Raw genomic sequence first — 72,089 nt, 5'->3', positions numbered from 1 at the left:
GTGGCCCTCCCACCGGGCTGCCTTCACCAACACAAATCCTTAGCATTAAACCCTTCCAAAACCATAATTACCAAATTAGTTGGTAATCTCATCAGCGCTTGCAGGGATGCAGGAGGGAGCTAGTGTTAATCCCATTTTAGAGATAAGGTATCTGAGCCTGCTAGTATGTTGCAAATGCAAGATTTGAAATCCTCTTTGGTCCCAAAGCAGATTCATACCCTCTGCATGGCACCCCCTCCCCATGCTCCCTCCATTCCCCGGACTCATCTCCCAGCGAAGCCTTTACCCATGGGTCCCATTTGCTGAGTGATTGATGAGGAATTCTGAGCAATGCCAGCCTCTTCTCCAGGCCTGGCCTGGCTGCTTCACCATTCCAGAACAAACACACGTTTGATCTACGAGGCTACTTTCTTGCCATGAAAGGATGTGTCTCCCAAGTGACCTCTTCCTTGGTAGTTGGAAAGTGTGATAAAAAGCAAAAGCCGTGTCCTTTGAAGATAATTCATACATTGGCCAATAGATGCGATAAAGTAGCTGGAAATCCAGCGCAGGCTACAAACAACTCCACATTAAAGGCATCTGTGTTTAATAAAACTAATAAATCAAATGCTGTTAGGTGGCGCCTCCTGGCTATGTTTTAGGCCTATAATTGGTGCACATGGATAATGCAAGAAGAAAAGGCATCGACTCAGCAGAGAGACTGCTAACCCCAAACGTGCCCCTCACATATTTCTAGGATTCTCTCCGTGACTTGTTGGGGGAAGTTTATCAAAAGGGAGAATCTCTTTCTCAGAAAAGTGCCAGGCTACCAATCCATGCCCACAAATGAGGAGCATGCCCTCTCTCTGGGATCTAAACAAGCTAATAAAAAAGCCAGAGAGAAAGGTAAAAGAGAGGTAGAAAAGGGGGAGATTTTTCAGTGTATTGATTTGTTGTGCATCTCACATGTGCACTTTGTATGTAGTTCCTAAGTTAATCCTCATAACAACCCTGTGAGAGATGTGACATTGCTCTCTTATTGCAAGTGAGAAAACATTCAATTAAATGGCTCAGTGGCAGAATGGGTTAGCTCCCCAGCCAGTGAAAGAAGCTGACGAAGCTTAGTGCATTCAGCCTTTAGAAGATGGACTAAGAGAACAGCTGTTACAGCCTAACAAGGTGGTGGTAGAGTGGATAGAGCATCGACCTGGGATACAGAGGACCCCGGTTGAGACCCCCAGGTTCCTGGCTTGAGCATAAGATCACAGACATGACCCCATGGTCGCTGGCTTGAGCAAGGGGTCACTGGCTTGGCTGGGCCCTCTGGTCAAGTCACATATGAGAAAGTAATCAAGGAACAACTGAGGTTCCACCATGAAGAATTATTGCTTCTCATCTTTCTCCTTTCTCTCTCCCTTCCTGCCTGTCTGCCCCTATCCCTTTCTCTGTCTCTCTTGCTAAAAACAAAAGAGAGAGAGAGAGAGAGAACAGCTGTTACAAACTTTAGGTCAGTCTAGGATTATTCCTTAAGAATCAAAGCTCATTTATTTGTGTTAGGTCAGAAGAAAACAGAGGATGTAGGTTTGAGTATAGGAAGAATGAGTAGTTGTCATCTCCAAAAGCTGTTAGACCTAGGAGGAAACGGTAGAAATCCCTTGTGGAAAACCTAAACCTGCCAGATAGCTTGGAGCAGTAACTGCAGAAAGGACTTTTGACAGGTCCATTTCAAGGGACTGGCACTTACAAGCAGCATGACTCTCAGTCAATAACCACTTCTCTTACCTTCAATTTGCTTTGCAAAATGGAGATAGTAATAATTATTTAGAAGTATTCGAGGAAAGCATGAAATGAAACTATATATATATATGAAACTCTCTATATATATATATATGTATATATATAATATATATAATATATTATAATATTATTATATTATGCTAATATAATAATATAATTAGCATATATTATTAATGCTAATAATATATATAGCATTATATTATTATATATATATAATGCTTGGTAAACACTAAAGCTACCAAGCATAAGGATTGCTATGCCTCCACCTCTCTGGAATTTTAAATATATAATACAGCCCAGACACAGGAATGGTCTAACATGGCTCCTTTTTACCACCAGAAGTAGATTATTCACACTTGGGAGTGAAGTCAGGCTGCTTCTAGAGATTATTAACTTTATAGTTTTCAGAAGACCTCCGTTTAGAATAGAGATTGCTTACTCCTTCCCCTTCCTAGTGAAAGGTTTCAACGACATGTCCAAAGTTATGGAATAGGTGAAGGGTCAGCCTTTTTCCTCCAGGAAGGAAGACAATTTGGATGAGGAATTAGAGTTATAATATCCAAGGGAGTTCATGATTTGGGACTAGAAGAAATTGCCTTTTGCTTCAGAAGCCATCTAATGCCATGAGATCCCTTGCCCCCTTTAGTAGCCAAGTTAAAAAAAAAAGAAAAAGACTTCAGCCTTAATTATTGTAACAGATTTGTTCGTCAGGGACAGATGGCTTGAGGCCTAGTGCCTACTGTTCTGCAATTTAACCAGAGACACACTAAGTTTATCTCTTGGTCAATACTGCAAATAGTCATCTCCTTTTATTAAATGAGAGATAGCATCAATCTTTAACAGTCATATACAATGCCAGTTCATTCCCTGTGTGATGTCTATGGAAAGGATTGTGCAAGCTGGTATGGGAAAAAAGAGCTAAAAAAATGTAAGAACTATACAAATGTACAAGAATATAGAAATAGAAACTGATGTTAGATGTAGTTAGCATGATGGATTATAATGACAAAGCAGTCTGAGATCTTATCTGTCATTTGTTTTAGCACTGAGAAATTTTGTGTACTTCATAACTACATCCTCATTCTCTCAACTCTCCTGTCAAAAAGTCTTCTGACTTTCTAATAGTAGAACAGCATTTTGGCATTTTTTAAAAGAGAAGGGGTGTAATTTTGATAAACTTTCTCACATAGGACACTAAAAATCCTCTATATGACTAATTAAACCATCCAAAATGACTGCACTTAGTAATAACCTTGCAAAGTAAAGGTTAAATTAACACCAATCTGGCACAGAAAAGCTATTCCCAGATGGGAGGCTTTAGGTCAGACCCACAGAGGCACAGCCAAAGTGTTTTCTTTTTATGCAACTCCTGGGCAGTTGTAGAGCCTAAAAAGTTCAACATGCCAGATAAACTCAGCCATCCTCTCTAGTACCAACCATCATCATCCAAGACTTACTAGTCCAAAGCACTATGCTAGGTATCAGGTGGCAAATATCTATTTTACCTCAGGGAGCTTACCATCAAAATGAGGTGTAGACCCTGGGTGGCTGGCTCAGTAGTAGAGCATTGGCCCAGTATGTGGATTTCCCAAGTTCAATTCCCAGTCAGGGCACACAGGAGAAGTGACCATCTGCTTCTCCACCCCTCCTTTTCCCTTTCTCACTCTCTCTTTCTCTCTCTTCCCCTCCCACAGCCATGGCTTGATTGGTTTGAGCAAGTTGGTGCCTGGCACTGAGGCTGGCTCTGTGGTCTCTGCCTCAGGCACTAAAAATAGCTCATTTGCTAAGCAATGGAGCAATGGCCAAAGATGGCAGAGCATCACCCCATTGGGGGTTTGCTGGGGGGATCCTCGCAGGGGCTCATGCAGGAGTCTGTCTTTCTGCCTCCCCTCCTCTCACTTAATAATAATAATAATAATAATAATAACAATAATAATAAAGATGAGGTGTAAGAGCTATGTTTCAAGTCACAAGTGGCAACCCAGGTTTGTCTGACCTCCATGCCACAAAAGTATGAAGTTATAAAATCTCAGAAGAGGGAAAAGTCACTCCATCTTATGGATGACTAAGGAAGTTCTGAAAGGATCCAGTAAAAGTTCCCTGAGCCTCTAGTATCTGGTATCTCAGTATTTTGCTAGCTATGGGCTAAGGCAGTGGTCCCCAACCTTTTTTGGGCCACAGACCAGTTTAATGTCAGAAAATATTTTCACGGACTGGCCTTTAGGGGGGGACGGATAAATGTATCACGTGACCAAGACAAGTGTCAAGAGTGAGTCTTAGACGGATGTAACAGAAGGAATCTGGTCATTTTTTTAAAAATAAAACATTGTTCAGATTTAAATATAAATAAAATGGAAATAATGTAAGTTATTTATTCTTTCTCTGCAGACCGGTACCAAATGGCCCACGGACCAGTACCGGTCTGCAGCCCAAGAGTTCGGAACCACTGGGCTAAGGGACTACTTGTAGAACAGTTATGAAGCCAGTTACATGTCAGTGTCCTAAGGAATTTCCCATCTGTCCCTTAGACAGCTGGCCTCAGTTTTAGTTACTGGGAATTGCAGTGTCCACCAACATAGTATTTGCTATCATACTGGATTTTAAACGTGAACTTAACTGTCAAAATGTAATATTGCAGTCCTTCACATTGTGAAGTTATTTCTACTTTTTAGTGTTTTCCTCTGGGAGCTGTTTCTGTGATCAATAAGAAATGATTAACCTCCATTGACACCTGAAGTCACTGAGGTCCAAAAAAGTTGTTCAAGACCACACAAAAGTCCTGAGCAGAGAGGGTCTAGGACTCAGGGCCTCCCACCTCACCATCCAGGTGGGGAGACAGATGTGTCAACTGCAGTTATCTGATGTCAACGCAGGAACATGTTGTGATTAATGATTATTTGCCAAGTGTCCACAGATCCTTGGAGAGAAAGGCATTATAAACATGCAGCATATTAAGCTGACTAGTAGAGGGCAAACTCCTTAGGAGTTTCGATCAGAAGCCCTGTAGAGAGGCTCCCCAAACAGTAGGTGGCTCTGTACAGCCAGCTTTTCCTGTGGGGCAGAAATCATAACCAGTTTGGCCATGCCGTTCTTCCCAAGAGCAGAGACCTGAACGTAATGACAGGCTGCTTTCAGCTCACAGGGAGATGGGTTGTGGACTGAAAGTTTACTTTATACCTGCTCCATTGATGAAAACAAGCTTTAACTCCAAGTAAAGCTGGTTGTTCTGGGCAAGAAAGATGACGTGGGGAAAACCGATGCTGAACTCCGGAATGATGGGGACAGGGGCACAAGCCATGTTTACTGAGTGTCTGCAATGTGCCAAGCCATTCTGCATATATCCCAGCACTGAGTGCTTACCACACCCTCTATATAAAGTGAGGACAGTTGTAGCCTTCGAACACAGGAGAAGGCCTTGCAGAGTTTAAAAAAGGGGTTCCACATCACGTGGGTAATGAGTGGCAGGCTCCCATCCAGCACCTAGTTATGTGCCCAAAGCCCCTGTTTTTTGTGTTCTCAACTCTAAGTCAAAGCAGTCACTGAAATGTGGCTGAGAAAGAACGGAGTCAAGTCTCAGAGAGAACTCTCCTTCTGACCATTCTTCTCCACAGGAGGACTGGGTATTTAGTGTTCAGGGCCTACTGCAAAGTGAAAATATAGGGCCTCTTGTTCAAAACTTACTAAGAATTGTAAAACAGTAAAAGCAGAGAGTCAGACCAAAGACAGGGACCTTCTGAGCCCTAGGTGCTGTTCAGCTGCACAGGTTGTTTGGCCATGAAGCTGGCCCTGCTCCAAAGAGTCCATAACAAAGGTGACAAGGTGAAAGTTTTGGAGTAGAGGGCAGATCTGGAAACATAGGCCAATGGGTGGAAAAATGGACCATGTTGTCCTCCGAAGCCTTACATCCCTGCCACACACACACACACGCACATGCACACCAAAAGCACACACACTGCCTGGGAGAACTCACAGATCAAGATTGATAAAAATTACAAGGCAAGGCCTTGGGGGCAATTGTAATCCTTTTTCTCATCTCTGGAAGATTCAGAATTGCATGCTAGTGACACATTGAATGAGAGAACATCACCCCTACTGCAGCTGTCACTTGTACCTGCAATCGGATGAGTTACAGAGATTAGGCACGTCCAGGAATCACTGCACTTTTGCATGGTTCTGTGCATGCCCTTCTTACAGTGGGATGGCTCGGGTTCATGTTCAGTCTGGAGAAAGCTTAGGTAGGTCCGTGCTGCCACCCAGTGTTCAGAGAGCAGGCCCAGGAGGAGCTGCGGGAGGCAGGGCAGACGTCCAGCTCAGTAGGGGCAGGAGCCACCCTGAAGCTGCAGAGAAGGATGCTGCAAAGTTTCCCCGGCCCCAGGCAAGCTTAGCTTAGAGGTCACATCCTACGTCACATCCAAGATGTTAAAATGTGCCCACATCCTACACTAAATAAATTGACATGTAATCATCTAAGACTTGAGTTCGGTTGTTTTTGAGTTGGTTGACATGTTCTGTTTTGTCAAAATGTAGTTAAACATTTGTTTGGTTTTGCAATTTTCTTTTTGAATTACAGATCCGGTGTGAGGGTTTTAGGGGAACATGGGGCTCTTAGACATGACCCTAAGTCAGAAAGGTTTGTAAAGCTCCTGGGCTCAGTGCCTAGAGTACCTACTACTATGGATAGGCATGGAAACAGGAAAGCACAAGAGAGAAAACACAGGAATATTGGGTCTGGTCCCCTTGCTCCCTGGGCACTACAAGTATTCATCCTTTTATTATTTCTGTGTAGAGTCGGCACTTGGGTCTGCTGAATTTACCTGGAAGAGTCATAGGCAGATCATAGCCAGGATCTACCACACGTTAGTACTAAGATTTCATGGTTAAGTAAAAAATAAACAAAAAAAACCTCTTGGTCAGGTGTGCTTGCCTATTGCAATTCCTAAATAAAGCTCCTGCCTTCCCACAGTAATGAGTTTAACAGGCAAGCAGCCAAAATGGAGTAACAGGCTCTGTAGTCCCTGAATTCCTCCTGGGGATGAAGGGACTTTTAATTAATTGCATGAGATAAATGGTAAAGCCCCATGCCCAGCTCCTGCAACAGAGACACAACATGCAAATAAATATCAGCCCCCTGCCGCTCCCACCGGACTGTGCCTCTGGTTAACAGGGCCAACTAACTCCTTGGGGCCCAAGCGCAGGGGTGAGACCAGGGAAGGCAGTCTACACATAATTACACACACACACACACACACACACACACACACACACAATTTCCCAACTTTAATTATGGCCTGAGAAGGATGGTCCCTAAACAAAAACTGTTCCACACCCCATCATGTTACCCCCTCACCCAGCTGGGCCAGACTGTGGGCCTCGGCTTTATGGATTATATTTGTTTCCTAAGGCTGCTGCAACAAACGACCACAAACTCGGTGGCTTCAAACAACACAAACAAATTCGCTCACACTTCTGGCGATCTGAAGTGTCACTGGACTAAAATCAGTGTCAGCAGGGCCACGTTCCTTCCAGAAGCTCTAAGGGAGAGTTTATTTCCTTGCTTTTTTCCAGCTTCTAGAAGCCTTCTGCATCTCTGGGCTCATGGCCTCTTTCCCCATCTTCCAAACAACCCAGAAGCATCTTCAAATCTTTATGAGGCTGAGCGTCCTGCCTCCCACTCCCGGAGCCGTAATGATTACTTTGAGCCCACCCAGATAACCCGGGACAATCTGTCTGTCTCAAAATCCATAATCACACCTGCAAAGACCCTCTTGCCATGAAACGTCACATATTTACAGGTTTCAGGAATTAGGATGTGACATTTTGAGGTGAGGGGACTTTATGTTGCCTACTACATGTGTCATTTCTTTTAACACAAATCATCTATGTTCATGATAGAAAAATTTTAAAATACCAGAAAATTTTAACATTAGAAAATGGAGACTACCACAATTTTTAAAACATCTCCATTTTGTTCTTTAAAGAAAACCTATGAAATATTCTCTAATATACATCTCTCACTTCACAGTATAATGTAATCATCCTCCCACATCAACAGCTGTAACTCTGTATGCCAGCATTTTAATGGCCGTACAATGTTCTGTTATGACACTGTACTAGGATTTTTGAACATGTAGGTTATTCCCAGTTTTCTGTACATACCAATAATGATGTTATAACATTCTTGTAAATGCATATTTGTATACTTGCCTGATATTTTCTGAAAGTAAGTCCCAGAAATGTAATTGCTGTGGCTGCTTTTAAGGTTTGAAATGCATATGGCAAAAGTGCCTGCAGGAAGTCAGTGCCAAGTCACAGGCTTCCGTGCAGAGCAGGTCTTAACACTTCACGCCTGGAACTCCCGCCAGGGTCAGACTTTTATCAGTTAGCAGACTGACTGAAATCTTGTAATTGGTTTAATTCATATTCTTTTTTTTTTTTTTGACAACCAATAAGATTGAATATATACTATATATATATACTGAGAGAGGACAGACGGACAGGAAAGGAGAGAGCTGAGAAGCATCAACTTCTAGCACTTTATTTGTTGTTCATTGACTGCTTCTTATATGTGCCTTGATTAGGAGGCTACAGTTAAGCCAGTGACCCCTTGCTCAAGCCAGTGACCTTGGGCTCAAGCCAGCAGCCTTGGGCTTCAAGCCAGTGACCTTGGGCTTCAAGCCAGTGACCTTGAGCTCAAGCCAGTGACCATGGGGTCATGTTGATGATCTCATGTTCAAGCTGTCAACCCCGCCCTCAAGCTGGTGAGCCTGTGCTCAACCTGCAACCTCAGTGGTCCCAGGTCAATGCTCTGTCAACTGTGCCACAACCTGGTTAGGCAAGATTGAACATTTTTATGTATTTATTTTCTACTTATAGTTCTTTTGATACTTATAGCCTTTTTTTATGGTAAAGTGCTTATATTTTTCTAATAAGTATTAATCAATCTTATGTTAACCTAGGTCATATTTGCCAAAAATAATTTTCTCAGTTGGCTGTTTCTTTTTTTTTTTTCTTTTTTTCTTTTTTTTTTTTTTGTATTTTTCTGAAGTTGGAAATGGGGAGGCAGTCAGACAGACTCCCGCATGCGCCTGACCGGGATCCACCTAGCATGCCCACCAGGGGGCAATGCTCTGCCCATCTGGGGCGTTGCTCTGTTGCAACCAGAGCCATTCTAGCACCTGAGGCAGAGGCCATGTAGCCATCCTCAGCGCCTGGGACAACTTTGCTCCAGTGGAGCCTCGGCTGTGGGAGGGGAAGAGAGAGACAGAGAGGAAGGAGAGGGGGAGGGGTGGAGAAGCAGATGGGCGCTTCTCCTGTGTACCCTGGCCAGGAATCGAACCTGAAACTCCTGCATGCCAGGCTGATGCTCTACCACTGAGCCAACCGGCCAGGGCCTGCTGTTTCTTTTATTGAATTTTATTGCATAGAGATTTCAAAAAACTATTTTTTATTTGTATCTATTAGTCTTTTTATTTACAGTGTCTGCCTTTGGTTTCATGCTTGGTGTCATGGTATTGTGGTACCACAGGCCTCACCCACCCTCATATATAAATATTTTCTGGTGGGGTTATTAATCCATCTTGCTTGTTTTGCCTAAAATATATGTAGTGGCATTAGCCGAAAGGATTCTGTTAAGCAGCCACTTGAAACCTGAAGAGGCCGCTCCCTGTAGGGCAGTGGTTCTCAACCTTTCTAATGCCGTGACCCCGCAATACAGTTCCTCATGTTGCGGTGACCCCAAACCAAAAAATAATTTTGGTGGCTACTTCATAACTGTAATTTTGCTACAGTTATGATTCGGAATGTAAATACCTGATATGCATTATGTATTTTCCGATGGCTTTAGGAAAGCCACCGGGGTCACGACCCACAGGTTGAGAATCGCTGCTGTAGGGTTAACATCAGGCTCTAAATAATAGCCTGATGTCACACATGTCACACATGTTATGTGCCTATGTCCAAAGTCTCGGCAGCAGTGTCTCTAGTTGGGGTTATATTTGGGCTCTTAATTCAGTGTGATTTTTAAACCAAGTCAAGAGGATCCGAGAGAGAATTTATCTAATACTTCCTTCTATGCGTGGACAGTAATACGACCCAGCCCTTGCTTGTCATGGCTGAATAGTTGAATTTAATTTTCCTTGTCATCTGCTTCCCCTGCTCTTAGGACCACGCAGGTGTGGGCAAAGATTTCACAAGATGGGATCCAAGTCTGTGGAGCTCTTGGCCCTGGCTGCGCTGCTCTAGGCTACAGCCAAGGGGAACTGGAGTGAAGGGCTTCCGAAGGTGCAATTTAGAGAAGTTACTGCAAAAGACCCGTGGATAACGGCATACCTCTCAGGGGTATTTCTTTGTTCTGACCTCACCTGGAGGGATAGCTGTGAACTCATTCAGCCAGCGTTTCCCGCTGAGTTTGGGTACAGGTGGAAGCAGGAAACCCAAGTTGAAAAGGAGAGGACTCTACTTACCAGATAGTTCTCATTGTACATTGTAAACCTAAAGATTTAGGACCTGAGTACCATTTAGGAAAATCTGAGTACCATTAGTTTCCATTGAATAGAGGAACTACATACAAAACAGCCTCCCTCTCCCTAGTTCTACAAAAGTGGGTGGGAGTAGAGAGTCCACTGAGAACCAAGTCCTATCACTAACAAACATCCTCATTAAAGGAGAATACAGACCACACCTGCTTTTCAGTTCATTTATTCCACAAGCAGTTACTGAGGGCCCACCTTCACACCTTTGTGCTGTTCCCTCTGCCCAACACGCTCCCTCTGCACCTACCTAGTGAAGTCGTAATTACCTAGGATTCTAAATCTGCCTCTCATTTAAAGCCTTCCTCAGTTCTGGCCTGTTGGCTCAGTGGTAGAGCATCAGCTCAGTGTGTGGCTGTCCTGGGTTCGATTCCCAGTCAGGGCACACAGGAGAAGCGACCATCTGCTTCTCCACCCCTTTCCTTCCCACTTCTTTCTCTCTCTCTCTCTTCCCTTCCTGCAGCCATAGCTCTAATGGTTCGAGTGCATTTGGCCCTGGGCACTAAGAATGGCTCCAAGGAGCCTCTCCATCAGGTGTTAAAAATAGCTTGGTTGAGAGCATGGCTGCAGATGGGCAGAGAATCGGTTCCAGAAGGTGGTTGCTGGGTGAATCCCATTTGGGGCACATGTGAGAGTCTCTCTCTATCTTTCCTCCTCACTTAAAAAAGATAAATAAATAAATAAATAAATAAATAAAGCCTTCATCAATATTTTTCCAACTCTGTTCTTCCTTCTTCTTTTTTCCCTCAACTTCACTGACTCAGCACTATTGTTTAGAGACTTTGGAACCAAATGAATTTGGGTTTAAACTAACTCTCCCACCTAAACACATGTTCCATTCAGAGCTTTGGAATATTGACTTAAGAGTTGTGAGCTTCAGCATCTTCATCTGTAAGAGGAAAGTACCCTAACCTTCATGCAGGTGTTGCTTTGCAGATTAAATGAGATCACTTATGAGATGAATAAGGGCAGGACCCTGGCTTCCAGGTGCTTATATCAATTGGTTAAAACCATAACACAAGTCAATTTCTTAAAAGAGATACAGAATGCTTCAGCAGTACAGAGAAAAACCAGGTCTTCTCAACCTGGGTGATCAAAAGAAGTAAATGGAAGAGGGGCATTAAGCTTCCTGAAGAAGGGGTAAAAGTCTACCAGATAAGACTGTGGAAGAACAGGTCTGACTGAGCGAACTCTGTGAGCCCAAGATGAAGGAGGGACAGGCAGGCTATGAGAACAAAAAATAGACTCCACCAGAGCTATTTTAAAAAGAGATTTTTACTGTTTTTTTGTTTTTGTTTTTGTTTTTGTTTTGTTTTGTTAGTTTTAAAGCTTCAGAAACCAAAGGTTTCTGAGCATGGACTGATATAATTAGAATCATCTTTAGAAAGATCAACTTGATAATTGTGTACAGCACAGTGTAGAAGGGAGTCATTAGCCAGTTAATATGGTAATGCAATCACCCGTATTGAAAAGAGCAGCCTTCATTCTGGACCTAATCAAATTGACCCAAATTGCAATTTGACTGGATGTGAGAAAGGAAATGGATATATCAAAGGGACGTATTCTCAGTGACTTAAAGTATGGTGGGGCCATTAAGGGAAATAGAAACCCTGAGAGGAACATTTTCTGACATGCTGGGCTGGGGAGTTGAGGAAGAACCATGCAGGAGGAGTTAGACGCAGGAGAATGGAGATTAAGGAAATGATTGGCACCAAAGCTAAAGTGTCAGGGTTTATCCACATAAATGAGATAATGAAAATAGAATGAGTGGAGGAAATGTCTAAAGATAGAGAATAGGAATAAAAGAAGACCAAGAACAGAACCTTAAGTAATGTCTACCATGTAGGGAGTAAAAACAGGAAGTAAGACCAGGATGAAGCAGTATCACACCCGCATATAATATTTTCCCTTAATCTGCAGTATTCTCTGGGCTTCCCCTTATTGAAATTACAGTTATTCTTCAAGGTCTAACATAATGCTTACACAAAACAATTGTTAATAGGTTGACTTTATTAAACATGTACTGGTTGCCAGTCACTGTGCTAAGTACTTTATAGGCATTGCCTCTTCCCCATAACCATATGATTGATGTAAGTACATTAATTATACCCATTTCACAAGTGAGGGATTAAGATTCAGTGAGGTTTAATGATTTGCCAAGGTTTAGTAACAGTTAATGCACAAACCCAGGTGGTTGGCTCTCCAAAAATCAAACTCTAACTTCTTTGTTGTTCTGACTTTACATAGTCTCCAACATATTTAGGGTAAGATCCAAACATCTTTATTTTTTGAAGTTCTAGGTGTGATCCTTGGAGCACCCAATCTGAGAACCCTGCTATGTCCTGCACTGGTTAATAGCACATCTGACCTCAGTGTTGACAACACATGAACTAATCGCTTCACCTCTTGGATCTTAGTTACCTTTTCTTCAGATGGAGATAACTATTTACCCTGCAGTGTCAGCATAAAGTGTAACTGAGGAAAGCAGGGTAAAGTGCCTATGTGCTGTAACTATACACTGCTGATATTGATAGGCATTCTCCCACCTTCCCCTGACCTACCGCCTCTCCCTGAATCAATTCCGAATTTCTCTCCGTAAGTCCTAGCTCTCAGCCATTACTTCCCTGTAGTGTTCTTTATTTAATGTACTGCCCATCCCCAGGGAAGCAGCATTTTACAGGAGACTTACTAGTGATGGAAAGTCACAGACATTTGAAAACATGGGGAGAATAACCCGGTTAGATAAGCTATGCTACAGACCCCCAAGACAGTCTGAGTTCTCATTCCTTCCTCTCTCTGATCTACTCTTCTAACAATGCCAATATCGTTACTTCTATTCCCAGTGGGGGGCTGAGTGAGGGACAGCATGCTTAGATCTCAGCTTCAACACACTATGGCATCTAAGTGGCCATTTTTCCTGCACTCCAGCTCCTGCCCTCCCCCCTTGGGAGCTGATGCATCTGGTTTGGTCACGTTAGGGACCTCGTTCCATGAAGAGGAGCTAAATTCCCCCAAGAACACCCTCCACTAAGACATCCCCTTGGATTTTGCCACCATTCATTCCTGCCAACCCTCACTCCCAGGTTCCACTTCCAGGAGGGAAAAGCGTGTGGACTGTCATTTTTGCCAAAACTGATCAGAAAACAGAACTTAGTTCTCATAAAAATTGCATGGTACCTGCTTCCCCTTTCTCACTGACAATAAAAATGAAGCTCACACTCAGGGAGCTATCTTTCTTGAAGGAAATATTTTTCATTCAGATCCAACTTTTAACTCTGTCATTTCTCACCTGCTCAAACACCCTGATCACCAGGGAAGAGAACCATAAATAACTGAAACTATAATTTTGCTAAGATTGTGTTTCATGCTCATTAATATCCAGATCTTTTCATTGAAACTGATTGATAATTTTAGAACTTTCCTTACAGATGTGAAAAAGAAACCACAGAGTTTTCTTTATTTTATTTAATTACTCACTGGGTGAAGTCTGAAAGTATTTAATTATTAGATTTATGCCTCAAGATAAGTTCAATGGTAATTACAGGATGTCTTCTTTTTTTTTTTTTAATTCTAATTCCAAATAATTAAATCCCTAACACTGGATCATTATGATTATAATTAGAATAAAGGTGTCCTATACTTGAAATCAAAGTTCAGCTTTCTGTTTAACCTTTTTTTGCACTTCATCAAAGGGGAATGCTTTGAAAAGATCTGTTTCCATCTCTCTAATGCTGCTTTAAAACAAAATAAAAAATTTCGACATCTGCAGGAATGCTTTTCCACTGTAACACTGGCAGAGGGAAGGCAAGCCCCAAGCTTTCAGCTTGCTGGGGGTCCCAAGGCATGCTGACTTTTCTATTGCCATTTGTCACCGCCAGACACAGGGACAACTCGGACACCAGGTGTAGAGGTGAACTAGATGCAGCAAGAATATCAAGGCAATCAAGATAGAGGATCTGCAAAGAAATCTATCTCCCCTAACCCCGACTTGTCGATTCGTTTTGGGGTAACTTTTCTGAGCTCCCCTTCAGTTAAAGATGAATGGATGGGCCCTGGCCGGTTGTCTCAGTGGTAGAGCATCAGCCCGTTGTGTGGAAGTCCTGGGTTTGATTCCCGGTCAGGGTACACAGAAATGCCCATCTGCTTCTCCACCCTTCCCCCTCTCCTTTCTCTCTCTTTCCCTCCCACAGCCAAGGCTCCACTGAAACAAAGTTGGCTCAGGCACTGAGGAAGGCTCTATGGCCTCTGCCTCAGGCGCTAGAATGGCTCTGGTTGCAATGGAGCAATGCCCAGATGGGCAGAGCATCGCCTCCTGGTGGGCATGCCAGGTGGATCCTGGTGGGGCACATGTGGGGGTCTGTCTGCACACCTCCTCACTTCTCACTTCAGAAAAATACAAAAAAAAATTAATAATAAATAAAAAAAGATGAATGGATGAAGATGGGTTGGGATTGGGTGGAGACTTCAGAGGGGACCATACAAGAATCAGAAAATTTAAAGCAAAATTTCATAAAATAAGACTTCTAACTAAGGCTCAACAAGACAGCTAAGTAAATAAAAGGGACCAGGCAACAATAATTAATTGAAAAAAACGTGCTATGCTTTTTGTGTTGATGAGGTTGTTGAAAACACTGAGCTAAAATGGCTCAGTCGGTGGATGGATTGAGCTTCCCATCCTGCCGACATCCCTGCCCTCTGCTCTGGAGTTTGGGAAGTGGGGAGGGTAGTGGATTGTGGTTTCAAGGAGGAGGGCAGGGTGGGGGTCCAGGAAGGAGAGGAGACACACATCTTTAAAAAGTAAAGAAACCACTCCAGATGTCTTCCCCTGGCTCGGTGGCCCAGCTCTTGCTTATTGGAGGGCATTTGAAGACTGGGGTGGGTGGGGGTGGGGGTGAGGGTATGAGAGGCAGGAAGCAAGAAAAGACTATAAAGAGAAGGCCAGAGAGCAATCATAATACTTAGAAAAATGTCACATTAAAACCTCCGGCTGCCAGAGGCTGGAGGGAAAAGAGTTGCAGACAATAGCTGAGGGAACAAGTTGAATCTTGTGTTCATTCCTGTGGTTAAAACAAGTCTGTACGACCACAGGGAAAATTCCATTCTCCTCCGACCTTAACTGCCTGCTTACCTGAGCTGCAGACACTTCTTGTTGAAAGACCCCTTAAAGCCAGAAGCGGCAACGCACGAAGGCAGCATCCCTCCTCCCTCAGTCTTTCTCTCTCACATTTACATCCTCATGTCTTGAAAATTACCTCCTTTCCTTGGAGGGGCCTGGTTACTCCGTAGGCTGAAGCATAAAGAATAAGTTGGGGTTCAGGAAGAGGATGAACCCCCTTACCACCCTCCCCACCCCACCCCCAATTACAAGCTGCATTCATTTCCCAAACCTTTAAAGCCATGGATGTCAAATAAAATTATCCTCTAGTTCAATAAATGCTTATTGGATGTCTACTAGGTTTCAGGCTTGAGACTAGGCATTCAGGGAGTCCATCCATCATGGTCAAGCTATTGTTAAGACCTTCCGAGTCAGGAGGCACAGGAGAAATGAGGATTCCTGTGCTGCTAATCATGGGGTGGACATAGTGAGCACAGTATGTTGTGTGTACAAATGTGGTCTTCCCATTTTCTTCTTCGGGGTTTTCATGAGTCCAGCTGACAAGGAGTCTGCCTGCTGGGGTCAGTCTGGCCAAGTGTCTCTCTTCCTCTCCAATAACCCCAACATCTGCTCCTTTGCATCCTCCTAGACAAGCCTTAGGTCATCTTGCTCTTGTAACTCTCCTGCCAGAAGAGGGACATTATCAGTAATTGTCTGGGTTCAGGATTAGGTGGAAATCACACTTTCTTTCCTAAACAACCCCTTTGATTGCTAATTCAGGGAGGTTGGGTCAGCATACCTTGGAGAGGGGGAACCCACTCCCAGAGAGGCAGGGATGGTGGGAAACAGTATCTCTCCCCACTGAGAAAATATAACACCAATAACCCAATCCTAGAGGAGGAGGCCAGACTGATAGACTGTGGCACTTAACAGAGATTAGAATTTATTTAAACTGAGAAAGATCTGTGATGTGACATCTTCTGTGCTTATCCTTACAAAGCTTTCAGTAAACTCCCACATGTGATTAGGAATATATGATTAAGAGAGCTATAGGAATTGATCAACACCCTCAGGGAGCTTACAGCAGTGGTATGCTTACAAATTTGAACAACCAGTTCTCCAGGGAGGGGAAAAAACTCCCGATGGAAAAAACAAAAAACTTTTGTTTTCTAGCTTTCAATTTCCATGGTGTAAATACTCCTACAATGGTTGATTATAAGGTACCAACATGAGGAGTCAGGAGGGAATGTACACAATCAGCACTTACTAATATGGACTGACCCCAGAACACCAATGGCTTATAGGCTAATTAACACAGGACACACAGGCAGACTCTCCTGATCAATTGACTGCTTGGCATCAGATGGAGAATCTTTAACCAAGACCCAGAGTGGGGACATGATTCAGGGGCAGCAAGAAAATAATGGCTGCATTGCTAAGTGGAAACTAAGAACAGTATCTGTATTTTCTCTTCTGGTTTCTCAGAAGCACAGAGAACCATAAGAGGTCAGAGCCTACAAAGACCTTGGGGATAATCAAAACCAATTCCCCATCCTATCCCACACAGAAGGGGAACTGAGGCATGCAGGCATACTGTGATTTAAATCGCCTCTGCTTCAAACATCTGCTTCTGTAGATAGATTCAGTTTCCCTGTCATTAGGCTGGAGTATTGAGCAAGATCTTTGAAATAAACTAGATTATTAGAGAAGAAAATCAGTCAAAATTCCCCGGGGCCCTGCAAGCACCTGCAGAGGACAATGGCTGTCTATACAGCTGACAGTGAGCAGGTGAAGGCGCCACCAGTTTGAAGCCCAGACTCTGTCCAAATTTGTTATTCAATGGCTTTCCCTGGTCACAAGCGTTCTTGCAGAACAGAAACAAACCCACAAGTCTGCCAGGCTCTGGCTGCCCTAGCCTTTGAATCATTGGTGAGGAATAAATTCTGTCTAGAAAGAAAAAAAAAAATTTCCATGTGAAGAACCCAGCAATAATTTCCTGGGCAGAAGTGCTTCCGCATCTCTTGGGAAGATGTAATGGGACCACAAAGTCTTTGGTGCTGAGGAAGCTCCACAATCTTCCTGCCTATAATTCAAGATCCCTGAGACTATTATGAGCAATGAAAAAAACGTTAAGTCAAAGTAACATCGAATAAAGCCAGATTTAGGAAAATAACACATCCCATTTAAATATCCATATATATTTAATCCATGTTTAATAATGCAAGGAACACATTAGTCACAGCTTAGGCAGTTTCCACATTGATGTTAGTTACAGAATCGTCTGGCCCTCTAAAGTTTCCCAGGCTTGGTGCCACAGGAATGAAAACTTGGGGAGGAACAAGGAACGGAGCGTGTCATTGCAAACCCAGGGCACTGCAGAAATGCAAACAGAAGGATTGCAGAGATCACCACACAGTGAGGCTGCTGCAGAGAACAGAACTCGGGGTGAGCAAGAAAGACCAAAAGCCCCAGTTACTCCATCTACCACTGGGTTCAGTTACTCCATCTACCACTCTCTGCAAAGCAGGGCAGGGAGCAGGAGGTAACAACATGGAGGGGCAGAGGCAGCAGGATCATTATTCCAGTTGTTATGTTATCTCAGAACTCCTGTCCTGCCCTTGGGCTCTGGTCCTAGACCACCAGATGGAGAATGGCTGCCTGAGTCCCAGGGGGGAATCAGAACATTAGCCCAGGGGGCAATGCCCAGGTCTGAGGCTCTTGCTGCTATCTGGAGAGGTGAAGCAGGTGAGTGGACTCAAGGATGAAGGACAAATTGCAAGTGTGCCCAACCTTTAAGGCGACCATGGTCCTCCAGAAGCTGCAAAAGGAATTAGTGGGTGCATGGTGAAGTATCTGCCAGTGGCAACGAGGGCCTGGGGAGGAGAAACAGGCTGAACTGCCAAGAAGTAAAATAACTTCCGCTGCTTTGATCGACCGTCACTCAATACAACAAGCATAAAGCCCTAAGTGCTCTAAGCTTGTCATAACTTCCTTACTCCATTTTGGGCATCTCACTCCCCAGACTCTAGAGTCCCAAAACAGGTTCTAAGTCCCTCACAACCTCAATTAGAACAGTCTCGGGAGCAAAGTTACAGCATAAATCAGTGGTCCCCAAACTACGGCCCTCAGGCCGCATGCAGCCCCCTGAGGCCATTTATCCGGCCCCCACCACACTTCCAGAAGGGGCACCTCTTTCATTGGTGGTCAGTGAGAGGAGCATAGTTCCCATTGAAATACTGGTCAGTTTGTTGATTTAAATTTACTTGTTCTTTATTTTAAATGTTATATTTGTTCCCATTTTGTTTTTTTACTTTAAAATAAGATATGTGCAGTGTGCATAGGGATTTGTTCATAGTTTTTTTTTATAGTCCGGCCCTCCAATGGTCTGAGGGACAGTGAACTGGCCCCCTGTGTAAAAAGTTTGGGAACCCCTGGCATAAATACAATAGATCTCAAAGGCTATCTAACCCAAGCTGCTGATTTTACAGATTAGAAGACTGAAGCCCAGAGAGGCAGTGCAGCTCATCCAAGCTTACCCAATTAGTAAGTGGAAGCCCAGGTCCACATACAACACTGCCCCTCCTGTTCAGGCACTAGTAAAAGAAGGCAAACATGCATTACATGCCAGGCACTGTGCTAAGAGCTTGAATATATGTTATCTCCCAGAGATGAAACACTAAACCTCAATAAAAGTGAATAGTCAAAAAGAAAGCTTGGCTCTAATTCTGGCTTTGTCACTTTTCCACTGGATTGGCCATTGCACTTCGCCAGGTGTCATTCTTTCTTTGTCGCCTGTAGAATGTCCATGTCACAGAATGAGTACTAGCCTGGTCCAAAGCACAAGGGAAGAGAAGAGGAAAAGAACACCTAGATTGGGAAGTGAGTGAATGGGCCATTCAAAAATGCCTGGGGGAAGCAGACTGTGATGAAGTTCTGGATGAGACCTCATCTATATTCTTGACTAAGTCATGAGACTCCTCAATTTCTCCACCCATACTTGGGAACCACTCCTTTCAACTCTATTCCATAAGAGAGCTATTCCATGAATCAAAGCAGTCCAAGTTCCCAGAAAAGAATTGTAGAAGATGCAGAGACCATCTCCCTCATTGGTTTCAGCCTTCCTTCCCAAACCTGAGTCCCTAAAAATTCAAATCATCTGAAATGTCCTAATTCCACACAGACTCCTCCCTTGGAGGGAAAACTAAATTACCTCCTAGTGTCTCTTTAGCTGAAACACAACTCGAGGCGCATGCTCCTTCTAGCAGTTGGCACTTGGAAAAACACATGAGTTGTGATTCATCAGTAATGTTAAGCCAAGTATTTTGAATTTGCTCAGGGCAGGAAAATGGCCAGGGGGGTGGGATGGAGAGGAAAAGGGAGGGCCCACATAGATGATGGCTAAGAACTATCCAACTCTGTTCCAAAAAGGCAAGTACTGGGGAGACTCTCAGAACATACGCTCCTGTTCATGTTGCTTCACTGCCAGGAGCCTCCTAAATCACGGTGAAATGGCTGCTTCCCACCTGCCTCAATTGTGTATGACAGGGCATTAATAAATAATGGGAGGTTGTGGGACCAAAAGGCGGGAAAACCCAAAGGGATGGTGATGGAGAGGCATAATTTAACAAGTAAATGAAAGAAGCTATTAAATAATAGTTAAATCATGCTAGCATTGGGGGGAAAAATCCCTCTGCAAAATGCTTTCAATAAAATATTGCGATTTCTCTCCTGGCTGACAGTACCATCTCCCAATCATGAGGAAGAAGTCTGTGGCCTGTGGCTCCCATTAGATACTGAGCCTAGGCAGGAGTTCTGAGGATGGAGAGTTTCAAGGTGCTTCTCAGTACGTACTTATCCTAGAAGGGGTCCACACTGGCCACATGAGGCTACCTCTGTGAACCAGCTATTGCTAGTAGTCAATTCACTAATTCTGTGCCTGTTTCTCCATTGACTCCCTTTGGCACATTCTGGGGTTCCCACCTTAATGAGGGGAAATTGAGGCTACCAAAATTGTGACTTAAAAATAAGTCACCACTGTATGCCTTGCTCTATACTTGCTCAAGTACCATCATCTTTATCAACACTGACATTTACTATAATGATGTCAGGTAGGAGGTGAACTTTTTCAGTGGGGAAGCCATATCGTATTCATCTTTCTGTGCCCAGAACCCAGAAAATGGCATATTTAGTAAATATTGAGTTGGATGAACAGATAGATGCATGCATGCATGGAAAGGGGCGGGGAGTGAATGAATGGATTCCCATCTTATAGCTGAGAGGTTCGGAGAGGTTAGGGACCTTCCCAAGACTGAACTACAGTGTGTGGGAGGTGGAACCAGAAGCCAGGCTTTCAGACACTCAAGTCTGTGCTCTTTCAACACAACATGTTATCTCTCTTTAAGGGAACACGATAAACTAGATCAGAGCCAGCATGGAGGGCCCTACACGTTCACTGCAGCCAAGAGCAGACGCATTTTTCTCTGCTGGGGTTGTGTCTTTGACTGTGGCACAAGCTACTGTTGAGCATTTAGAGAAGCTTGAGGGTCTTTGTATCTAAAGTAAGTTTCTGGAATCCTCTGGCAGAAGACCGACACAGAAGCCTGGACAGAATACTTCAAAATAAAGCTCTTTCTCTCCTTGTTTCCAGGGATGTTTGCTATGGTCTTGGCAGGAAAACTTGCTGCCGTTCCATTTCTCAGACATGCTTAGGCCCTAAGCCCTAGTGGGAGAAGCACATGTATCAACACGCCAGGTGAGTAAAGTCACAGCAGAGTAGATTTGTTCGGATAGGCAGGCTTAGCAGTCTGACAGGTGTGCAAGATATCGAAGCTGCCCTACATTTTAAGTAGAGCTACTTGGCAAATGCATCAGGTAGCTAGAGGATGAATCTGTTCAGGGTCTCTACATGGTCAGGGGTACAGAGGTTGGTTGGAACGTCATTCATAAACGGTGATGGAACCTCTACCCCTCTTTCCAGAGAGCAGCGACTCAACCAACTTATGCTTGCTTAGGACACTCTTCAGACTGGGAAAGAAACCAAGAAATTTACTTTAGAGGCCTGCACTCACTAACAAAAAATATTATATAGCAGGAGGTGATTCTGCAGTGGGCTTTAGGGTCAGAAAGAACCAGGTTTCACTATCACAGTTTGCTACTTCTGTACTTTTAAACAAGTTATCTAACTTTCTCCATCATCTAAGTATCTATCTTTCTCAAGTTATCTCTTTGAGCCTTGATTGCTTTTTCTTTTAAATGAGAATATTTGAACTTATTGTATCGATTAGTCTTAGATTTAGCTATAAGCAACAGAAACCCTGAAGTCCCAAGTGAATTACACAAGAGGCTAAAGAAAATAAAAATAACCTGAATGCAACTAGTTTTAGATGATGATGGTGGCTCCACAAATCATCAAAGAATCAGACTCCTTTTATCTGGTTGCTCCTCCTTCTTACAATGCATACTTACAATGCATGGTACAAGACAACTGTGCAAGCTACAAGCACTTTGTCCAAAGTCCAGTCATCAGGCAGGAGGACACGTGCCATCTCTCCTTCGAGGATATTTCTCAGAAGCTTTACAAAACCCTTCCTATAGTCCACTGGCCAGAACTTAGTCACATGACCACACTGCTATGCAAGGGGTCAAGGGTGCTGGAAATTTAGTTTTTGTTTTTGGTGTTCATGTACCTAGCTAAAACTCAAAGGTTCTATTTCTTATTAAAAGGAAGAAATGAATTTTGGTGGGGAAGTAATCAGTTGATTCTCTCCTGTGTAATATAGGACAAAATGAAATGATGATTGTAAGTCATCTACTTCTGGGCCAAGCATGGAGGTAGTACTTGGTAAATGCCAACAACTGCTTTAGTGAAGGTTGATGTCCCTCCACTCAGTAATCCACTTCTGTGGGGAATCTTGGCAATACCCAATGTTTGACTTTATCCCAATGACACTGTGTAATTTGATCAGATGTACCATTGAGATCAGAGCAAAAGTTCTAGTAAAGTCAAATAGAGAACTTGAGGGCTCAGAGGACCGAAATGAGATGAATAAAGCACTGCTGAAAAGAACTCAGGAGGGAGAGAGTAAGAAAGCCATAAAGACTCAACTAGAAGCAAGAGTTTTCAAAGAGGTGATACCTGATTTATCGGTGTTGGTAGCCAAACTCTGTTTTCCTACACTGGTGGCAAAAGCAGAGAAAAATATATAAAACAAGATAAGAAGTGAGTAATCCTTGAGGTTCTTGTGTATACAGGTTTTCATTCAGGAGGAAGATATGGAAGAGGTAGAGGAGGAGGAGGGGGATTACCAATTTTAAAAAGAGCTGTTTTATTGATACCTTGTGCCTATCCAAAAAGGTGTTTCTTGAATAGAAAAAGAAATGGTAATCTTGATGCACAAACATGGATGTAAAGACTGAATTAGTCACGCTTATCCAGAAAAATGCATCCAATAAGATGTGGGTGTATAGACAGATAGTTAGAATGGTAGATAGATAAACAGATGATAGATAGATAGATAGATAGATAGATAGATAGATAGATAGATAGATAGATAGATAGATGTTTTAAGGAATTGACTCATGCAATTGCAGAGGCTGGCAAGTTCAAAATCTGCAGAGGAGGCCTGCAGGCTGGAGATCCAGAGAAGAGATGATACTGCAGTTTGAGTCCAAAGGTAGTCTGCCACTGTCTGGGGAACTCTGTCTTTTTCAGAATATGTCAACCTTCTTTTTCTTTTTTTTTTTTTTGCATTTTTCTGAAGCTGGAAACAGGGAGAGACAGTCAGACAGACTCCCGCATGCGCCCGACCGGGATCCACCCAGCACGCCCACCAGGGGGCGATGCTCTGCCCAACCTGGGCATCGCCATGTTGCGACCAGAGCCACTCTAGCGCCTGAGGCAGAGGCCAAGAAGCCATCCCCAGCGCCCGGGCCATCTTTGCTCCAATGGAGCCTTGGCTGCGGGAGGGGAAGAGAGAGACAGAGAGGAAGGCGCGGCGGAGGGGTGGAGAAGCAAATGGGCGCTTCTCCTGTGTGCCCTGGCCGGGAATCGAACCCAGGTCCTCCACACGCTAGGCCGACGCTCTACCACTGAGCCAACCGGCCAGGGCTCAACCTTCTTCTTAAGGTAATCAATTAATTGAATAAGGGCCACCCATATTATGAAGAGTAATTCACTTTATTCAAAGTCCATTGCTGTTTAAATGTTAAACTCATCTAAAAAATTACCTTCATAGAAACATCCAGATGTGCTTGACCAAATACCTAGGTACCATAGCCTAGTCACTTTGACACTTAAGAGTAACCATTACAAAGACCTTCAGTGTCTTATCCAGCAGTGGAGACTATTCACTTGGGGACCTCTTTTTGACAAAACAAATTACTCAAACACTTTGAAATATTTTGAAATATAAAATTTTCATCAAGGAGTCAGGCTCAAGGAATAGGTGATGGGTTTTCATTTCAGAGTCAAAAAAATTAAAATAAAAAACAAGGGGGTGGAGAGTTGGGCCTTGAGGCTGGACAGCATGGAACAGACTGAGATGATAGGAAATGATCAGATCCACAAGAGGCGGTTGACAGAGAACCCTGGCAGATGAAAAGTCTGTTACTGACTCAAGCAGTAGACAGGTATTTCACAGAAATCGAGTTTTTGCCCTCATTGCTTTCAATGGAACCAAAATAGTAAGGGAGGAGGTATAGTGAGTGAGTATGTTGAGTGTGTGATATTTGTTTATATGTGAGACATACTTAAATGGGAGAGAGAGGAATAGGGAGGAAAGGGCAAGAATATAAATATTTAAGAAAGATTTGTTTTTTCTTAAAATGAATAAAAACATAAAACTGAGGAAATCTCCATGTCCACTTGACTTTCCATGACCAGTGAAAGAGAAGAGGACCTAGGGGTGTCTTGAGAGGTGTTATGATGATTCCTACCATCTTTGTTGTCTTCTCTTTATACTTCTTGGGAGACCCAGCAGGGGTCACTCCTTTGGGCTGCCACACTGGGCAGGCACATGGAGCAGGGGTCAGCCCTTGGCGTTTAGTAGTTCCTGGCCATGAAGTTCTCCTTCAGTGCATGTCCAAGTCTGAAACAGAGTCCAGAAGATTCCTCTAAGGCCCAGCCATGACCGAGCCTTGCACAGTTCAGAAAATTCCAGAGGCTTCTGTGGACAAATGAATTCAGTGCTGGCCTCTGACCCTCACAACATGATCCTAACTTTTCCTTCTGATCTTATCTGCTGCTATCTATGGACCTGCCTATGTCCAGCACTCCAGCCAAACCTTCCTACTTCTGGTTCCCTGTGTTTTTTCCTGGTGCTGTGTCCTCAGCATGGAACCCTTCCTCTCACCCCTCAGCCAATCCACAGGGCTTTCCTAACCCAGTCTCATGCTGCCTTCACCATGAAGTTCTTTCTTTTTAATTTTTATTGCAACAAGAATGAATTTATTATAAAGATATTTATTCGAGGCCCTGGCCAGTTGGCTCAGCAGTAGAGCGTTGGCCCGGTGTGTGGAAGTCCTGGGTTCGATTCCTGGTCAGAGCACACAGGAGAGGTGCTTATCTGTTTCTCCACCCTTCCCCCTCTCATTCCTCTCTGTCTCTCTCTTCCCCTCCCGCAGCCAAGGCTCCTTTGGAGCAAAGTTGGCCCAGGCACTGAGGATGGTTCCATGGCCTCCGCCTCAGGCGCTAGAATGGCTCCAACCGCAATGGAGCAACGCCCCAGATAGATCGCCTCCTGGAGGGCATGCTGGGTAGATCCCGGTCGGGCTCATGCGGGAGTCTGTCTGTCTGCCTTCCTGCTTCTAACTTCAGAAAAAATACAAGAAAAAAATTCATTCATACAAGGGAAATGTAAAGTAAAAAAGCCCATGTCCTACCTCCTACCACTACCAAGAACAACTCCTAGGTGCCAGGTATAAGAGCTGTGATGGGCTTAGTGGGCATCTAAAGACCCCTGAAACCCCCAATTTAGGTAAGTAGATAAGACCTCTCCAATCTCTGAAGTGCCCTGGCACTTGATGTTCTTCCTATGATATTTTTTCCCTATTTGCAATGTCTTAAAGTTATATGACAATTCACCATCATCAGGGAAAGTGTATCATCATCAAAGCAAAAATGCAAAATACTTTCCATTTGTTCCTTTGAAGTCACTGGAAGAATGGTGACCTGTACCAGACCTAGGTGAACCACCAGGACAGGACCAACACCACATCAAGTGATACAGGGGAGAAGCCAATTTCCCCACATTTGCCCCTTCTAGCCTTGAGGATGAACTTAGTGGTCAGACTGTGTGAAACTCAGCTACACCTCTCTCTCTCATTTTTAAAATTTTTTTGTTGAATTTATTGGGGCGACATTAGCTAATAAAATTATATATTTCAGGTGTAAAATAAAAAAAAAATTTAACTTTTGATGTCCAAAATAATTATAAATTTTAATTCAACACTTAAGTCTTTTCACACTAACATGTAACCTATTTGAGTGTCATCTATGTTTTTCCATCACAAAGCTTTGGATGCTTGGTTTCTTATTTGGTTTAACTCACCAGACATCTATGAGCACATGTCCTGGGCTCTATTCAGTGAGGGACCAAGGGGGACAAACAAAACAAAACAGAAACCCACAAGGCCCAGCCCCAGCCTGCAAGAAACCTGTAGGTTAGGTGGTCTTTCTCTCCCACTCATAAACAAATGAAAATGCTTGCAGAATTGTTAGCTACATAGAAGCAACAGATCCTGGCTCTGTGGAGGGGACACTCATTTGAGCAAATATTGTTTACCAAAAATATTTAAGAGCACTTACAAAGCAAACATCAAATGTAAACAAATGACACTGAGTTCAAAATGGGGGCAGGGAATGAGAAGGAATGGAGTCGGTGGAGGGTGGGTCAATACTGCTGCTCTCTGGAGGATTGTGACCAAGGGGCGTTGGAACACCTGGGACATTATTTATGATGCACTGAAGGCTGTCAACAGCATCCTTCTGGAGAATTTTGCCTGAAGGGGAAGTCTTTTAAAGAGAAGGTGCTGCCACACCGGAATGGACAAAGCCTTCTGGCTTCTAACCCCTCTGACACCGGAGATGAACTTCTTTTTCTGTTAATCTTTCCTGGTCCTCAGTCACTGACTATTATTTATATTTTCAGCCACATATATACAGTGAAGAGGCTTTGATGTCCCAAAGACTAGGGTTCAAATGTCAACTCTCATACATCCTCACCAGGAACCAAAGCAACTGAGAGCCTGAATCTCTTCATCTGTAGAATGGAATACAGCCCGAACACGCTGGTCTGTTATGAGGCTGAAAATTGATTGCATCTGGGAAATGATTTAGCTCAGTGGGTGGCACAAAGCAAGTGCTCAGTGAAGAAAAGCTGTTTTTATTGTTAGGTCTAATACCTCTAACTAGAGCATAATCATTTTAAATAGAGGGAGAGCCTATCTCCTGCCCACACGCTAAAAGCGTTCATTATTGCCTCTAAGCTTCCTGGTTTTTGCTTGAAGAACTCTGCTCCCCTGGAGACACAGACACACAAGCTCTTATGTCAGCTCATCATGGATGGAGCCAGCAAGAGGGACAGGTGAGAAAACTCTGTTCCACAAAGATCTGCAAGATGGTTTAAGCCTGGTAGGGGGTGGGAGGAGAGTATCAAGATAAGCAGGAGCATGCATGATCAAAGGACCTCTCTTCCATTAAACTGTACAAGGGCTTGAAACACATTGTCCAAAACACAGCTTCTTTAATTTTTCTAAGACAGAACTAAATATGTAAAGAGAGACTTTACAATTTTGTTCCTTGGAAAAATATATTTAGGCAAAATATTAAATCCTATCTCAATGGGCAAGATGGCAAAGCCATAGCTCATGAAAAAATATGATTATGAGGCAATGATGTGAAATCTTGAGAGACTGAACTCAAATCTGTGCATTGATCCCAAAGAAAGGAATATTTCTGCCAAAGAGGGTTGACTGTGGATAACTTGTTTGTTCGTCCTTGGGCCTCACAAATGCATATTTTCATACCTAACCCCACTCTTTGTAACATGTACAAGATCCCACTAAAAGGAGATTTGATCAATATTGAAGCTGTCTGAGGTCTTATCTCTGTAATACCTTTCTCATTTCCTTTAGTGGTAGAAATAGAGCTAACCTCTGTCTTTCAAATCATTGTTTTGCATTTTTTGACCAGGAAGGATTAAATTGAATTAGATAAGTCTGGAGTGGTTATTAGAACCATTAGATTTGGCATAATGGACATAACTAGAGAAAACATTTACATATGGAAATCAAAGCCGAATACATTTTTTTAATTCAGTGTTCTGACCTCTGTAGGAGTTCTGACAAGCAGAATTTAGCTGAATGTTTCTTTAAATGATACCTAAAACAGTAAAACACATCCCCTAAAATACCTATATAAATCAACATTTTCTTTGCTAAAAGGAAAAAAAGACTGCCGAAAGGGAGAGAGAGAGAGAGAGAGAGAAAGATTTTTAAGAATATTTATAGGCATATTTTCCATTTGGGTCCTTATTTAAATTTTATTCTCATTTAGAATACAATTCTGACAACTACATCATTAATGCCAGCACTGGCAATATTCCATAAAAAAACACCAATATAGCACAAAATCGAGACGCAAAGAGGATTATGATATCATATGAAAAGAAGGGAAAGGAGAATTAAAATAAGCGACCTATCGGAAACGATCAGGAATGAAATTCTCTTTAAGATAAAATGGTCTCTTCCTGAAATGCAGCCATTTAAAATAAGATTAAAGTGATATTTTGTAAGAACTAAAGCAGAATACAAACGATCTTTCCCTCAACGAACTTAAATTTGCATACGATGAAGGGTAAACGACAAAAGAGGGCATATTTTTAGCTCGTTAGACTGAAGCTTCTCCACTTTGCTCAGAATTTCTCACCACAAGCTCCTGCGCCAATATGTTGGGGGTTCACATTAATGATGCAAATTCAAGGACCCCATCACATCAGAATCAGAATGTGCATGGGGAAGAAGAGGGGGAGACTCTGCGTTTTAAACAAGCCACCCCAGCCCTGGTAATTCTAAAATCCACTGGTGTTTGCAAACTTCTGGTTTAGACGGTCTCTGGGAAGAATAGCTGGACCAGGGCTGAGCTCAGAGCATGCATCATATTCCAAGAACCATCAACTCAATTCAAACGTCCTGAATCTGAGCCCTTCCTATTTCTTATGGCCAGAGTCACCTCAGACAAACCACTTAATGTCCCTTGCCCTCAGTTTCTTCATTTGTAAATGGGATCATTTTTTTTTTTTTACAGATTGCTTTGAGTATTAAGGAGGTGATAGTCTTATATAAAAGCACTGCGTGAAAAAAGTTACTCCTTGTTATCACTATTGTTACCAGGTAGCCAAGAGCATGATAATTAAGATAATTTCAGCAACATCACCACTGTTAAGTGAAGGAATACAGATATTACAAACTAAGTAGGCCAGAAAATAACTAGCCAGTAAAATTCTGTGTGATCATCAGATATGTGTGAAGAGTAAATATAAACCCACTGAGCCCTGGCTGGTTGGCTCAGTGCTAGAGCATTGGCCTGGTGTATGGATGTCCTGGGTTCGGTTCCCGGTCAGGGCACACAGGAGAAATGCCCATCTACTTCTCCACCCTTCTCTCTCTCACTTCTCTCTCTCTTTCTCTCTCTCTCTCCTCCTCCTCCTCCTTCTCCTCCTCCTCCTCATCCTGTAGCCATGGCTTAATTGGAGCAAGTTGACCCCGGGTGCTAAGAATGGCTCCATGCCTCCACTTCAGATGCTAAGAAGAGCTTGGTTGCTGAGCAATGGAGCAACAACCCAGAAGGGCACAGCATTGCCCCCTACTGGGCTTGCTGGGTGGATCCCAGTCAGGACACATGTGAGAGTCTGTCTCTGCCTCCCCTCTTCTCATTGAATTAAGAAAAAAATCAAACAAAGGAACAGTGGAGAATCCTGAGGCTAAAGTTGATTTCTAACTCTGAAGTAAATTATAAGAATGCCAAAATGAAATGGAGTTTTAAAATATCTCCCTGATCACAAATGATGCAAGTTTGGTTACAGAAAAACCAGCTCTGCCCTCCATTCAGTTTCCTTGTGCAGGTGGTAGGATGTTGGAGGAGAAGAAGAGGGAAGGAGGGTTCTCTGCTTCATCTAGAATGAGACCTGGAAATATCAAGACTCAAAGTAACTGTATTCCAAAGGGACTGAGCTCTGGCTTCCTTTGTGTTAAGCTTTGGAGCTTAACTTTAGAATTCTAAGGGTTCTCCCCTTGAAGCCTAGACAAATTGATGTTATTCCTGCAAGTTTTGTGCTGTGCCCAGCTTTCACTCATTCTGTTCCCTTAGCCAGGAATATCCTTCCTTGTCCTTGTCTTTTACCTTGAAGTCCTAACTATCCCTGAGGACTGACTCCAATTTTCAACTCATCCACCACACCCCCTTCATTACAACCATCACTCCCTTCTCTCTGGCCTGTGTTGGGTTAGATATCTGTAGATGGGCCTATGTTGAGAAGGTTCTTTGAGGTCAAGGACTACATCTGATTCATGATGTGTCTCTCTAGATACCTTCTTCCATGCAGTAAGAATGCTCAAAGCACATAGATAAATGGTACCCCCTTGTCTTATATCTTTACTGGGCTTTGGGATATTATTCACCCTGAACTGATGATAGAACACCATGGAACAGACCCGAAGAGAAGGACTGCTTCCACATCAGCAAGCAAAAGAATCACAGTGAAGGGCTACATTTAACCAAAGACCTTTGCTAGAACAGATCATATATTATTGAAAGTTAAGACCCTGGAACCCTTGTCTGGCCTTTCTCTGCTGTCAGACCTGCCCTTTCTCTCATAGCTGCACATGGACAGGAGGCTTCACTCAGTGTGCGCTGGGAGATCCGGTGCATTCACAGAAGTCTTTCTATTGGCTGTCTGCTGTAGAGGATCCTGACTGACTAAAGTCATAACGCAGATCAATTCAAGGAGATGAAGGGATGTCAAGCATCTGAACATGGCTCCTTTGTACTCTAGGAGGAGCTGCTCAGGTGTAACTCCACTCTCATTCATATGCTTGTTTTTACCCAGAGCTTGCCTTTGAACTCCCAGTGAGAGTGAATCCATATTGATAAGTTATTCTCAAGCAAGAGAAAGCAATTCTAGCTTTTCTGCTTAGAAGGCTTAGTAATTGTCTGTGTTGAAAGGGAATTTAAGATCTTTCTATCTAACATCCTTCTTTCGTGGAGAAACTGAAGTCAGAGATAGGAAGAATCTTCCCTAAAAGTACATAATCTGTTACTGGCAAAAGTGGGACTAGAGTTTCAAAGTTTTTCAACTTCTCCAGCAAGTCCTCCCTCTCTAAGCAGAGCAACACTTCAGTTTCCCTTAATAAAGTTTCCCAAATCTTCAAATCAATCCCTTCACAACTTCACACCTGGCTTACAAATGGGATCCCCAAAACATCCCCTTCGGGAGAATGCAATGCAAGGACCACTCACTTGGACGAACTAAACTTGTCCTGCTGAGGGGCTAGAACTTCCCAGCTTCCTCTGCATGCAGCACCCTTCCCTGCATACCTCCTCGCCTGTGTCCACAGGGCTATCTCTTCACATCCCCTTCTCAGACAGCTTTCTTCAATTCCCTATCCAAGCAGCGCCGCCCACACACACAGCCATCAACTGTCCTATCTCCGTATTTCTCAGCCTCCACCGTAAGTATCCTGACTTGAGACTTTGGTCGTTATTAATTTTATTGGCTGTTTTCTTATTCCAGAACGTAAGCCTCATGAGGTTAAGGACCGTCCATGTCTAACTCTGTAGTATCTCCAGCACCTAGAAGACTGCCTGTATTTGGTTATTCCCTATTGTGTAAGTAAACGGGTGAGTGCGCTGAAAAGAAATTCAACTCTGGCCATCCCTCACAGACGAGCAGAAGCAGTCTGCACCCAGAGGGAGGGAGGAGATGATACTTGATAGGGACCCCAAGGACAAGTGGAGTCTAGACTAGTACCACGTAAGGGCCACATTCTCTTAGTTAACTACAAATCAAGGGGGGAAAGGAAATGATTTTGGGCCAATCATTTTGACCAAACTGATTTATTTTAAAAGCTGATGTGAAATTTTAGTTCCATAGGGATACACCATGCTGGCAATAGACACACACACACACACACACACACACACACACACACACACCTTTCTATTGCCTTTTTCGTATTAGACACCCCAACAAAAGCTCTCAAACTAAAAATAACATGAGGTTGTTAAGTTTCTCACAGAAATCTACCTATCCATCAAAGCCAAGAAAGCAGAGAGGCTGATCTATTGGGAAAAATAGAGTCTAAAAGCAATTATATTTGTCATTTGTCATGGGAAATACTTGTTTAACCCAAGAACTAGCAAAGAAATGTTGAAAGCATGAAACTCTTTGATATTATTTATTTTTTTCATACAGATATATCCTCTCTGCCCTAAAGGTACCTTCAATGTCAAGATGTAGACACCTTCAAACTTTAAAAAAAGATACATTTTTTTTTTTAATAAAGAAATGCTCACAATGCATTTTGTTTCTCTTTAAGCACTGTACAAATCCTACTATGGCGGAGAATTTAGAAGGAAACAAATTCAAACTCCAATTTAATTTCCTTTTTCCTGTGTAGCTCCAAGCTCAGTATGCAATCTTATAAGTTGACAGGGGTAACATTGCACCTATTAGCACTCGTCAACCAAAAGTAGATTGTCTAGGTTGCAATAAATGTTTTTCGAATTGGATTTAGGTTGGTGAGAAAATAAATTAAGTCAGAAAGTCTTTGAAGCAAATTACATATTGAAATGAACAGTTTGGTGAACAATCTCCCCAACCCCTATATAAGAAAGAAAGGAGAAAAGTTGAAGTCTTGCTTTTCAGGGCTGTGAGCATTGCTTCCGCTGTTAATTTGTGAACACTTTACAAGGCAATGTCTACAGTTTGATTTTTACAGCCCAGGTTCGATTGGCGTTTGCATGACATCTGGGGCTGTATTTTTGCAGAAATTTCAAAGCTAGTGATTTCCAGTTTTTAATCACCAGGAGTATTTATTTTCTACCATAGCATAATTGTCTATGGTTCCACATTTATTTTTTACGGGAGCAGTGCAAAATGGAAATCAAAGTGAATTAGTCACTGGATCTTGTATCTGTCAGGGCTTGATGGCTCTTACCTGCCCCAGAAGCTAAAAGCCAATGTGCTGACCTCACCATGTTGGAAAAATTGAAGACATGGCTGTCATCAAGGAAAAGACACTCTTGGTCATGAGAATAAAGGAACCCGGAAAGGCTAATGAGGAAGAGGCCATGCAGTCAGACAAGAACACGGTATCTTACTCCCTCTGCTCAGAACCTGGGTCATGTCTGTGGGCACAAGTGCTACATACCAAAGAGGAGGGGTAGCACAGAAGTCCTTTTCACCCCTTTCTACTGAGAAAGGAAAACAGCACACACAGCTGGGCAGCCTGCTCTCCAGTGAGGGAATGAATAAGCACTTGTGTTTAATGTGGTGATTCAAACAGCCTGGTGTCCACGCAAGTAAGAACTAGAACAGAGGCTGCTTGCCTGCACACTCACCCAGGCTTCCCTGCCCAGCACCAGGGGATTTTCTGTTTGTTTGCCTGGCTGTTACTGTTGACTTCTTTTTTCCTGTTTTGGATTAAGCTATTTAAACTCAAGAGATAGCAACCACTAGACCCGCAAGAAGGTAAGTGATTTGCCCCTGTCCTCCCAGTTAGCTAGTGGCACAGCTAGTCTGCACAAGACTCCTTTACATAAACCAAAGCAGGTGATGATTTAAGGGTGAATGAAAAAGAAGATAAAGTCAGGGACTTAAAGAGCCCATGGAAGGGGGCGGGGCTCTGAGGGAAAATTGATAGATGGCGCTTTCGGGGCCCAGCTTTCCCTCCAACTTCTGGCTTCACTGTTCTCCAAGCCATACTTTATTTTGAGTTCCGTCTGGGCAAGTTCTGATCTCCTGGAATGCCATCTTTGCCTTTCTTATCTGGGAGTTAATCACTAAATAGCAGGTGGCGAAGAGTCTGTTTTTCATCTCTCTTGCTCTCTCCCCTCCTCTCTTCTGCTCATTTCCTCGGGGCTATGAATTTCTGAATTTTAAGCAGTAAACCTCCCTGGTTTGTTCACACCTGGACTATCACTCTCTCTTTGTTCAGAAAGTATAGAAAGGAGAATAAAGAGAATAAGCTGTTGTCTAAAGAGAAAAAGAGAGATGTCAGCATTTAAATATTAATGCACACACTCTGTGAAGCATGCACACTATACATATCTTAAAGCAAGCATTCTCTCTTTCAACTCCTCTCTTTCCCTGTTCACCTCCACTCCCAGCCAATGTCTTTCAAAACAAAGAATATTTACTGTGTGTCACTTCAGTTATCAACACCCTACACAAATAGTTTGACAGAGGAAATAGACAAAGTACCTTTGCAAGGCTGTTTGGGGTTGAAATAACAACTATTATGCCTAGAGGCTCCCAGAGATTAGCTTAGAATTTGCTCCTACAAATGTTGACCCTTGAGGGAAGCTGTCATCAACCTCCCTTCTCTGTGGCTGTTGAAAACTTACACTTTCTTTAGCCCTGAGTTCTGTTCTCATCATGGACTTGCTATTTTGGGAAGGACTTCAGAAGGTCAGCTGGTGTGGGCTCCCATCTTTAGTGTTCACTTGTCTTTAAACCCAGAGACTAGTCTTTGTGGTTTACTTAACATTAAGCTCCCTATAGAGGAAGTGGAATAAAATATTGGACACCAGGATAAAAATAGAAATCTATGGTTGGTTTCCAATCCATGGGCCCTAGGATCCCATGGGGACACAATATTTGCATGAATCAGTATCTATAGATTGGCTACATAGCATGACTCATGCACATCTATTCTGGCACTTCTGATGCATTTACTTATTCATTCTACAAATACTCATAAGTTGCCTACTTTGTTGTTCCAGGAACTGTGCTAGGTGCTGAGTATACAATAGATAGCGAACAAGTCAAAACCGCTCTGGCCTTGTGGCATTGCCAGTCCAGTGATGAAGACAGATGCAGAGAGTTACAGAAACACAGGGTGAAAACAGTAACTCTGACTCGGGATATCATAGAGATACAGTGGTGATTACTAGCATGCAAGTTCCTTTCAATGCAAGAGCCTCTGATAGTAAGCATGTGTTCCACCAATGCATTTCTGAAGAGAAGTGTCTTGAGCTGTACATCTATACATTTTTTTAGATTAACCCTTTAAGTAGTGAGTTTTTTTCATGACCCCCAGGAGTGAGTTTTTTTTTTAAAAAAATGAAATTAGTTCCAGTTACACTTTTATATATTAACTTAAAATCATGTTTGTTTGATAACCAATTTATGAAAACAAGAAGAACATACATTTGCCTTTTTTTAATGTTGCCTTACACATTTTAAAAAATAATTCAATCATACTCTGGATGGTCAGGAGGCACAAGGACGGACATGAACGATCATACTACTCAAACGGTTTTAAATGTGCTCTCCGTGTTAAAAAAAAAATGGCGGAGAATGGATGATCTGGTTAATCCACTTATTAGCAGTGTGCTTTAGGCAATTTCATTCTCTGGGCCTCCATTTTCTCATCTGTAGAATGGAGATAGCAATCTCTCTCTCATCGGGATGTTGACCAGATGAGGAGGTAACGTATGCCAAAGTCTACTACAATGTGACCCATAGGCATGGAGAATCAATGCACATAGGGACACAGCCCACCCAGGGAATGATGAAAAAGAAAGCAAAAAAATAGCAAGTTCATTTTAGAGCAAGGAAGACCTCTGCAGTCAGTTCGCAACCCTTTTTCCCAGACACCACTTACCTAAATCATCTCAAAGAAACATCTTCTCTACATGTATGGATGAATTAAATAGTAAGAAATGATATTTCACTAATATTCCAACAACACTCAGGTGGACAGTTTCTCTCTACATCTGAGGTTGTACAGCTTCAGTGGAAGTTGACCTCAGAGCTCTCTGGCCCTGTCATCCCATGCTACCTCTCTGGAGAGCCTGGAGACATCGAGAAAGAACATACCCATGTGGTCAGAGATCCCACCTCCTTAGGGAGCACAGTGCTGCGCCGCCTACACCCTTGACTTGGGTGAGGTTGGAGGTAAAGTCCTGTGGTTGACTCTGGTATGCCGTGAAATCGCAGGCCCGGAGCCACAGGACGTGACTTGTTGCTCTATTAGACACGCAAGGTAATCTGCCGAAACAAAGAAAGAAAGCAAAGCTTCTACGGGAGGATTTTCCTGTCAAGAATTATGAATGCAAAAATAACCCAGAAAATATAGCTCTGCTTGAACAGGAGCCAGCAAGATAATGAACAGGAAGACCTATTAGCATGAGGTCCCAGTTAAATCAAAATGGTCCACCAAATCTCAGTTCCCACTGGTGTCCCTGTATATCCAAGGGTAGAAATAGTACAGGGACATTTCTTGTGTCAATTCTGTCTTAGACATTGTGATGAACACTGATTCATTTGAAAGATAACTAAATAGTATTTTATGCTTTGTGACAACGGTCAGAACAAGTAGCATGAGGGCAGGTCAACGTTTCCAAAGAAAACGATGTTTGATTCACGTGCTTGGATGTTATCTTTGTCTCCTTATATATAATTTGAGTCTTACCTTTGATAAGTCACTTCCCTCTTTATCTTTAACTGAGTTTTCTGACCTATAAAATGACACAGTTTATCCCCTACCAGGAAAGATGTCTTTCTTAGAAAGGTCCCCTTAACATACCTGGTCATAGTGATCCTTTCTATAGAACGTCTCACAGCAGGAAGAAGTTCTACCTATTTGCATTAGGCCTTGGTTGTGGAATAAAGTACTTCCTGACAGGCCCCAAGAGTATCTGTAGTCCCCTATAAGTGACCCCATGAAAAGACCTATTTAAGGAAGGAGATCAAAAAGTCAAATGGTGAAGACAGCTTTGGGGGTTGCCTGTAGCAAAAGGATTTGTTTATTTCATGGCTGGAAGCATAAATGTATGTGTCATATGTCCCCCACTGCCCTCCCCTGCCCACTCCCACCATGGCCACCAAAGGAAAGAAAGGAAGGAGGCAGAGATTTTCAGCATGGTGAGACCTCACTTGTTTTCAACCCAGGCCTTTCACTGAGGTAATATCTTCATCTGCTGCCAACTGGACCTGTTGGAGTCAGTAACTGTTGCTTCATTCTGATTCATCACCGCTTGCTTGTGAACCCAGGAGCCATTGTTTCCTGGTGACCTCTGGCCTACTTCTTCCAAAACCAGGGGAGGTGGGACAAGTGGCAGGGGGGAGATGGATGGATTGACTTTCCCTCTATTAGTCAGAGGCCCCTGGCACAGCTACATCCTGATCCTCTTTAAGCCTTCCTGAGAAGACACAATGTAGAAGTTCCAGGAAACACTCCCACATTCTGCTAATTCCTTAAGGGACTTACTATTAAAGAGCAAAACCCTGGCATCCAAAGCCTCCATGAAGTCACATATGACATGCCCTTCGATATCAGCTAGTTGAGGAAACCAATACAGTGGGAAGAGTACTTGCATTTAAGTCAAATAAAGATCCTGGACCAACCCCTGTGCAACAGACTGCTTGTAGTTCCCAACCTTGCTGTTTTAATTCCATGCCTTTCTCGTGCTGCTGACATTTTCTGGAATGCACTGCTCCACACCAGAGCTTCTCTTCACAGAGCTAACTCTTGCTTATCCTTTACATTTAACTCAAACATCACCTCTTCCAGGAAGTCTTCCCAGATCTTACACAGCTGCATTAGCACCTCCTGGTGCTTAACCTAATGCTTGTGTATAGTTCTTACCATAGGGCTGTATAGGTGTTATATTTCTTTCCTAAACTAAATTTCTCATTGACCAGAAAAGAAATTCATCTTTTTTCTCTCTGGAATTTATTTAATGAATAAATGATCTGGTTCATCCATTTACTAGCAATGTGTTCTGCACAATTTAATTCTCTGGGCCTTCTTTTTTTCACCTATAGACTGGAGATAGCAATCTCTCTAATCTCTCTCTCATTGGGATATTGATCAGATTAGGAGGTAACATATGTCAAAACCTACTACAATGTGACCCATCGGCATGGAGAATCAATGCACATAGGGACACAGCCTGCCGAGGGAATGATGAAAATGAAAGCAAAAAAAAATAGCCAGTTCATTTTCAAGCAAGGAAGACCTCTACCTCTGCAGTCAGTGCGCAACCCTTTCCCATGAATGTATTTGTCCCAATCAGGGGGTCCCTCACTGCAAGAAAGAAGCCTGGAAGTCTTTGATTGTTTGTGTTTTATTTGTGTTTTTTCATCTGTTTTTCTTAAATGAAGAACACATAGCAGATCTTTCTAAAACTTTGCTGGGAGTCCAGCATCCTCAGCTGGATTGATTGATTGATTAGTATAATCACTCTTGTCATTTCTCCCAACATCATGAGGCCCTAAAAACCTAGACAGCCTCCCTCAACACACAGTACTTTATTATAAGTAAGTCTTTTCAAGTGGGGTCAAGCTTACCTGGAGAAGTTCTGGTGATTTATTCAAACACTATGGGGATAAAAATAGGAAGCACCAATGGTCTGAGCCTCCAGGAAACTTGACTAGTAGCCTGACACTTGGAGGGTTTGCTTCTAAATAATGAAACTAAGGAAGTTTCCAAGTAATGGTGGTAAGGAAGCAGGGGCAGCTGAGCAGAAGTCAGGTACTCCCCAGGGCAGCAGGTACTTCTGGCCCCGCCCACAAGATCACACAGAGGGAGGGAGGAGATGATACTTGATAGGGACCCCAAGGACAAGTGGAGTCTAGACTAGTAACACGTAAGGGCCACATTCTCTTAGTTAATGCTGGCAGTAGATACACACACACACACACACACACACACACACACACACACACACACCCTTCTGGGGCCAGTCTTCCCCAAACACATGTACCTGAGCAACCATCTGCTCACCCATTCCTCCCACCCCCACACATACATTGCCTTCCCTCTGGCAACATGCAGGACTTTTCACAGGTCCAATTCCCCACATCCTTTGTTGAATCAGGCGAAATCAGACCCCATTAGTCATCTAGAGCACATGCAAGCCAGGGTTAATTTATTTGACAATCATTTACTGAGTAAGTTCCCAGGGCAGGACTCTGTGTGAGGCACTTCAGGCCAAGGCCTTCTGGAATATGCCTCAGAGCTTTTCTCCCAAAGCCACCCCAGGGAGGAGAGACCATTTCAGTAACAGAGTGCGGTGAGGCAAGAATCATTGTTCACTTCAGTCTTCAAGGACATACAAGACCATGTCAAACTGCCAGGGACCCATCAAACATCCTTCAAAGTGGAATGAAGCCTGGCTCAGTGGCCAGTGAGAAGGCCAGTGGTCAGGTATTGGGGCAAGCGCAATAGGAAAGAGGGTTTCCCACAGAGCTTCTGACACTTTTAAACTCAACTATGACCAAAGAACCTAAAAGCATTTGGGCACCTTCCCTACAGTCATCTCCAAAATATCCTAGGACTTGAGAAGCAGAGAGGAAGGAGTTCCTTATAAGGGAAGGTGAGGATAAGAGGCCCTAGTTTGGATTTGGCAACACAGCCTACAGTAGAGGCTTTTAAACATGTCTGAAAAGAAGCAATCTTCCCAAGGAGAGAAAGGTCTATCACCCTTCCCCTTGAATCTGGTAAGCTTTTGACTTGCTTATAGTAAACTGAACGTGGCAGAAGTGATGCTTCATGACTTCTGAAGCTAGGTGGGTAAAAGCCTTGCAGCTTCCATCTTGTTTCTTTTTCATGCCCTTGGACCCTGAACCCTGAGCCATGAGCAAGACTGTCCTGAGGCCGCCATGCTGTGAGGAAGCTCAAGTGTGTGAGCGGCCATGTGTGGATCTGACTGATAGCACACTGAGGCCCCAGCTCACAGCCAGCACCACCTGCCAGACTTGTGAAAGAGTAAAACTCCTGACAGTCTCAGCTCCACAGCTTTAAGTTGTCCCCAGCCTGTTGTCTGATATTGAAGCCTGAGGCTTCAGATATTGTGCAACAGGGGTAAGCAGTCTCCACCATTCCCTGTTCAAAACCCTGGCCCACCAAACTTGTGAGCAAAATTAAGTGATCACTTTAGGCCTCTAAGTTTAGGTGATTTGTAGCAAGTGGCAGGGTTTCAGTGATCCAGTGATCCTGGAGGTGAGACTGAGCAGTGTTAGAGAAAGGAGAGAGAGGAATGGAATACACCAACAAGAGAATGACAGTATAGGAGAAGGACAATGCCCCGAACAAGCCTGTGTGTACCTTTGTTTTCTTTTTTGAGGTAAAAAGGAACTGAATATAATCACAAGTCACACAGGGACCCTAGCGCTTACTTCCAGTGGCCATGCCTGGCGGTGGTCCTTCTGCAGTCACGCCGGGCAGGCGACAGCCTCCTGCAGCATGGCCCGCCCTCACCACCACTCTGCTCCAGGGACAGGAGCCCCCCACACCCCACAGGGCCCTCTGCAGTGGGAAGCCAAATGACTTCTCAGTGGGACATCAGGTGGCAGTAAAAGATGAGTCCCTGCCACTTCTTCCCTGACCCCTTTCCGGTGTGGCTTCAGGGAGGGTTCGAGGTGTGTTGCCTCAAAGGCATCCCAAAATTTGTCTAGTTGCCCCAGAGATGGCTGACAGCCATCATCCTAACAGACCCTAAGCAACCCTGAGCACACTGAAGGTGTCCAGCTTCCATGCAAAGAACCCTCTTTACTCTTTCTTTTCTCTCCACCTGTTGGGAAAAAGACCATCTTCTTGGCCTCACCAGACTGCAAAGAATATGTATCTGTGTTTTTAAACAGCCCCTTGTTAGAGCTCAAGTTCATTTAAAAAATAAAAGCCTTTTGACCTTCTTGCTTTATGAGAAGAGAGAAGCTGCCTTCACAGGCCCTGGCCAGAAGCCTGGGAGCTCAGGCAGTGAAAGGTCCCAGGTTGGGGAGTAAGCAGCACCTCTGGAGTCCTTGGGGACAGGCAGGGTGAGAGCCCTGCACATTCCATAGAGAAGCAAAGAAGGTCCCCAGATCTCCAGGGCTCACCCACTGACCTCTGTTTCGGTTTTCTCAACAGCACATTTTCTATGGGTTTGTGCATATTGTCAGAAAGCCTTGTCATCTGCCTCTGTTTACTTGGATTTTCATCTCCTCCTTCCACTTACTGGATGAATTAGACCTAAAGTTACATATTCTTTGAACTAGATGGGACCTTGGAAATCAGTCGGGAAGGGAAAGGGGCTTGTCCATGGCCACACAGCAAGGGTTCTTCAGTGTCAGAGTTAGGACTAGAACTAGGGCCCCTGGCTCTCTGCACAGGGCTGCCACACTATTCAGACGCTCTGCCCCATGAAGAGTGGGAATATGGAGACTCTGCTTCAGTCCAACCAACTAGAGGAGCTGGGTACCAGAGGTCTTTCCTGGGAACCTCCCCTTCCTCATCCCCCCACCCCAATCTCAGCCAAGCAAATAAATCTGGCAGGCAGGCTTTGCTCCTTAGGCATTCTTGGAATTAAAGCTCCTGGCCATTTGAGAAATTAAGACTTCCCACCCACCTCTCTCTCCACTTTTCATTCTCCTCCCAAGCCTGGCTCTGACCCCAGGTCTGCCTCTCTGTTTCCCTGGCTCCATGAGGCATTTCATGTGGTGACTCCATATAAAGTTATTTCCTACACTTGGACATACCAATAACACTTAATTTTGGTCAGTGTGCTATTTGGGTGTTTTTTTCAATAAACCCTATTCCATGAACACATTTTCAAGCAAAGTAAACTACCAAGGAAAGAAGAACATGGCTATTGGCAGAAAATGAAGGGACCACTTAGACATAAATATCATAATAGATGGGCAGGTTGTCTTATAACTGTTGGTGTAACTCTGTAACTCTGCTTTTTCCATTGGAACTGACCCTAAAGGGTTTACATCATATTATTTTCAAATTCTGCACCCCCTCACCACCTTAAACATAGTGCTCTTCATATATGTGGCTTTCTATACATGTTTAAGTTGAATATTTTTAAAATATAGTGAGAGTCTACTATGTGATATTCAGAGTGCTAGATGTTTTCATAGCTTTTAAAAAATTGATTCTCACAATGACCCTATATCAGTTATTTACTGCCACAGTAATGATGTTTTGCAAACTACCCTAAAGCTTGGTATTGTCACCTTCCATTATTTCCTGTGGGTCTACAGGTTGGATCACCAATTCTGCTGATCTAGGCTAGGGGTGGCCAGTCTCAGCGGAGTGTGTCCACATACCTGTGTTCAGTTGGAGAGCAATTAGGAGAAGGTGATTGAAGATGACCTAAGCTAAGGTCGCATTAATGGTTGGGGCTTATCCCCACATAACTTTTCATTTTTCAGCAGGCCAGCCCAGCCCTGTACCCACGGTGGAGATAGCAGGTTTCCACAAGAGCAAGCAGAAGCCAGCAAGACCTTTTTAGATCTAAGCTTAGGGCTAGTATACCACCACTTGGACCAGACCTCATTTGTCAAAGTGAGTCACAAGGCCAGTCCCAGACTGAAGGGTGGAGGAAATCAATTTCCCCTTTTGATGGAAGGAGCAACAGAGTCACATTGCCATGTGTTAAAGGACTGTAGTCATTTTGCAATCAATCCACCACATAAGTCCAATTTTCAGGTGAAGAAAGAAAATGGAGAGAGGTTGAAAGATTTCTAAAATGTTATAAAATCGCATTGTGATGATGGTTGCACAGCTCTATAAATTTACAAAAAACCATTGAACTGTACACTAACAATAGCTGAATTGTTTGGTGTATAAATTACTCCTTAGCAAAGCTGTAAAAAATAACTGAAAAAAAATTTAATGCATTGAAGATCATTCAACTCATAATTATCAAAGCTGCATTTAAATTCAGGTATTCTAGCACAAAACTCAGTAATCTTTTCTATGCACTATACTTATCATACCTATAGTGTTAGATTCTCAAAATCAGGTCTATGAGCTAAAAAGAACTTTTACAGGTTATTTTGTCCATCCCTCTCTCTTCAAAAGGCTGAATGTGTAAGCCTTCTGGCTCAAGTGCATGACTCCTAATCTTAGGTTGAAAAACAGTAATAGCAGAAACCTGATCCAGGTGAAAAATATGCCTCATCTTCTCATATGCTTTTGGAATCCAGGGTGATTAATACTGAAAAGGACTTGGCCCACTGCTGTCTCAGTTGTAGCTCCTCCGATTTTTCACTGACCATATCCTAGGTAGCCAGGTACCTAATGTGCGCAGATTCAATAGCATTTTCTTTCTGTTTTATCACCCAGTGTCCAAATCAAAGTGTCCTCATTTGTGCCAAAGGTGGTTGTATTCAAATTAAAAGTTACTCATGGAAACTCCTTTGTGGGTAAAATCTCTGAAATGAGGACTCTAGAAATAACATTTTTTAAAGTGTGTGCATGCGTGTGTGTGTGTGTGTGTGTGTGTGTGTGTGTGTGTGTGTTTACGTGAATTTGTACAATGTGGTCCTTCTGCAGCATTGGGGATCTGTGAGACCGATGAACAAATGGGAAGAGATATGGTTTCGTCCTGTAATTTGGACTTGCTTCTGGAGAGAAAAAGAGTGAAACCCCAAGGAGACGCATCCAAGCTCCCGCAAACAGTGCTTTGAAGAGCAAATTGAGCAGTTTTCATCAATCACACACAGACCACATCAAAAGCTGCCTGAGGAGAATCACTCACCCGGGGTCAGGCGGGGTCAGGCAAACGTTATCAGACGCTCTTTTAAGATATTATGAACCAGAATCAGAGGGAGAGAAAGAGAGAAAGTGCCAAAAATAAGACCAGGAGAGGAAGGGAGGCAAATAAAGCAGGAAAGAGATGCAGGGGCAGAGAGGATGCGCAGGGAAGAGACAGGGAGGAGAGAGAGAGGGAGGGAAACAGGAAGATGGACAGATAGATAGTGAGAGACAGGGAGCAAAAGACGGGAGCAGAGAGGAGGATGCGGCAAACAGAACAAGAGCAAATTATCAGCTAACGAGAGGCAGAGGGGGCAGCTCAGAAGCAAAGTGAGAGAAGCAGCCCGTACACAGGGTGGAGGCCATGCTGCCAGCCATCTGCCTGAGCAGACATAGCCTCCATGGACTTCTGTTGAAAACTGGCCAGAACAGTTCTATTTCCCACACCTCGGGGAGCATCATCAAGCCCCAGGAAAGCAAAGACAAAGCCAACACTCCATCCAGCCTTCTTCCTCTGCAGCTCCCTAGATTGTGTTTTATCTCCTGTGAAGGGCTATTTGATCATCCCGGCCAGCTTCACTCGGGCCGTGAACGCTGGAAGGAACAGCCATTAGAAACCCAGCCTGAGGTCCACCCAGGCCCCCACTGGAGTGATTTCCTCTCTTATTACAACAAAGCCAGGGCAGCCATGGATCAGCTCAGGCTATAAATCTGCCTTCTTCATAGATAAAGTTCGATTTTCCAACTAATTGGAGGGAAACAAATCCACTTCTGGGTCAAACCAAGCAAATTTATCCCTCTCTGTAAAGGGCCTGGCTCTGTCTTAATCAAAAGGTAAGGGCCCAGGTGCCTATGTGTTCCAGCGCAGAGCTCCGGGGAGCCCAGGGTCAGTGGAAGGCTAGCAGGTGCGAGGGAGGGGGGCCTTTTCAACAAGGGGAAGATATGAGGAATGGGAGATAAGGGGCTTTCTCCAAAGCAAACTCTGCTCATTGCACTTTTTCACCCCATAAAAAGATATTGGAAATAACAATGCATTAAGAAACAGGGTCCTAGAGAAAGCCTTCTCCTGGCACTCTGTACCTTTGTTGCTATAAGACAAAATATTGGCAATGATTTAATAGTGACTCCCAATACTTAGATAGGAGCTAAGAGAATAACATTTACTGAGCCAATCATTTTGTATGCATCAGTTCACAACACTCACAATAACCCTCTTAGATAGACATTCTTAGTATTGTTCCCATTTTACTGATGAGGAAACAAGCTCAGGGGAGACTGGTTGAAAGTCACAGAACAAGAAAGTGGGAGCAGAGATCTGAGCTGCAGCTGTTCCCACAGCTGGCCTTACGTGGCCGGCCTTGCTCGAGTAGCCGGTGGGTGTGATAGGGAAGCTTTGTCCTGCCCTGTAGGAGCAGAGTGCAGGAGGGGGAGGAAGGGGACTCACAACACTCTCAGTCCAGTTGGACAAGAGTGGGGTTTTGAATAAGATGGTGACAGATTGTGTCTCAATAAAGAAGCCAATTTACAAGATGATAATTTTTTGAGCTTTGGAATAAATGCTGCAGCCATTCGCCAAGACAGAAGGTAGCATTATTGCAAGCAGCAACAAGTCTTAGGGAGGTCTCTAAACTCTTCTATTTCCCTTTATGAAAGCAAAAGACCAGAAAATCATCTATAATTACAAAACCATAAGCACTGAATTACAGCAGCTCTTGCATGGGCCAACATGGAAATGACTCCACAACAGTGACGGAGTCACTCTTCCCTTCCTGCGGTCCTCTGCCCACTGCCATTTCCACGTCAGCGTACACTGGTGGAGCAGCCGTGCCCGTCCGCTCCACACAGCAGCAGGGGTGGGAGCACGGGCTCTGTGGTCAGACAGATCCGTGCTGCTCAGATCCGGTGTCTATCACTTACAACCTGAGTAACATCGGACACTTTGCACACTGCCCCTGAGCTATGGTGTCCTCACCTGTAAAAAAAGGGGCCATAAAAATACCCAGGTAGTATTAGGATACAATAAAAAGATAGATGCCCAACATCTAGGACGATGCCTAATATATAATACACACTTGAAAAAGCTATTATTATTATCTTTTTCTACCCCTTCATCTTCCTTAGTTGAAGCTACAAGAGGAAGAGGCAAACCAAGTCAAATTGCTTACATAAAAACCAGATAGAGCCTGGCTATTCCACCGGAGGCAATAATTATAAAGCTGCTTCGGAGCACAGAGAGTTCCAAGAAGAGAATACACATTTAGAACAAGTTCATTAAAATATTGCTTACTCATAAAAGCTGCTCTGGTTATATTATAGCCTGACAAATTGAAGATTTGGCACCAATATATAAAAAGGCAGAGGTAAACAAGCCGACAGCTCTGAGAGATTGCTTGGTTCCTGTTCCCACCCGTCAACTGCTTCTTCGCCTTTTCTGGGGTTGTACTGACCAGTTCAGGTAGGTTTTATATGCCTGTGTACCCCGAGTTTTCCCCAAACTCCAAATAGAGGGAAGAAGCCTAAAGACTTCTCTGGCAGGTCCCCTGGAACGAAGTGAGGCCACCTCTGCACGCAGCACAGTGGCCCTAGCCTCTGCCCGACAGAGTCAGCTCCAGAACTTCCCCCTTCCTCAGCCTGTCTGGAGCTCTCAGCCCCCTCAGCACCTCTGTTCCAATGCTTCATCTCAGACCTCATCAGTCCACTCCAAAAATTGTCTCCTGGCCCATCTGTGCCGCGCTGTCTTGCCCCAGCTCAGGTAGGTCACCTTCACATGGTGCAATGATCCCTGCTGCAAAGTCAGGATGGCCACGCAGCCCAGCCACTTAGTAGCTGGTCACTGTCACTGAACTTCTGTGATACTCAAGTTCTTGTCTATAAATTGAGTCAAACACTTCTCTTGGGGTGTTCTTGTGAAGGTTAAATAAGTGTATGGTCATGAATGTTCCTACAGAGTGCCTGACACATTCGACAGGTGCTGCGGTTAGCCGGTGACAGTGACTGAGCCCCTTGATATCTGTGCTCTGCCCTGTGAGTTTGGGGGCAATGGGAAGTGGGGGGAAGGTGTGCAAGGATCTCTCCTGAGTTTTGAGTCATGATGCGGTAAAGATCAATGAGACATTGTTTTCAAAGAGTTGGTGAGTTCAGATATGGCCTGTGGAATGTGGGGAGGGGGGCTGGGTGGCATCCCCTGTCCCCTGCACCCACCCTGTCCCTGCCTTACTCCAGTCCTGACAGACCTGGCTATGTCTTGCTCCCTTGCCAAGGAAAGGCCAGAAACATCAAAACGGAAACACTTTAGTGTTTTCACAGGGCCTGGGGTCAAACAAATTTTTGTCAGCATTTAGCAGAAACCATGGCAAATTTATGAATTCTTATATAAGGAAAGCCAGTAATCTCCACATACAAACCCCACCTCCTGGACCACTGCTTTTCTGTAGGTTAAAACAGAAACTATGTATCCTTTAATTATACAAATCAACAGCCAATTTGCACTTTGAAAATGTTATTTTGTAAAATGGAAGCCAAACACTAAGTAACACCTTTTGGGATCCAAATCCTTCCAAAGAAAAATTTCCTAGAGAATCACTTTCCTGGGTGTGGGTGCTCAGAGACTGGAAACACTTGGCTTGATTTTGAACTTGTAGAAACTAGGCTGTTAAGCATCCACTCTATTATTCTAGAAATCTTTATTGAATACCTACTGTGTGCAAAGCACAGTGCTAGGCACTGAGATTCCAAGACATGTCCTGCATATGATTATTTTCTATTCATCAGAATCACCCGGGGAGTTTACACACAATATGGACGACTCAATCCCACCACTAGATAATCTAATTCAACTGAAATAGGATAGGGTTCAAGCCTACTTTGGGGGGGCGGTAATTGAATCTAACATGCAGTCAAGGTGGACAGCAATGAATAATGCAGACAGAGCAGGGACAGGTGTCCAGGCTGGTCAGGGGCAGGAAGCAGGTGTGGAGCTTGATTCATTCATTCTGTGAAGAGCTACATATTAAGGACTGTGTTAGGTGCTGGGCATGCAAAGAACCCAAAGACCTGACTCTAGCTATCACCAAGCAGACAGAACATCAGATAAGCTCAGGTATGCTGTATGGAGGCTCTGAAATGAACTTGAGTAGAGGGGCAGGCTACTGGCCCAATTGGTGAGTCAAAAAGACTTTTTAGATGAGATGAAGCATGAGCCACATCCTGAAAGACAAAAAGGAGCTAAGCAAACAAAGAGATGCAGAGGACATTCCTAACTAAAGGAACTACTCCTGCAAAAGCCCAGAGGCAAGAGAAAGCTCACTGAGTTCTGGGAAGTGCAGCAGTTGTGCAGACAGAGGAGAGGCAGTGAGCAGGCTGGGTGGCCAGCAGAGACAGACACAAGCAGGACGGGCTTCTCACACTGCAGACTGCTTGGTGACTGCTCTCTTCTCTCTGATCCCCAGTGTCTACCTAGCACAGGGTCTGACACATGCTAAACATGTAATAACTGTTGGTTGGGTAAACCAATACAAGCAGAAGACTGAGGACACAGACTCTTAAAGGTTAATTAAAAGAACCTACAAAGAGAACGAGAGGGCACAGTCAGAGAGATGGGGGAAAACAAGAAGATTGGTGGCCCAGAAACCAAGGGAGGACCGACTTTTCAGAAATGGGACTAGTTTCAAAGTCTACAAAGAAGTTAAGAAAACACACAAAAAGTCAGCTGTCAGGTAGCAACAAGGTAGTCATTAGCAAGTTCATTTTACAGGGGAGCTAAAGGGGAATGGACTCGGGAGGGGAAAGGCAGACTGCCCAAGTAGATTCACCTGCTGGGACGCTCACCTGTAAACGAGCAGGTGAGAGGGGCAATGGTGGTGCGAGGAATGAACTGAACTAAGAGAGGGTCAAGATATTTTTTTAGATGAGTTAGAGTTAAACATCCTGTAGAAAATGTTAGGTAGGTGAGATGGTGAGCTGTAATAAACAAAGCAAGCCTGCACTGACTGTGGGGCTTGGGGACAATTCATAATCTCTCTGAGCCTCAGTTCTCACCTGAAAAACAAGGACAATCACCCTCAGTTTGAATGGTTGCTGTAATAAGCAAGTTAAAAATGCCTACTGCAGTGACTGGTTCCTATAAATTCTCAGGTTCTCTCTCTCTCTCTCTCTCTCTCTCTCTCTCTCTCTCCATTTTTAATTGAAAGAAGAGGTCCACTTAAAAGTTTGTGGGGTAGAAAGACTTGGATTCTCCTCTTGCCTCTGCTCTTAGGAGCTTAGCAGTCTCTCCCAAGCCACTAAACACTACACGTCCACTTCAGTTTCCTCAATCAAATGGAGACATGGGTCCCTGCCGCCTCATAAAGCTGGGGTGTTGAGATTTACTGAGAACAGACCGTAGAAAATGCTTGCAAAAGCTAAAAGTGCCTTTGACATTATAAGATTACCATCCAGGCAATATAAAAAGGGAGAACCTTGAGATGGGTGACTAACCCTTAGAGTCAGGTTGAATCATGGATTCATCCTGAAAAGCTGTAAAATTTTAGGAAGCCTGAACACAGAGCTGCTGCATCTTGATCTCTAAAAGGATTTAAAAAATGTTTTAAAGTGTATGAAGTTCTCTAAATGTAGTAAATGTCAATAAACGTTACTTTCTCTCTCCTGATCGGGAAATTTGAAAACCAGTATTGTCTTCCATCTACATGGAGTATTGTGAGTGGGATTTGACATGGTTACAAAGGAAAGACAAGAAGGTTCAAATTCAAGGACAGCTGACCCTTGTACAACAGCAAATGAAAATCCTCTTATAAGTTAAGCTGGCCCTCTGCATATGCAGATCCTCAACCGACAGCTGACCTTGAACAATGCAGGTTTGAACAATGCAGGTTTAAATTGCATGAAATGTAAGTGGGCCCACACAGTTCAAACCCACATTTTGCAAGGGTCAACTGTATAACTTTTGATTTCCCAAAACCTTCGTTGTTCCTTGACATCCCTAGTGTCCACGACGCCTACAAATACTAAAACCCACAGGTGTGCAAGTCCCCTATAAAAGGGTAGGTTAGTGCATAGAGTCAGCCCTCTACATCCTCAGAGTCCCCACTGTGGTGGATGGGAAACAGGACAGGTATTGATTTTTTAAAAATTCAGACCCACAATATTATTCAAGTATAAATTCTATATGGAATGGTCATTAAGAGGCTCAAATAGAGATAAGCTATTTCTAAACTAAGGTGCTGCTAGGGATCCTTCTTGGTGATCTTTTCAGCCTTAACAACAGGCCATGTAGTTAACTAAAGTCTTCATTCTACCAGCTCTTGCCCCAAACTAATACCTTGATCAGAAGATAATGGTCAGTCTCTATAATTTGACTGCAAGCTCCTTACAGGGGTAAAAACAGTCTTAAGTATTGTTTTTTTTCCAGCTCCAAGCTCAGTGCCTGTTTCACCCTTAACAGGCATTCCATAGTGGGGTGAGTAGACCTGGACTCCAATCACTGTTACATTCTAAGCAGGTGCCATCCGCAAAGTGACTAACATGTTTAAGCCACAGTTTTCTCATCTGTAAAATGGAGACATTCCTGATTTTCAAACAGTAGAGAAAGGAGCTTAATAAGGGTCTATAAGGAGCTGGCTTGGTGACCAGTCACATAGTAGGAGATCAGGAGCTTATGGGAGCTCACATTATTGTTAAGAATAGAATCACTCAGCTGAGAGTCCAGTGAGATCAAGGTGCAGACAGGGGTATATGAACAGTCAGGTTTTACAGCTAAAAAAAAAGAGAGAACGGCTCAAGTGAATTTTCTCCCCATTTCACTAAAATAATATGCTCCAAGCCTGAGACCTTTTTCTTCCTGCCTACTTCCTGAAAGTCATTTCTCCAACAGAGATCTAAGCCACCATAAATCCCATCAGGGGTCAAAATGGCCGACACGATTTTAAATACAAGAAAGCACAGCATAAATGGCATCATTATTATCCCCAAGGGCTGCTCTCTGCCTTTTCTAGGGGACGAAAGAAAAAGTCATATTTTTTAACCTGAAAATATATAGCATTCTAGAATTTTTGAGGGACAGATCCAAGAATCCAAAAGCACAAAGGCTGTTAAAAAGCAAGTATGACCAGACTTAAAATGTGAATAATCTTTCTTTCTTTTTTACAATCACCTTAATGCTATCCTACCCAAAAACCTAGAGACACTGTTTCTAAAGGGATTCAGTTCTGCCTGCAATCTCCCATGACTATATAGTCCTCGACATTTCTCTCTGCTCTATAACAGATCTCTTCTAATGATGAGGCACTCACTCATTCCCTGAGCCCAGCCCCTTCCTCCGGGAGGGGGGCAGTATTGCAGTATTCTGACACTGACTACCCTCGGTTAGTTCAGACTTCATGAGTTGTGGGCACAGTCTCAACAAGACTGCCCTCATGTCAGACAAAAGCCACAGGTTCTGGGGTCCTAGGCCACTTGTACTTTTGACCCACTGGCTACCCATTCAGGGGTTCCCACAGCTCCCTCAGGTTCAATAATTCAGAACTGGAGCATGTGCTATACTTATATTTAGAGTGTTATCATAAAGGATACAAATCCCTGGGCCAGCCAAATGAAAAAGATAGGGCAAGGCCTGGGAGTGTCCTGAATGTGAAGCTTTTGCGTCCTCATCTGATAGCATCAGGATACACCACTCTCCGGGTACGTTGCTGTGCTCAGCAACCCGGAAGCTCACCCAAGCCTTGCTGTCCACAGTTTTCACTGGGGTTTCATTATGTAGGCATCATTAATTGAATCATTGGCCATCTGGTTAAACTCAACCTCTAGCTGCCCTCCCCTCTCGTAGGTTGGGCCAATGGCATATGGCTCAAAGCTGAAATACTCTAATCACATGGTTGGTCCTTCCAGCCTGGTCATCCCCCATCCTGAAACTATCCAAGGGCTCACTACAGTTACTTCACAAGCATAAATCCAGATGTGGTCCTGAGGGCCCAACATGAATAGCAAAGACATTTTTATCATTTTGGAAATTTCAAAGGTTTAGAGCTCCATCCCAGAACCCAGGACCAAGTCCAGACATATCCTTTATTATACAACAGGACAGAAGCTTCTGACATCTCCAACACTTGATATTGACACTCTAGACCCAATATTTGTTGACTTGTGGCCAACGTCAGCAAGCCAAACACTGCTATTCTGACATATCATCCTCTCCATCTTCTGGCACCATCGGCCTGACTAACCTCATTCCCACTATTCCCCATCACAAAATCTACACCCTCCCACTCCGACTCTATCTCAGTTCCCCCAAGTAAGTTCTAGAATGCTAAAACAACCTCAGGAGCATAAGAGCAAGACCAGAAGAGGACCATAGAATCCACACTGCTATTTAAGGGTGAAAAGAGGAAGAGTAGCCTAGTAAAGAGCCTTAGGAGGTAGTAGGAGTCAGTCGTTGTACGTGGTCACAGAGGCCCAGGAAATGAGCTTTCTACATGCAAAGGAGGGCCAACAGGTCAGCTACCACAGCGGGGTCAAGGCAGGTAATGGCTTAAGTATTTCCATTGGAGTCAGCCGTAAAATAGTCATCAGTGACCTTGCTGAGAGTAGTTTCAGTAGAGTGATAAGGGCAGAGGCCAGATTGCAACGGGCAGCCAGAAACTGGGAAGTAAAGAAGCAGAGAGGCAGAACATAGATCTCTTTAAGAAGAAAGCAGTGGCTGGAAGGTGCCATGGGCCTAAAAGGAGCTGGATATTCAGGATGAAAGACTTGAACATGTTCAAGTGTTGGTAGGAAGAGACCAAAAAGGAAAGTGACAAGGTGACTGTCTAGGTAAGAGAGAGGGAACATTGATCAAGCCAGGCTTCTGAGAACGAGGAGAGCAGAGCTCCAGAGGACAAGGAGATGGTGCCACTTTTCCGTTATAACAGAGATGAAGGAGGGAGGCATGCAGGTATTTGTAGCTAATTTGTAGGTGTGGTGGCAGTTAGTTAAGCAAGAGTAGGAGGAGTGTTCCCATATTTGGCTTCCACTTTCCTTGTGAAGTAGGAAGCAATGCCATGTGTTTAACTTGTGAAAGTCAAACATTTGAGGGGGGGGAGGGGAGTGAAGAAGGCATGAAAAAGCTAATCTAGCCTGACCTGTGGTGGCGCAGTGGATAAAGCGTCGACCTGGAATGCTGAGGTCGCCGGTTCAAAACCCTGGACTTGCCTGGTCAAGGCACATATGGGAGTTGATGCTTCCTGCTCCTCCCCCTGTTCTCTCTCTATCTCTCCCTCTCTCTCTCTCCCCCCTCTCTCTGTAATAAAAATGAATAAATAAAAAAAAAAAAGCTAATCTAGACATGAAGAGTATACAGAGTGATCGATGGTCTGAGAATCTTCTGTGATTTAAAAGAGAGAAATAATGTAAGTGACTGAGTAAAAAAAGTAGAAAGATAAGAAGTTATGGTCAGCAATTAGGATGTGACCTAGGAGATGACAAGGTCCGGGGTGGGGTCGTGCATGTAAGTGGCTCCAGAACAGGGAAGGAGAAGGTCACTATGGCTAAGAGATTGTTACCCAGTGTCCAAGACACAAGGTGGGAATCACAGGTCAGAAGTTTATGGGCCAAGTCCAACCAATCACATGAGAGGAGCTGAGAGGGGGACATCAGCGGGCTGTTGGGCACCCTCATGAACAAAGAGCTAATCCGGGATGAGGCCAGGCATCCAGAGGCAGAGAAATACTGTCCACATGCTGATGTCATAGTGAGAGCCAGAGAATGGCTAAGAGATTGTTACACAGTGTCCAAGACATACGAGGTGGGAACCACAGATCAGAAGTTTATTGGCCAAGTCCAACCAATGGACAGATTTTATTTGGCTTGCTTGGGGTTTATTCCTCATTTGTTTTATAAACTGTTTTTCATCATTTTAAAATTAAGAGAATTTATTTAAAACTCTGGATTCTTTGGAAGGCTACCCTTAAAACTAGGAAGATCTTGGCAAGATGGAGCTCCTCCCTCCACTGTGACCTCTGTGGCCGAGTCACAATTTTGCCCCTTTAGAGCAGTTCCCCATTCACCACAGACCCCACTAGCTTGCTTCATTCATTTAAGATAACGGCCTGCCTCTGTGGGCCTTTCTTGATGATTATGAGAGAGGGCAGGCAATGCCAAAGAGCATTAAGGGGCAGACAATTTCACATGCGTCATTTTGGGGAGTAGAGTGGGGAGTAAAGATGGCACCAATGCCTCCCGAGAACCCTGAGTAGAAGAGAATGAGCAGCTCCCCTTGAGAAGGGAGAGGCAGGTTCAGATACAAAGGTGGAGGGAGGGGATGGTCAGTGAGAAATCTGACATTATGAATGGGTGTCTTTTTTTTTTTCTGATAGAGACAGAGAGAGGGACAGATAGGGACAGATAGACAGGGAGAGAGATGAGAAGCATCAATTCTTTGTTGTGGCACCTTAGTTTCTCATTGATTGCTTTCTCATATGTGCCTTGACTGGGGGACTATAGCAGACCGAGTGACCCTTTGCTCAAGCCAGCTTGGGTCCAAGCTGGTGAGCTTTGCTCAAACCAGATGAGCTCGTCATCAAGTTGGCGACTTTGGGGTCTCAAACCTGGGTCTTCCACATCGCAGTCCGAAGCTCTATCCACTGTGCCATCACTTGATCAGGCATGAATGGGTGTCTTGAACATGGAAATTTCAGAGGACAGAAATGCAAGTTTTGGCAGGAGCAGGGCCAGGTGAAAAGAAATACAGAGAAATAGCAAAGGATAGGAAAAAGCAGGTGAAGTCACTTGGGAAAACAGATATCTGAGATATGAAGCACCTAAAGTGAAACCTCAAAAATTTCTAATTTTTCTTGGGAGCAGCCCAATGGTCAGGATGGAGCCACTGACCTGGGCCCTGGGCACTCAAGTCACCTTGGCAAAGACCCAAGGACAGGTCAGGAACACTTAAGAATAACCCTGAGGCCCTAGCCGGTTGGCTCAGCAGTAGAGCGTCGGCCTGGCGTGCGGGGGACCCTGGTTTGATTCCCGGCCAGGGCACATAGGAGAAGCGCCCATTTGCTTCTCCACCCCTCCCCCTCTCCTTCCTCTCTGTCTCTCTCTTCCCCTCCCGCAGCCAAGGCTCCATTGGAGCAAAGATGGCCCGGGCGCTGGGGATGGCTCCTTGGCCTCTGCCCCAGGCGCTAGAGTGGCTCTGGTTGCGGCAGAGCGAGGCCCCGGAGGGGCAGAGCATCGCCCCCTGGTGGGCAGAGCATCGCCCCTGGTGGGCGTGCCGGGTGGATCCCGGTCAGGCGCATGCGGGAGTCTGTCTGACTGTCTCTCCCCATTTCCAGCTTCAGAAAAATACAAAAAAAAAAAAAAAAGAATAACCCTGATACCAAGTCACCAAGAAGTGAATCAGATCGAATTTCTCATCCTCTTTCTCCTTCACTCTGTGCACAGACCACAGGCTATGAGCCTCAGCGGCTTACATGCCCGTTATCCAAAGCAAGAATCCTCTTGATAACACAGGGCTCTGACAACCAGGAAAAAAGCAGAAAAGACAGATGCCAAGAACTTGCTAGGTCTATTTCAAATTTTTATCAGAGCCTGATTCAAACTCCAGGAAAAAGAAATGTAACTCTTTCTTCTATGACCTCTTCCCTCACCAGGTGTGTTCCTGTTCCCATCCCAGTAAAACTCTTAGCCTTACATTTCACCCAAAATTATGTCTTAAATGGATTTCATGAGCAGGCCAAGAAACCTGACAATCCCATTAAAACACCATTTTCAAATAAACTGTGTTTTGGGTTCTAAACACCCAAGTTTTAAACTTCAGACACACAGCTCATCAGTGTGGAGAAGAATGCCTGTACATTATTAAGTCAGGTCTGAGAAAATGAGTGAAGTTTCAACTTGTTTTGGTCGTGGTTCTTATCAGTCAAGGTCTCATGGCTGGCATATTCTAACAACAATGAATTCATAAAGCAAAGACCCCTTCTCTTTTTAAGCCATAAAGCCTCTTCCCTGATGTTTGTTGATCTTACAAAGAGCTGCTTGCCCACCCCTTTCTGGACTCAGCCCAACCTTCCCCTGAAGTGGCTTGGGAGGTGTCAGGACTCCACAGATACAGTGGCCCTTCTGGGCTTCACAGTGAGGGTCCGTAACTGTGGGGTTATTGGGATAAATGGTGTGGATTCAAGAACTGGCATGGAGCTGGTCAGTCATTCCCTCATTCTACATCATTGTAAAACATTCCATACTCTCTCTGTGGCCTTCCTCTCTCTGTACCTTGCTATAGAATCTTAAACAAACTCAAATATCTGTGATCTAGGTATGGCTTTTCATTTAGATTTCCAATAGCATATTTTCCTTCTCTTTCACCATTTTGCTGTTCTCTTCTTGTCAAAAAATAAAAAAAAAGGCAATAAAAGGAATCAGAGAAGAACTCACAGTTTCTCACCTTCAGTCTAAACAAGAAAATGTCTTATTAAAAAGGGGGGAGGGTGGGCTGGGGAGGAGGAAGGTGATACTTAATTTTATTGGGGAGAACGAGTCATTGCTAGAGAATGCCTGTGGCTAAATGAGACCATCACACCAAGAGCGGAGCAGCGAACTGCGTGCACAAATATGAAGTAATAGCTTTCCACTCTTAGGGAAGCTGACACTCAATTTCAGGAGCTTCAGGCGGGCAGCGCTGAGTTTGAAGAAATCACAGCCACCTTCTTGGAACCATTTACAACCGCTCCTGTTCTCTGCAGTGAAAGCTTAAAAATGCAAATGAAATGGGGCCATTTAAAGAAAAATATTCCTGCTAACTGTGCTCTGGGAAAGAAAAAACCGCCTATAGCTCAGAGGGCAATCTTAAAGTCAATGAAACTCCGCAGCGCTGGGTGATGCTTCATTCTGATGGATAATGTGCGCTGAGCTTCTCCCTCGTGAGCTTAGAAGTATTTAAAGAAAAGGGTAAAATCACCCTGTTTAAGAGATTAATTTCCTTTCTGAAAAAATGTCTCTTTTTGCTGTCACTTCTGGTTTGATGGAGAGTAAAACCGAAGCTTATTCTAAATGTTCACTGCTGAAAATTGCCAGTGTGGGGTGCTGGAGGAAAAAACCCTAAGAGGTCAAGTCCTGCCCCATCTCTCAAGCAATTTCATGCTTATATTATGCAGGAAGCCTTTATAAAGTATTTCTTCAGGGATACAGATTCTAATAATATGTGCAACATTTATTGACTACTAAATCCCAAGGACTGAGCTTAGCACTTTACATGAATGATCACATCTTCACAACTCCCTCTTCTCAGACACGCACATTGTAGGTCCTATTACTCCACCCATTTTACAGGTGAGGCAGCTGAGGTCAGGGAGATCAACTAACTTGCACAAGGTTATACAGCTGGAAAGTGGCTGGGCTACAGTTCAAGTTCGGGCTGTGGGCTCCAGAGACCAAAGCTACACAATATTGTGTGGCCTACAATGTCCTCTTAAGGGCAGTTCATTTCAACCCAATTCAATAAGCTTCACCAAACTAATATTGACATAATTCAGTTTGTCTTGTTTTGAAATTTCTTACTTTAAAGACTGCATTTCAAATACAAGGTCCTCAGTATTTGATGATCAGACATCATAGATCTAGGATTGAGGGGCAAAGTGGGGATGGCTAGCTAACTAAAGGATCCATGGTACTTCCTGCACCTTGCCTGCTTAGGATACAATCAGAAACTCATTACTAAGTTGCCATGAGAACCGCAAACCAAGCCATGAGAGGTACCAAAGCCTGGGCACGGAGGCGCTGGGTTCGGTCCACCTTCGGCTGGGAAACTTCACCTGGACCATGTTTAGCCACTCAAACTGGACCAGCACAAGTACAGCAAAGGTCCGGATAGTGAAATGGTTTCCGGTTTGGCATTGCAGATGTCACTTTATTTTAACACTTATTTTTTTCACTCTGGTAGGTAGATAGCATTATGATGCTTCAAATGAAGTATCCAATTTTTCCCAATTACTACAAATTTATTGTAGTAATAAATAACCTTAAGTGAAGCTTTCACATCGTATCTGGGCTACCTGGGTCAACTACAGGGAAGGGTTTACGAGTTGGCTGGCTTCTCAGCCTTCTACTGCAGCTCCTTTCATTCTTTCCTTGCTCTTCAATGAAGACCTAACAAATCTGCCCTTGGAAAAAGTGTCATCTTCGTTAAGTTCCATTCTTTCCAAGTTGTTTCAGCACTTCTCACCTTGACAAGCTCTCTGCTAATAGAGGAGGCCTGAGAACAATGACATTCTATATAGAAGAGATGTGACCCAGTGCTGTGTAGTGAAAATCTGAAAGGCCATTCTAGAAGACTGCAGGAGTTAGAAAAACATCGGAGATCCAGCATGAGAAAAACGACAATGCAAGTGATTGGACTTGTATACGCTCCAGCTCTGAAGGGCCAAGGTTGAGGACCATGGTAGGCTGTACAATACAGCAAAGCAGTAGGTCAACCCTAAAGCCTAGGTCTTGTCAACCTGATGCCAAATATCTTAAATTTTTTGTTGTTGTCGACTTCCTTGGGCGTGTAGAATTCTGGGTTGGTGGTCAGTTTGCCAGCTTTACTGTAATATTTCTAGTTAGTACCTGTAACACTTCTAGTTAGAAATGAGTAAATCTCTTTTAAACTTGTTAGCTCTCATATCGTGGTAGTATATCTAAAGCACATGGATGTTGATGCTTCCAGCTCCTCCCCACCTTCTCTCTCTGTCTCTCTCTCCTCCTTTCTCTCTCCTCTCTAAAATGAATAAATAAAATAAAATAAAAAATTTTAAAAAAATCCTCAAGGGTTGTAACAGTTACAACTCTGTTAAAAAAAATAAAAAATAAAAAAAATAAAGCACATGGAAATGTTCACTAATATTCTGGTGTATTAGACTATATTTGTAAACCGAGACACCAAATTCGCATGTCTGCTAGGGTTAAATTATAACCCCAATCTCAGTTAAGAAAAAAACCAAGTATTATCATGGTGTTTAGGAAGTATTTTTATCATAAAATTGTAACTTTCATAAAAGCATTTTCAGTATTTATGGTGATGGTGGCGTGCAAAATGTCTTCACAATAAGTTATAAAACAGTTATATTTTTTTTAAAAATAACCTACATTGATTTGGAACCTAAATTTTTCTTGGCGCAATTCAAGTACATTTTTCCACTTTCTGACCAGATATTAGAGTCAGGCTACCTTCTCATCACCTTCTCTACTTCTTAGGTAAAGAGTGTAGCCTGAATCTGATGGGTGTGTAGAGCAAGGAGGACTCTTGTACACTGCTGGTGGCAATGTATATCAATACAATCGTTAGGAAAACAGTTTGGCATTATCTTAACATTTGAAGAGGTGTGTGCCTACAACTCACAATTTCCATTCCCAGGTACTTTTCCTAGAAATTCTTGCACATGGGTAGCCGAAGTCATGCACATAAATGTTCCTAGCAGCAATGTCTATAAAAACTAAGAGCTGGAAACAGCCCAAATGCCAATCAACAGTAGAAATGATAAATAAATTGTAGCATATACACACAAGGGAACCCTCTGACCTATTGAAAATAAATCAGTGCCAGCTGCATGTGTGTGTCAATGAATCTTATAAGCTTAATGAGTGAAAGAAGAAAGTAACAAATGAAAACATACTTTATGATATACATACTATTCAAAACAAGCAAAGCCAAACTATGTTGTTTATAGATGTATAATAGGTACTAAGACTTTTTTTTTTTTAAAGTAAGGAATAGGTCACAAAATCGGGAGGAAGATCATCTCAGAGAGGAGAGGAGGGGTGTGACTGGGAAAGGGCACATGGCCATGTTGGGGGCACGAGTTGCTTCTAAGATACTGGCAATATTCCAACACTGAACATGAATGGGGGTTAAGTAGATATCCATTTAAAAAATATTCATTTAATAGTATGTTGAAATTCATATTTGCTATAAAACAAGTTTGAATGATATATATAAATACACTCTTGTGAGTATGTAATACAATATCAAGAAAGCATGCGGTCTGACTCAGTGTGTGGCATGGAGTAAACTTCTGTTTTTATGTACAGTTATAGAAGTTCTAAAAGTATTGGCACTAGTCTCTTTTAATTCTGAAGTTCCTTCTAGAGTATGCCCCTCCTCGGATACCTACATTAGGGGAAACTCAGTATATCTCATAGCTTTCTATTTCTCCTTTGTTTTTTAGGGTTGATTCTATAGGCATTCGAACCCCTGGTGTGCTATTAACTGTGGCAAGATATACATAACATGAAAATTTGCCACCTCAACCATTTTACAGTGTACAGTGCTATGGAGCTAAGTCCTTTCATGTTGTTCTGCAATCATCATCACCATCCGTCCTCAAAACTTTTTGTCTTCTCAAACTGAGATCGGAGGCTGCCCACCAGGTTATGAACCTACCTCTCCACCAGAGCCTTAGGTGTTTAATGGTTACCCATTAAACAACAACTCCACTTTCCTACTTCTTATCTTTATAACTTTGACTGCTTTAGGTACCTCCTGTAAGTACAATGCAATATTTGTCCTTTTGTGACTGGCTATTTCACTTAGCATAAGGTCCTTAAGGTTCATCGTGTTGTAGCATGTGTCATAAATTCCTTCCTCTTTAAGGCTGAATAGTATTCCATTGTTATGCATATACCTCGTTTTGTTTATCCATTCAACTACTGATGGACACCTTTGGCTATTGTGAATACTGCAGCTATGAACATGGGTGTAAGTCCATTTCTTCTTGACTTTTATAAGTCTTTCCTTATGCTCAAAAAAAAATTTGTCTCCTTGTAACTTCTCTTATTGGTCTTCATTGTACTACCTTAACTTCTTGCAAGGCAAACCCTCTCCCCTTCCTTATAAGGAAACCTCAAATATTGGAAGACAACCTTGACATTTAATTTACTTCTTCTGTAACCCAGATATTACAAAGTCTTTTGTTATTTCAATCATTCCTCATATGATGTGTTCTCTAAGCCTCTTATCACCCTAACATGCTTCTCTGGATACATCTTAGATTACATTAACTTTTATGGAAACTGCATCCCACTGTTGTTTCATCTTCTGCTCATGGTCCAATAAAAAGCCCTTCATCTAGGATACCTACATTAGGAGAAATTCAGTACATCTCATAGCTTTCCATTTCTCCTTTGTTTTTTAGGGTTGATTCTATATCAAGCCCACTTCCTCTCAATATTAACATGTGAAAAATTAGGTCTCATGATTCTGTGGTTGAGTGATTGATATTTTGAGTTTTAATGCAACAGGCTAACATTTATATATATTAGATCTCATTCCTTTGAATTGGACTGGACTTCTAGCCTATTGAGAGATAGAAATTGGTGTCACACAAAGAAATTATGAATTATATTTGTTACTGTGTCCCTTCAAAGTATTGATGCATGTATTAAACAGAACATGGTTAAATCAAAGGTAGATTTCACTGACCTCTTCTTCCATATTGTCACTTATAAAACTCTTTAAATACATAAATTCAACCAACTGGAAATCCACTTAACTTCAATATGGCTTAGTACACCTATTATAGTCATATCCACCAGGACATCATAGAATACTTGTCAAAAATGTTGTGGAAATCAAGATATGCTCGGTTTATGGACCTTCACAGATTTGCCAATGTAGTTGGTCCATAATAGGTCAGTTTATGGTAGCAGTATCCATACTGACTGTTAGAGATCACCTCATTATTTTTAAGTATGCATAAAGCCTGAGTTTAATGTACTGGTGAAGAGTTTTTATCAGATCCAATGTCAAGTTCCCTTGGAGGTGGCTTCCAAAACTCTTTTTCTATGAGAAGAATATATATATATATATATATATATATATATATATATATATATATATATATATTATTTCTAGTATTCTGAGAATCTTTTTCTATGAGAAGAATATATATACATATATATTATTTCTAGTATTCTGAGAACTTTTCAATTCTTCATAATTGCTGAAAACAAGTATTCTGAGATTTAATCTACAAATATTTTTAATACATGAGTATGCAACCACCTGGACTTAAGAGACTGTGATCCAACTCAAAATGACTACATATTAATATAAATGTATATTCAATTCATATATTCTAACCTCTCTTATTTGACTTCCTTATTCTTTTTCTTTCTTTTTTTTCTGTGACAGAGACAGAGAGACAGAGATGGACAGATAAGGATAGACAGACAAGAAAGGAGAGAGATGAGAACCATCAATTCTTCATTGCAGCACCTTAATTGTTCATTGATTGCTTTCTCATATGTGCCTTGACTGGGGGCTACAGCAGAGCAAGCGACCCCTTGCTCAAGCCAGTGACCTTGGGCTCAAGCCAGCAACCTTGGGCTTCAAGCCAGTGACCTTTGGGCTCAAGCTAGTCACCATGGGATCATATCTATAATCCCACACTCAAACCAGCAACCTCGCACTCAAGCTGGTGAGCCCACACTCAAGCCATTGACCTCAGGGCTTCAAACCTGGGTCCTCTGCATCCCAGTCTGACACTCTATCCACTGCACCACCGCCTGGTCAGGCTGACTTCCTTATTCTTGATGAAGACAAACTTAAACTCACATTGGGCTTCCATCTTCTCTCATTCCTTCCTTAGCATTACAATTCCCTCAAGCATTTGGCCCCTTCATTCTTTCTAATTTTAATTCTTACTGTTCTTGCAGTTTTAAGCCCTTATGTTGGTTGGGGAAATAAGATTTGTAGAGCCCAGTGAAAAAAGGAAAAAGTAGATGTCCAGGTACCAAGACACACATCAGGTTTCAATGTGTTCCCCCCACTATATAATGGAGAATGTTTCTTCACATCAGCTGTGCAACTACTATTAAAATTGGCACAAAGAAAAAAAAGAAATTTAATTCCACCAAAGAGAAACATATAAATCAGCCTCATTCACTGCCCTTTCTTGGACCCGGGGAATATGAGTTCTCAGTATCTTCATAACTCAAATAATAACTTGGACTCAATCTTCTAAACAGGGGCAACCCTGCCACTTTGAAGAAGGAAATTCTCTGTTGTGTGAAACTATATCACACCCTATAGCATGTAAGCATGTAAAATGCTTAGCATCAGGATTTCAGGACACTAAATTTATTAGTGCTCCTTAGTCATTGCCATTTGACAATCCAAGACAACCGTATACATTTCTAAGTGCTCCTGGTTGAGACTCACTGACAGATGATCTTTCAAGTCCCTTTCAGCTCTGAATTTCTGGGTCTATAATTCTTTGCAGATAGAAACATTGGAGTTTTAAATTATTAATAACTTTATGTTAAGCTTTAGTCAATAATGTATTACATTATTGAAAGTCATTTTCTGGGCTTAAATGAAGGTAGTCTGTTTCATTCCGGCAGACACGCAACATTTTTATCTCATTTTTTAAAATTAGCAGGAGTAACTAATTACACATCTAGACATTTAAAAAAAAAAGCTAGGACACAATTAATCACTTAAGTCAATTGGATGAAGAGCCTACATGAATAAAAATGTTGACAAATTCTTATCCTCGTAGCACAATAAAGAAAAATAAGCTGCTGAGTCTGCGTGCTTTTCCTTTGTTTCAAAGGAGCAAAAGCCTAACCAGTTTCTTATTCTTTGTTGTACCTTGAAATTCTCCCGCAGATAAAACAAATTTCCCCAGGTCCAGGAGAAATTATCTTCCTGCTCAGAACTGAATATTTGCCTTGTCTCAAGCAAATAATTTAGTCTATCAACACTCAGCTTTCCAAGGAGGTTTATTATTTATCCTTTCCTTTTACAACACTGTCCTGCCTTCCTGCCCCAAACACACACACACATCAACCCCTTTCCTTCCCCATCCCCACCGCCACCAACCAGGAGAGCCAGAGCAGTGGCCTTCCGGCTTCCCCCCAGTCAAAACTGGCACAATTATTCTAGTGCACTGCAGGCTGCATCAGCAGCCAACGTGGGCAGAAAGCATTTTCCTCTCAACACAGAAGGCCAATCTGCTACAAAAATATCTGGGCTCTTCCAAGGCTTTCGAGCTAGTCCGGACAGAGAGAAAGGGTTGTAAAACTGAACCACCCCTTTTTCCCTCAGAGCGGGGTAAAAATGGGGAAGGAGTTCTTTTAAAACAATACATTCTGTCAGGCTTCCTTCCCCTTCCCAGCAGTTCTGGGATCTAGCATCAGCAAAACATGTTCCGTCGTGTTCTGGTGCGGAGACAGAGAATTGAATCAAACACTGTGCACAGCGTGGAGGAGCTTTCAGACTGTTGGCCTCTCTTATTGCTACCTCGTTCCTTCCTGATTTGGGGGGAGGGGGGAAAATCTACAAAGGTTTTGAGGGCCACACAGAAAAAGGATGAAGGGACAAAGAATGCAAGCAGCTGAGATGTACAGAACTATCTTGAAGACATTGGAAGATGATCCCAAACCTCAACATTGTTTTGTTTTTCTGCTAATTATCTGGCATAGAGAGCCAGCCCTTGGGCAGCTGTTGTCCCAGCAAATGGATTTGGGTCCGCTGCTTGGCTTGGAAGCTGGCTTCATACAAAGGCGTTTAATCCCCACACCTTCTCCTGCCACATACAAAAGAAATGGAACTAGTTCTTCTTCCTTAAGGAGGGAGCCAGTGAAAATGAGTTTGTACTGTAGCTGCCGGGATCTAGGTTAGATAACAGAGTTACTGACTGGCAATGGGTCCCGAGAAGAAGCAATGTTATGAAACATTCCCTCCTCATGTCTTCGAATCTGAAGTTTGTCATCTCTCTCCTGTGTCTAGTCTGGCCTTTTCAAGAGGCAGCAACTGGCAGTAGCTTTACTGGTCTTCCCTTCCTGTCTCCATTTCTTAATTTAGCAAACGTTTCTTCAGCATCTACGGTGGCAGTCTCTGTTCTTGGGACCGGGAAGGGGAGGAGGGAAGCCTTCCCCTTTGATTCCAGTCAACATGGGTTATGTCTGTGGCAAGTACCAGCAGCAATGGGAACAGACACAGATGGTTGGACTCAAGGCCTGTTCAGGTTTTGATGACAAATAGGATGCGGAGAGCAAGGGAAGGAAAGAGTCAGGGTGACGCCTGCATTTCTGGCACAAGCAACTGGGTGAAGCTTGAAAAGGAACACGGGAGTGTTTGAGGAAGCAATTTTGGGGGGAATTCTGACAATTCCATTCCAGACAGGTTGAGTTTGAATTGCATGTGGGATATCCAAGTGGAGATGCTAAAGAGAAAGTCGGACTAATGGGTCTTATGCTCAGGACCACAGTCTGGGCTAAAAATATGAGTTTGGGAGGTCCTGCATTCAGTACTGTGTTCAGTGGAAAGAAAGGAAGGATTGGAGAAGACGTGTGTCTCTTTCCAGCCCTCAAAGAGTCAAGAAAATCCAAATGAAAATCACACAGAGCTTTGGGAATCAACATTAGCCTAGGTTTCAAAGAAAGATGCTGAAACGCTGAGGAAAAGCCCACCAAGTCACCAAAGGCAGCCTTGGTTGGCCGAGATGGCCAGCATCATCCAGTAATAGGCTCAGAGCCCTGGGCAGGTCCAGCTGCACAGAACCCCCTTCCCATCCTGGCCAGTGATGACATGACCTTTCAGATACCACAAGAGCCTCGTAGAGAAGGCTTTACAAACAAAGCCCCCTGGGCTCAGCTGAATAGCACTACCCAAACCAGCTTCCCAGGGTGGCTTCCCAGCTTGAGAATTCAGCAGAAGATTCAATACGTTAAAAATATATATTTTTTTAAAAGGGGAGTTGACCTGGCTCCATCCCGAAAGCATTAATATCTTTCCAATCTCACTTGGACCTGCCTTTGTCCATGTGGCAACAGCACAATAATCAGTCTCTTCCCCTGAAGGGGGCATTGTTTTCTGAAGGCACAGCACCTCTGTGGGTGCCATGTGAAAGAAGGCCACTGGTGGGTGAGGTGGCAGAAAAACGGTGGGGGCGAGCAGAGGGACGAGAAGGGAGAGGAGTGGGTGCATGGTACACGACCGGAGGCTGCCCGCCAGGTTATGAACCTACCTCTTAGGTTGTCAAACCAAGCCCACCCTTTCGGAGCAAAACTGTTTACTCTTGGCTCAGAAGGATCTTAGGTTTTCAAAAAAGGAAAGAGGAAATGAGAAATTAGGAGAAAATCCTAAAGGCCTTATTACTAAATGACACTTGAATTCTTCTGTCAACATGAAAGCACCAGAAACAAATTTTCCCGAAACATCCCGCCCACAACCCGAGCATGCTTTTACATTGCCTGGAAGCATATTTTCTTGTGTGTTTTGTGTGTATGTGTGTGAGTGTGGGTTTTTTTGTTTGTTTAGTTTTTTTGTATTTTTTTTACAGAAGTTGCCATTGGAACGTGAACAAGTGAAAGAGAAACATAGCAAGTTCATTGTCAGGGTGGACTCAAGACCCCATCTCTTCCCAGCTTCTGGCCAGATAAAAACATCACAGCAGGAAGGGGCTCTGGGTCCTTTCTAAGGGCAGGGGCATAATGAGCAAAATCATTTTTACCTTCCCTTTTCCTTTCATTTTATAATTTTAATGAACTTTTTATTTTATTTTAGAATAGTTTTAGACATCCTTTTACTGTCTTCTTAATTTCTCACCATACTATTAAAAAAGAACACTAAGCATTTTATTAATCAAGTCCTGAGGACTTGATGCTTTAAGAAGCATCCACAGGCTGCCCAACTTTGAAGAAACCTGGAGCCCATAGCAAAGCTTTGGCTGACACGAGAAACAAGCTCTTAGTCTCGCAGGGGTTTTGCGCTCCTGGGTCAGCATTGTTACTAAGCCCAGCGGCAGCCAACCTCCGGGTGTTCTGACAGATCAGAATTGATATCAACATAGCCCTTAGTTTTTAGCATTTTACAATGGACAAAAAGAGCCTGTACAGTTTCAGTTCATCCTCACAACCCTGTGAGGCTTATCCTACTGTGTTACAGGTGGGGGAACTGAGGCCCAGAGAGGCAGAGAAGCCCACGGGAACAATACCAGGAAAGACTGGAGCTAGGACTCAACTATAGGTCCTCTAAGCCCCGCTGTCCTCCCCCAGGCACTGAAGAGAGACCGAGGGCCCCACACGATGAGGGGAAGAGACTCATGTTAGAAGTGCAATCGCCTGTAAAGTCCCACTAATAAGGCATCTGCAGTGAGCACTCCCACACTGGAAACATGAGGCCCCCTTTGCCATGCTGTCTCCTGCATTTCCTAGCACTCATTCTGCAGGGCCAAGCGGTTTCTCCTCCTCTCTCCTCAGCGAAGCCCAGGAACAAGCCTCACTGTTTCCCATGCTGGTTCTCCACCCCAGGGACAGCAATTGCACTGAGGCATTAGAATTTTCAAAAAGGAGCTAAGGCCCACATCCTAGCCCCAGCTGACCAGCCCACATGCTATGGTGAAAGATATAATGAGGCTCCTTTAGTCCTCCTGTCACCTTGCTCTCAGGGTCACAGAATGGCACAGCGGTGCTTCTCAGACTTGATTGAGCGTGTCACCTGGGGATCTTGTGAAAATCTACATTTTGATTCAGTAGATCTCGGGGGTGGGGGCGTATGCTAACTGCTGACCCGAGGACCACACTTTGAATAGTAAGGGTGGGAACTGTCAGAGCTAGAAGGGGCCATAGAAACCAACTTTTCCAATGCTTTTCAAACTGTCCTGGGAAGTTCTGACGAGGTATTTCAGGGGATAACCGTGAGACCCTCTGCACCCTGCTTCCGCCAGCATGGCTCTGCTTTTCCCTTCTAGAAACTGAAATCTGTCCTAAGGTTTTATTCAATAAAAGGGTTCCTTTGTTTTATAAGATTGAAAGCTACAGCTTTCATCCAACTACCTCACCTTCCAGGAGAGGAGTTAGACTAAGAGGCTACGTGAGTCATACAAGATGACACAGCTAATCGGTGGTCAAGTCCATTCAGAGCCCTCGTTTCTTCCTTTCAACCCTATTCTTGTTCTATTGGGGCCAGGCTTCAAAAATGCCACAATTCAGTGGTTTCTCCTCTGCTTCTCAGGCTTACTGAGGAAAACCTACTGGAATCCCACAGAGCTCGGGCTCTTGAGGGCAGACATCCTGCCCCTCCGCACCAAGCACTGGCCTTTCAGAGCGACCCTGCCATCTACGCCTGACAAGTCGGGGCAGCCAGGGGAGGGGGAAGAAGCTTAGTGGAGGTAAAAGCAAGGAGTGTTCCCTGAGGCAAGACAAGGGTTGGAATTGGTCCACAGGTGGGCAGGCATGTGCTTGCAAGATCTCAGAATTCCTCGTCTCCAAGGAGGAGCCCGATTGACTCACCAGGGCACTTACAGACAGCTCCCTTCAAGCTGATTTGCAGCAGGCATGCTGGGGCAGCTGCAGGGCCCCAGCCGAAGAGGACGGTTTGTCACCGGCAGGAGCCAAGCAGGAGCTGGGGAAGGTGCATGGAAGCGGGAGAACACCTCCAGTGATGAGCACATGACCGTAAAAGATCAGACCCTCTAAGGGCAGCAATCTCGTGCCCAGGAGGGCGACTCGAGAAAGGCAGGAAACACGGTCCCTGGCCTCCTAAACTTTAAAATCTGAAGAGGTGATGAAGAGGAAAGCAATATATGTGGAACAATTAGACAACAAAACAACACGCAATCAAAAGCTAGGCTGGAGGGTTCAGGGTGTAACAGCCACAGCAGGTCGGTGCAAAAGAGATTACTATGGACTAGGACATCTGGGGGTGGGTATTGAATGCCATACAGCAGCATAGAGGATGGTTAGAGCAAGGCAGGAGAGAGAAATAAGCCACGGATGGCGATCCATGTGATCAGAGAACCAGTGGTTGCTATCAGTAGCATCTGGAGGAATGCAACGTGAGTGAAATCTTCAAGAAAGCAAGGGGAGGGTGTGTTTGGCTTGGAATCAGACTCCTCCTAGCAGAACCACAACTGATCCAATTCAGTCCAGCCTAATTTCAATCTGCCTCTGCATTTCCAAAGGGCTTTCAGGATTTCCCAAGCTACTAGGCAACTTCAAGAGTTCTGCTAGGATTAGGGGCAGCAGGTGAAATGCTGAGCTCCACTTCATGGTGGTCCCGAGCCAAGGTCAATGTCATGTGTCAAAAATCAATGTCCGTATATTCTTTCAGGCTCCAGCTAAGACCTCTCTATCCAAAGACTTGGATGTAACCAGAGAAGAGAATCAGGTCAGCCCTAGAGAGGACATCAACCCCAAAGATTCAGAGACTAAACGCTTTGTTGGAAACCATTTAGTCAATTAGGATGGAGAAATCTATCACCACTTCTTTTCTGAGCACTCCTATCTCTGATCCAACCTGAACTGCAAAGCAAGAGTCAGACTTGTTAAAATCTCATCCCTGACTCACACACAATCTTCCTACATCTACATTTCTGAGGTAGGTAAATGTTAGGGAAACTCACTTCCTCAGGATGTACAACTGCTTGGTCTATAAACTCAAGAATGAAATTGCAAATCCTTCCACTTCCTGCCCCATCACCTTATCACCCACCTCCACAACCCCATCTTCTGACCCCTGCACTGTGTTCAGCCAAAGCAACTCAGCAGCCTGGAATTCTTCAGGCTCACTGGGATTACAAGAAGTTGTAAAACAATGAATTATGGAATCTGGTTTCTTGACCTCAGCCTTTCTCTGACCCAAACCAGCATCATAACTTCCCTACTGTCCTTCAGCAAAATGATTTGGGTCCTTCCCAAAGTCAATCTACAACCTTTTGAAAAGTTAGGTTCTACATTAACAGTCATCTAAGTTTGTTAGAGCTGAATAGAGCTAGACAGAGTCCATCTTGTTCAGCCCCATCGCTTGACAAATGAGAAAACTAAGATCCATAGAAGTGAAATGACTTGTCCTAGGGTTACACTGATTTTCGGGAATGGGTGTGGACTTCAATCCTGGTCTTCCAACTTCCAGACCCCAGGGAGTTTGAATCACCTTATGATAAGATGGTATTATTCCTCAAGACCTTACCTGGCCTCCACTTAGCTGTTTGCCTTGAGCCATTTGCAAGTGAAGACACAGGTCTGATGACCACATAAGGAATCCTGGTGGTGGGAGGGAGATGAGCCTGGGTCAGCTATGTCATCTGATTTTCCTTCACTTTAAAGCGTCAGCCAGAGATGATTAAGGTGCTGGCGGAGAGGGCACACCTGTATTGCAAAGTCACCTCAAAAAGGAAGGCAAGGCATATTAAAGGGAAGGCTGTCCAAATCGACTCATTAAAGAGTAAAATGGCAAAGCCGAGCTTATTAACACCCGGGTTATATCTTACAACAATTGTGTGATTAATTTAGGTCACTCCCTGATGCTTCCTTTCAGACATTCAAACCACTCATTGTCTGCCACCGTTTTTGTCAAGCCCCAAGCAACAAAAATCCCACGCTCACAGCATCTTAAATTCTTCAGGAAAGAGTCTGTGAGGCTCTGGCAGGCTGTTCTGGGTGCAATGAGCACTGGGCTAAGAGCCCAGGACACCTGGGCTTATTTGTTCTTCCCTGAGTAACCTTCAGCAAGTGGGTTCACCTCTCTGTATTTCACCTGTGTGGGAGAGTGAGCAAACTCCCCAGGTGCCTTGCTGTGTGTGAGAGTCTGTGACATTGACTTACACTAACATTTTTTCTCTGCTTTCATTTAGAACACAATTAGAGCATAGGAAACTAATGGCCATTGAACAGCCATTGTGTACCAAGGATTGTACTGGAGTTCACTCTAGCCTAAATGTGTGATCATATAAGCCCCAGATGTGGAAACCATGATCAGAAATGTAAAGCAGCTCATATAAAGTAACACAGTAGTGAGCAAAGGAGACGAGATTTAAATGTGGTTCTGTGATTCAAAAGATCTTACTCTTTGCCCTATATCACACTGCCTTCCATAAAAGATAAGTTCATATTACTTAGAGATTGGTAGGGGCTGGAATTGAGAGAGAGAGAGAGAGAGAGACCGAAGGATACAAATAATTCAAACACCAACAGTCAAAGCATTTAAGTAAATGAGCGATGAGGGCTACAAGTACATGTTAAACTGGTTGCTTTCTTTAAAGGACCAGAGATTCAGGTCCAGCAAAGTAGGTGATGAAAAAATTCAGGCCCTGGATTGACATATTTTTTTCTTTTTTAAAGGGAAGCTGAAATCCAGAATTTTATGCGAAGCCATCTAATTAACATCTGCAGCAACTGCCTGACCAGGCAGTGGTGCAGTGGATAGAGCATCGGACTGCACTTGGAGGACCCAGGTTTGAGGCCCCGAGGTCGCCAGCTTGAGGGCGGGCTCATCTGGTTTGAGCAAGTCTCACCAGCTTGAGCCCAAGGTCACTGACTCGAGCAAGGGGTCACTCGGTCTGCTGAAGTCCCCTGGTCAAGGCACATATGAGAAAGCAATCAATGAACAACTAAGGTGCCACAACGAAGAATTGATGTTTCTCATCTCTCTCCCTTCCTGTCTGTTTGTCTCTATCAGTTCCTCTCACTGTCTCTGTCACAAAAAAATAAAAAACAATCTGCAGCAACTAAGTCATGAAAACTCTGAACATTGTGCAAACCAAATAACATCAACCCATGCTCAGAACCAACCCACAACCCACTATGTAGAAACTCTGGACATTTAGAGTAACTTCTTAACCACAGGAGTAAGACTGAAACATCTCACTTTGAGATCTGGGGAAGGTTTTCTCTCTGGATTTCCTTTTTAGAGAAAGCAAACATTCTGGAATGTTCAGAGCTGAGATACTAGGCTACTGTGATTCCACCAAGCCCACTAAAATCACTGGGGCTCACACCAGCAATCCTCCTCTCTCCTGGGGAGTTTGGGGGGGAGCCATACATGCATGCCACTAAAGCCAGTAAGACTACCCTTTTTTTCTAATAAGCAACAAATTATTTGAGGGCACTTGGTTGAAAACTAGTTCTACCCCTGTAGTTAAATCCAATTATACCATAATTATAGGGAGTCTGCACACATCAGAGCTTAGCTGGAAAAGAATAGGAACACTACAGTTCTTCAAAATGTTGGCCAGAGGTAAACCTGTAATTTCAGCTCCTGTCGTCCTGGCAGGACCTTCATGGGAAAGCAGGCACACTTGGTTCTTGACTTCCCATCAGAGGACAACCGCACGCGTGCCTCTGCCACAGCGTGGCGGTGGCTCTCCCACCCTTCAGAAAAGATGGGAGAGGGGAGGTGTCTCTATTTCCTTTCAGAACATAAGGGTCAGCTCATAGGTTCAAACCTAAATAGAATTAGGCACCGGGTCTATGGAGGAAAAGGAAATTCTCAGTCATTTAGAAATCTTTACCAATTTCTATTATATTTTTTTTCTTGAGGGGAGGAAGAAAGAGACATTTAGATTTAAAAAAAAATTTTTTCAAAATCAGAGGTGGCAAGAAAAACCTGCAGAAGTGTCTCTCGTTCATTACCAAAGAGCCTATTTAACTTGTCCATTTTTCACAGGGACTCAGGGTCCCAACCTTTGAGGGAAATGTGCAATTGCTCCTGTTGCCTCCACCAGGGACAAGGGGCAGGAGAGCTTCACTAAAAGCTTGGGAGGTTTGACACGTGCAACACTGTAACTGCAAATTTTGCTAAATAATATTCTTCTGCTGAAAGTCATGGACCTGTCTGTTTCTCTGTTGAAGCCCTTTCAACCTTGTTAACAAAAACTCCCTGCTTCCCTCTGAAGGGAACAGCCAGGATGGGACAATTCTCAGGACAGGGTTGATTTTGTAGAAGTAATATCATGCTGTAATTCCTCCCTAATCCCCATCTCATTTTTGTTACAAAATACGTGACTGAACAGAAGAAAAGTTTCGGTAATTCATTAGGCAGGCATTAAACCCTGACATCCTGCAGCACATTGTGGGGTTTTATGAGGAAGAGAAAAATGACTGAGACTCTGAAAATGGAATGGGAAGGCTCAGGGCAAAAACCTTGGCCCGAGGAGACAGAACAGCCTTTACCCCAAATCTAAATTCTAACATTTTACTGGTTCTGTTACCTCCTG

At 43.5% G+C, this 72,089-nt stretch overlaps 1 pseudogene; it reads left to right on the top strand.

Moving 5' to 3' along the window:
* The first annotated feature begins 32,671 nt into the window (after nt 1-32,671).
* Nucleotides 32,672-57,400, top strand: LOC136322539 (transmembrane protein 17-like; annotated as a pseudogene).
* The last annotated feature ends 14,689 nt before the right edge of the window (nt 57,401-72,089 follow it).

Source organism: Saccopteryx bilineata, chromosome 2, assembly GCF_036850765.1.
Source record: "Saccopteryx bilineata isolate mSacBil1 chromosome 2, mSacBil1_pri_phased_curated, whole genome shotgun sequence".
NCBI classification, from domain to species: domain Eukaryota; kingdom Metazoa; phylum Chordata; class Mammalia; order Chiroptera; family Emballonuridae; genus Saccopteryx; species Saccopteryx bilineata.
The sequence above is the reverse complement of the archived record's forward strand: the minus strand, read 5'-3'. Positions and strand labels throughout refer to the sequence as shown.